This window comes from Nannospalax galili, unplaced genomic scaffold, assembly GCF_000622305.1.
Source record: "Nannospalax galili isolate Female #2095 unplaced genomic scaffold, S.galili_v1.0 scaffold1115, whole genome shotgun sequence".
Taxonomy (NCBI): Eukaryota; Metazoa; Chordata; class Mammalia; order Rodentia; family Spalacidae; genus Nannospalax; species Nannospalax galili.
Window position 1 is genome coordinate 462,363 of NW_008336107.1, and position 71,295 is coordinate 533,657.

At 46.6% G+C, this 71,295-nt stretch overlaps 3 protein-coding genes across 3 annotated transcripts in view; 2 read left to right on the plus strand and 1 right to left on the minus strand.

Annotated features, from left to right (window-relative positions):
* Positions 1-14,044: 14,044 nt before the first annotated feature.
* Lman2 (lectin, mannose binding 2) lies at positions 14,045-39,559 on the minus strand. The gene is made up of 8 exons (XM_008830931.2): positions 39,253-39,559; positions 38,989-39,107; positions 22,712-22,829; positions 21,017-21,096; positions 20,685-20,846; positions 20,467-20,581; positions 17,291-17,410; positions 14,045-14,740 (listed from the first exon to the last, which is right to left on the minus strand). Exons 1-8 carry the CDS (start codon positions 39,452-39,454, stop codon positions 14,580-14,582), a joined length of 1,077 nt encoding a protein of 358 aa, XP_008829153.1. The 5' UTR covers positions 39,455-39,559; the 3' UTR covers positions 14,045-14,579.
* Positions 39,560-50,222: 10,663 nt separating this feature from the next.
* Rgs14 (regulator of G protein signaling 14) lies at positions 50,223-63,716 on the plus strand. Its single transcript, XM_008830933.2, has 15 exons — positions 50,223-50,446; positions 57,172-57,193; positions 57,386-57,564; positions 57,900-57,992; positions 58,075-58,218; positions 58,522-58,665; positions 58,791-58,902; positions 59,316-59,428; positions 59,863-60,072; positions 61,751-61,827; positions 62,039-62,165; positions 62,253-62,334; positions 62,439-62,485; positions 62,567-62,681; positions 63,001-63,716. Exons 1-15 carry the CDS (start codon positions 50,402-50,404, stop codon positions 63,138-63,140), a joined length of 1,650 nt encoding a protein of 549 aa, XP_008829155.2. The 5' UTR covers positions 50,223-50,401; the 3' UTR covers positions 63,141-63,716.
* Positions 59,647-71,295, plus strand: part of Slc34a1 (solute carrier family 34 member 1) — a 32,190-nt gene continuing 20,541 nt past the window's right edge. The window contains exon 1 of the mRNA XM_008830932.1: positions 59,647-59,653. The gene's annotated coding sequence lies outside the window, so the exon portion shown is untranslated. The remainder of the gene's footprint in view (positions 59,654-71,295) is intronic.

Below are 71,295 nucleotides of genomic sequence, written 5' to 3' on the forward strand. Positions count from 1 at the left end.
ACTGGCTAGGCAGTTAGGGTAAAAAGACCCCAAAGAAAAGTAGCCAGTTTCTTGGCTAAAAGTCAAAATGTCCTTGGGCCTATTAGTAACATACTCTGTTCCAAGGCCAAAAACATCAGAAGTATTTGGGAGCTTGTATTTAATCCTTAAAAGATTTTAAGGATACCTCTTTAGTGGGGTGGAGGGAATGTTAGAGGAGCCAAAAGTCCTATAAAAATAAATAAATCAAGGAAGAAGAAAGAGTACATGAAGTTATTAGAAAAAAGTGATGGGGAGAGATGGGAGGATTTGGAGGGGGGAGTGGGCATGGATTTGATCAAAACACCTTATATGCTTATATTCCTGTATGAAATTCTCAATAAATTATTTTTTAAAAATCAAGATTGATCCCTCCTGAGGAACAATACCAGGGGTTGACGTCCGGTGCCGCCACATGAATATGCATGCTTGTATAAGTGCAGCTGAATACACATACACAGACACACAGACACAGACAGACAGACACATAGACAAATACACACACACACACACACACATACACACACACACACCCTTGAGAGGACTGACTGATCAGCAAAAAAGTCTACTTGTTAACAACAAAGTCAACCATCCTTAAGATGGAATCAATAGATTCTAGCCCCCTGCCAATGGGGAGAATTGAATCATTGAGAAAAAGGAGGCCCTGCCAAGGGTGAAGTCTTGAGTTTCTGTGTGACCCAGCTATTCTGCTCCAGATCTAGATCCAGGACAGTGGAAGATGTATATGCACACTAAAACTCGGATTCCTAGCAGCACTTCTCCCAATGGCCAAAAAGCGGAAGTGGCCCAAAGACCAGTCAGCTAATGAATGACAAACAAAATGGGGCATTTGTGTAAACTCAGTATAAAAAGACAAAATTTAATGAGTTTTTAACCTTTTAAAAAAGGTCTCCATTTCATTTTTAAATACACTGTTTCTTACAGAAATACTCATTGTTTTTGCTAATAACACTTAGATGTTGGCACATGCATCGCTAATCTGTATGTATCTGATTATTAGTAGTCATGGCTGGTTGCACTCAGATCCTTGGCACCTGTTTATGGATATAAAGTCATCAAGTATATTTCAGTGGTAATGTTTATCACCTCTACTACTTCACATGATGTACATTTTTATGCTTCCTCCTCAATTATAACTCATTTTTTTAAATTTGTTGATTTTTCTGTGTGTGTATATCACACAGAACATCCCAAACAATCCTATTCATCTATATACCCACTTCCCAGATAGCACCCTCCCATAGCCTCCCTCCCTCCACTAGAGCCCTTATACTCTGTTATCCCTGATACTGTCTGCTGTGGTGTTGGCACCCCCAGCCCTTCCCCACTACTTGTCCATCTGTTGAATCTAGTCAGCCTATCTAGAGGTCCTTGTTTTAGGAAGGTCAGCTGTTCCTCATCTAGCAGCAATCAGTTGTCACTATTCCTTTAGATAAGATTGGGGTCTGCTGTTCATTTTCCCAGTTCTATGCTGGGTTACTATCTGGGAGTCTCTTGGGCTACCCTGGCCAACAACTCAAAAGAAGGTATTGGCATTGTTTCTTGTTATGTAGCCTTTAGCTAAACATGTGGACTCTAAAAAAAAATTATATTGGCCTCTTCAATCTTTGGTTATACTTTCCTTTTTGGGTGTTTAAGGCCATACAGTTGGCCCAGATAAAGCAATTTATTTTTACTCTTAAGGCCATTTGAGGATCTTTTCCTCGGGGGTCACATGGGCTTGGAAGGAGCCCCTGGCTCCTTTCTTTTACCAGTTCCATCTATGTGAAGATAAGTCAAAGGTCCTGCTCGACCATGGCCAGCTTTGCTTGGAAGTATGGAGGAAATGATTCTTCTGTGTTGACCCTCCTCTTTGTAGACTGGACACTGGTTCAAGTCCATCTTGTGGGGTCTCCATGGCCTCCTTGATCAAGAGGACAGGTGACTCACCACAGTTACAAAACAACAACAACAAAAGAAAAAAACAAAAGGCGGGTCACTGTGACCAGGACCCTGAGGGTGTGTCATCCACTAATAGGTGCAGGCAGCTACTCCAGACTGAGAAAGATGTGTGCATGACTGGAGACTTAGAGCTCTCAGGAAAGTTTGTGTTACACTGCCAGGTGAGTTGCCAAACCCTGCCACAGTGAAAGGAATTTTGAATAGATACTTGGAGAGGAGGAGGCCAAGCTGCGATGCTGAGACAGCAGAGTCAGCTCTCTAGTTCTGGGTTCTGCATCTATGATTCAGGCAACAGCAGACTGAAAATATTCATGAGAAAAGAAAACACTGCAGTAAGGCGCTGTGGTGCTGGCCTGAGTTCCGGCTACTCTGGAGACAGAGGCAGGAGTATTGCTTACACCAGGAGCTGAAGGTAAGGCTAAGCAACATGATGAAACCGTCATTTAAAAAAATGCATATATACTAAATATGCCCACACCTCTTATTACCATTCCCTAAGTGATACATTCTAATAATTTAAGCAGGGTTTTACTGTATTAGGTATCTAAAGATTTAAAATATATAGGAGGATGTGTACCTGTTTTATGTAAATCCATCATCTTCTGTAAGGGACTTGAACACTGCCCTAGTTTGCTTCTCTATTGCTGTGATAAAAACACTGACCAGCCGGGCATGGTGGCGCATGCCTTTAATCCCAGCACTTGGGAGAGGCAGGCGGATCTCTGTGAGTTCAAGGCCAGCCTGGTCTACATAGTGAGTTCCATCCAGGACAGCTGGAGCTACAAGGAGACCTTGTCTCAAAAAGATCAAAAAAAAGAGGAGGTGAACAGAAACCATGGAGCAATGGAGCAGCCCTCTCAAACTCACACAGAACTGGATCTCTGTGGGAGTGTGGTGGCATATAGTGGTTAGGAAAATAAGCTGATTAGATTTGCTGTACTGAAAACCCAGTGGTTTGCCCCTCTGAGCCAATAACACATTTTCATTGAGGTCATGTGGCCCCTGGGCTACTCCTAGCCAAAGGCTGAGCACAGGGTATGTGGAAAGGCAGGCCTATCCCAACAGCCTGGGTAAGGCTTTTAGGTGTTGGGACTCCACACCAGCTTAATGGAGTCTTCCTGGAACTGTGCTGCAGTCTGCCCCTCCTGCTGCCCCTTCTCCATTCTCCAGCCTAAGGTCCGTCCAAGGTGGCTGACCTGCATCATAGCTGGAGGTCAGCAGTCTTGTGCTTCCTGAACCCAAAAATCTCTAAAACATTTAAGCAGTCTTGGCATGTGCTTCTTTTTAAATTTTTCATTTAATTTTTATTTTGTGTATGAGTGTTTTCCCTGCATGTATGTAAGTACACCACGTGTACAATGCCCGTAGAGGTCAGAGGTCAGAAGAGGGCCTTGGATCCCCTGGGACTGTAGTTACAGAGGGTTGTTAGCCTCCATGTGGGTGCTGGGAGCCAAACCCAGGTTCTCTGCAAGAGCACCAGAGCTTTTAACCACTGTGCCATCTCCACAGCCCCAGCGTGTGCTTCTTGATGAACCCACACTGCTCCGTGTGCATGACCTCTTTCCCTCATCCGAATGTGCCACCCATGTGCTTGACTTCTGTGGCCACTTCATAATGGATTCCAAAGCTAGCAGTGTGGAAGGCATGATTTATTGGACTCTCTACACTCAATAATATTAAAAGAAATTTACAACAATCTTTTCCTGTAAAGTTCTGATACATTCTTCTTGTTAGTTGCTCATTTTTGTGTGGAATGAGTCCCTTGGTCAGAAACAATGCTGCTGAGAAGCGAGCAGATCATTCTGTGAGTCCAGAAAAGATCAGGCTGGAAGAAGGCTTATGATCAAGGAAGACAAATCCTGTGTGGATCCTGGGTATGACTGTTCCTGGGATGGTAAAGCTGTCTCCTCGATGATAGACAAGATACACTGTGATCAACCAGAAATCGGGTAAATGATGGCTGTTCCCAAGAAAGAGCGTCTTACTGGGGCTCAGGGTCTGTTTCCAGTTGTCTTGTCACTTAGCAGTGGTGTCCACCTGGTCAGGGGTGGCCAGGGGCTGTGTTACCGAACCTAAATTGAACCTTTTAGCTGCCACCTTGGCCACTGTTGCATGAATCCACCATTGTGAAGGGATTCCTGCCAATTTAAAACTCCCTCCTAGTGCAAGGCTTGTTAAGTCTCAGGAAGTAAAGGAAAATTTCCAAGATTCACAAAGCCCTTCTCCAAGGGGAAAAGAAACTCAGATCAGTATAGCTGCCTGAAAGTGACACAGGGAGCTTTAGAAATGCCACGTTATTTCCTGAGCAGTTGTCTGTGTTGCAGTGGGCTTTTCAGTGATGCAACTGCCTTTGAGTCAGCCATGCTCCTGTAAGTAACCCCAATAAACTCACATGTTCACTGAACAAGTGGAATTGTTTCTTTGGTCTGTCATTGATGCAGTATCTGGGGCAAGGAGACATTTGTTCATGTCTCCAGGAAAAATCATGTAACACAATTGGCTCATGAACAGGGACCAAGAGCACCAAAGATGAGTTAGGGAAGAGTGGCTACAGTCCCTTCATACTGATCTGTGAGAGGGCAGAGCATCTGTAGGGGGAATCCCAATACAGCTCCCTTTCCCCATGTGGCAGTGGATGCTGTGCTTCTTCCTGGGGTGTGTTTGCTCTGTGCAATGGGTGAGAAGACATGCAACTAAGGCAGAACTGTCTGAGAATGGAGGGTCCTTAGGTAGTGTCCTAGTTTGATTTCTGTTGCTGTGATAAACACCAAAAGCAACTTGGGGAGAAAAGAATTTATTTCATCTTACAGGTTCCAGTCTATCATCAAGGGAAGTCGAACCTGGAGCAAAAACTGAAGCAGAGGCCATGGAGGACAGAGACCATGGAGGAACACTGCTTACTGGCTTGCTTGCTCTGGCTTGCTCAGTTTGCTTTCTTATACATTCCAGACCCACCTGCCCAGGGATGGCACCAGTAGGCTGGGCCCGCCCACATCAAATAGCAATCAAAAAATTCCTCCAGACATGACCATAGGCCAAATCAATGGAAGCAATTCCCAAGTTGAGGGTCCCTCTTCCCAGGTGTGTCAAGTTACCACTAAAACTATGACAGGTGGGATTGCAAGGCAGCTATCTTCCTCTCTGTGGCATGGAGTGGCATGTCTCCTTGATGAGTGGGGTCTGCTGCACAACTATGGGGACACTGATGGTTGAAGGACTAAGAACGCACTGCAAACCCTGGAAGTAGCACCCATGGGATGACACTGTCAGCAAGCCGTCCTGGCGGTTGCATGGCCACTACTAAATGTGATAAGATGTAGCAATGAGGCCAAGATGGCTGCCCAGAGGGAACTTATTTTTTTAATATTTTATTTTATTATTTTTAATTATGTGTATATGTGTGTGTCTATGTCTGTGAGTGCACTGCTGGAGTTGAATACAGGTCCTCTGGAAGAGCAGTATGTGCTCTTAACCACTGAGCAATCTGTCCAGCCTTGGAACTTATTTACTTATTGTTTTTATTTTATAGGTATGCATGTATTGCCTGCATGTGGGCAAGTGCACCTGTGTCATGCAATGCCTGAGGACAGAAGAGTCTGTTGGATCCCCTGGAACTGGAGTTACTGACAGTTGTTAGCTGCCATATGGGTGCTGGGATTTGAACCATGGTCTTCTGCAAGAACAACCAGTGTTCTTAACTGCTGAGCCATTTCTCCAGCCCTGGAACTTATTAAGGAAGAATTTAAGTGGGAAGAGAGGTGAGGGTATTAGCTTACTGTTTCTTTGGCAAGGGGGTTGAGAGAAAAAGCACACATTAGATCTGTGTTAAGGAGCCCTTCTTGGGAAGAATCAGATAGGAGGAAGCAAACACAATAGAAGTGAGAGAAGACACCCCTCCAGTTTGACTATGGTTCAATATGCAGAGGGGCCTTAATAATCACCAACACAAGGAGCTATCATAATAGGAGAGAACAAGCACCTGAATTGCTTGGATTGGGGAAGACTTAAACAAGCAATGACAAAGCCTGGCTTTTGAGGCTATGGACACAGGGAGGATGGGATCAGTCTGAGTGCTGCAGAAGCAGAAATCTGAGTAGTAGGACTGCCTATCCCTCCTCAGGAGGCTGCGGAACCTAGGATAATACAAGGGAAAATTCAGCCCCTCAAGGACTGGCTCATAAGAGCCATTATAGAAACTTGGTGATCACCAGCTGAGGTCCCCATGAAATTGTGAACTAAGAAACAAATGAGAACAGGGACCAGGCGAGGTGGCACACACCTTCAATCCTAGCACTCAGGAGGCAGAGGCAGGCAGATCTGTGTGTGAGACTGAGGCCAGCTAGGGCTACACAGCGCGACTCTGAAACAAAAAACAGAGGAAGGACAAGCCTTACTGAGAACTGTATGAAGGATCTTTGAAGCCCAATCACTGGGTCAGATAGGACTGTGTTCACAGGAGCGTTAAGAAACTGGTTGATGGGGCTGGACAGATAGCTTAGCAGTTAAGAGCATCTACTGCTCTTCCAGAGGACCCAAATTTGGTTCCCTACACCCAAGTGAGGCAGCTCACAATGCTTGTAACTCCTAGGGAAGTTACAATCAATCTAGGGAATGTAGCACCTGTTTCTGGCCCCCTCAGACAGCTGGACTCACATGGCAAATACACACACATGAATAAAAATTTTTCTTAAATCTTTTTCTTTTATTTAAAGGAAAAGGGTGATTGAGCAGAGGCTTCAGGACTGGAAAGGGGCATGGTAGCTTTGCTGAGCCCTGTGGTGGGATGTGATCATTATAAGGCAATTGGAGAAGCTCCATACAATCTGAATGACACAGGCCAGCATGGAAAGCAGGTTTTCAACGTGCAAAAGCAGCCGGGCATGGTGGCACACGCCTGTAGTCCCAGCACTTGGGAGGCAGAGGCAGGTGGATCTCTGTGAGTTCAAGGCCAGCCTGGTCTACATAATGAGGTCCAGGCCAGCTGGGGCTACAGGGAGACCCTGTCTCAAAAAGACCAAAAATTTAAAAAGTGAAAAAGCAATCAAGAGAGAACGAGATGGATGAGGCAGGCAAAGGGGTCTGTCTATCTGTCCAGTTCACCTAAAGGCAAATGTGCAAGATTTGTGCTGAGCCTGAGTTCCTAGGGAAAAAAAATAACAGCAAGCTAAATGTGGTACTAGTGAACTTCTGGAAGGGTTACAACCTGAGCAGCACCTCACAGACACAAATGATAAAGCTGCACAGGTAAAAGGATTAAACTCAGTATGCAGTGTACATTTCTCCACTGCAAAAAGTACACTGGGGGTAGAGATTATTTGCCCAACTTATAAAAATGAAATCTGGGAGTAGAGAGAGAGCTCAATGGTTAAGAGCACTGGCTGCTCTTCCAGAAGTCCAGGGTTGGATTGCCAGCACCCATGTGGTGGCTAACAACCATCTGTAATTCCAGTTTCAGGGGAAGCTGATGCCCTCTTCTGGTGCAGGCACACATGCAGGCAATATACTCATGCACATAAAATAAAAATAACAAAAAAAAATTTTTTTAATGAAATCTGATGGTTCATTTCCAAAGCCTCAACCCAGCTAAGGTCCAACTACAAATGAACAGAAACCATTAGACACTGCTCATCTAGCTGTCTTCCCCCAAACTCTGCTAAGCTCTCTCCCACCTGAGCTAGAAGTTTAGAGAATTGCCTGCAGCCAAGCTTGCCTGCAAAGTCCTGCATCTGGTAAGCTTTAAAATAAACAGGATATAAAATGCAGAGATGAACCCACACACAGTTTTTGTTAAGAAAAAAATGTGATGGTGAGAAAGGAAGGCCTAGATGATGTGTGAGATTGTACCCTCCTGATTATTCAAAAAATGGAGAAAGGGTCACAATGTCAGTGTTTATATGCTGTTCTCTGCACTCAGTGCACCTGCCATTCTAGGCTAATGCCAACTTAGCTAGATTGTAAGATACACTGCTTTGCTTTTACTACTCTGAGTCTCCAGTGCTTTCATTATAAAGTGAAGACCAGTTTCTTAGGTGCAGTTGACAGAAAGGTAAGGGCCACAGTATTGGCCTGGAGTTTGTCAGAACCAGGGAGTTGGCTCTAGCAGCTAGCACACTGGGCAAGAGTATGGTCCTGCTCCCCCTTGGGCCTGAGCCAAGCCAAGGAGGCCCAGAAACCACAAGGGTGGGAGGATCATTGCATCCCCAGGGCAGCAGCAATGCCCCAGGGTGATGAGGCCAGGGACTCATAAGAAAGATCTGTGGATTGTGGAGGACTAGATGTGATAGTTTCCCCACCCATGCCACTGGATTCAATGTTGCTTACTGCCTAAGACCATCTAGTACTTGCCTGGAATAGATGACAGTGGGCCTTCAGAGATCTTGCCCATTCTCTGTAGAAGGGTTTCATTATATAATGCTAACCTTTGTCATATAGATTTGTAAAAGCATTTGGAAAAACAGAGCGAGCAGTGTATGAGTGGCTAAGGGCACCCCTATAACCCAGTGCCAGAGATGGGCTACCTCCCCATGAGCTATCTGCCACGGAGATCCCTGAGGCTCCCGAAACTATTAGACTGTTGACACTGCTGTTGGTTACATGCCAGAATTAGATGGTAAGACTCTTTCTAAAGACTCATGCTTTGGTTGCAGGATATGGAGCAATCAGCCTGGGAATGAGCTGGAATCCCCCTCACCACTGGCTGGCTTTCATAGTGCTGGAAGACACTATGCAGCGGGGTAGGTGGGGGTATCAGCTACAGTGCGATTCAGCTATGGATGCCACACTACTATACTATGGAGATGTGAGGTAAAGAGGTGCAGCTGCTCTGATAGTGGCATCGTGAGTACAGACAACAACTTTCTGACTGGACTTAAGGCCTGCTCCAGAGGATGGAGCTGTCTGGTAGTGTGAGCTACCAGGGTGAAAGCCTGTGGCTGAGGAAGTTCTAGATTCAGGCAGGGAGACAATGGCTACAGTTTTGTTTAGTGGATGTCTGTCAAATTGCTTTCTAAACATTAGTGTATATGACCAGAGATTACTGCTGCTGTGAATCTCAACCATCATGGTAGGAAAGTTGTTTTCTGAAATGGGAGGTATACTGCAGATACACTTGTCATATCACATCAGGAAAGTCATACCAAGCTGTTGTGGCTGAGAAAAAGTTGATTGGCATTCAGAATTTTCATTATTTTGGTTTTTTGTTTTATGTAGTTTGGATTTGGGTTTAAAAATTATTTTAAATAACCATATGTGTGGTATGTGTGTGCCCGTGCGCACGCGCATGCACATGTACTTGTGCCAGAGGACAACTTGGAAGAGTCAGTTCTCTCCTTCTACCACATAGCCCCCAGGGATCAAACTCAGGCTGCCAGGCTTAGCATCAGATACCCTTACCCAATGAGCCATCTCACCAGCCCTGGTTTGGGGTTTTTGAGACAGGGTCTCAAGCTGGCTTCAGACATGCTCTGTAGCTGAGGCTGACCTTGAACTCTTGATCTTCCTGCCTCCACCTCCCTAGTGCCCAGCATGTTTGTCATTGTGTCCATCTGATCCTAAGGCTTCATGGTACCCGTGGGCATTCACACTGAACACAAGCATCTTCAGGTCTGGGGGCTGGGATGAACTCTGTGCAGCACATGCTGAGCATGCCCAAGTGCTTGGGTTCGATGCCCAGCACTAAAACAAAAAAGCCTTTCACGGTCTGTTACATCCTGAAGATCCGCAGGTATACTTTCCCAACTTCCTTGTCATTACCTTTCGGGGTTGTTTTGTTTTTGATGTAGGGTCTCTATGTAGCCCAGGCTGGTCTTAAACTTGGAGTCCTCCTCCAAATTTGCTTCCCAAAGTGCTGGAATTATGGGACTAAACCACCATACCTAGCCAAAGTTGTTCCTTTTAGATCCTTGATAATCCAGCAAGATCAAACACCCCTTCAGACCTGCATCCACCCATTCTAGCCATTTTGCAGTCCAGAAAGAATGCAGTCAGGTGTGCGTCTTGTGGGACCCTGTATGTCTGTGCAGAGCCAGAAGAGCACTGGATCCTCTGGAACTAGTTATGGTCAGCTGTTAGCCACCATGTGGGTGCTGGAAACTGAACCCAGGTCCTCTGGAAGAGCAGCTATTGCTCTTAACTGCTGAGCCATTGCTCCACCCCCTATTTTTTTTAAATTATGTATATGTGTCTGTTATGTACACAAGTGCAGTGCCTGTGGAGATCAGAAGAGTGCATAGGATCCCCTCTAGAGCTGGTGGATCCTAGGTGGTCATGAGCTGCCTGATGTGGGTGCTGGGAACCAAACTCTGATCCTTCGGAAAAGCAGTATGCTCTTATCAACCACTGAGCCATTTCTCTAGCACTCAAAATGTATGAATCTTAAGCTCAACAAACTCCCCCGCCCCTTCCTGCAGGTTGTTAACATAATTACTGGGTCTCCTCCTGCCCCCATGTGGAGGTTAAAGGACAACTTTTGGGAGAGGGATCTGTGGCCCAAATTCAGGTCATCAGGCTTGCGCAGCAAGCATCTACCTACTAAACCACTCACTAGTCCCCTTTTGTATTCTGTTGTATTCCCAAGTAAACAGTATGAGGCTCAGAATGTGTGCCTATCAGCTGCAGGGTGGACAAGTATGTCAGAAAACTCAACATGTATACAGGGGACAGAGGCTGGGCTGCTTTTAGCTGTAACAGAAAACACAACTCACACTAGTTTGAACAAATAGGGATTTATTTTTCACACAAACCACCCCCAGCAGCAGGCAGTCCCAGGCTGGGGCGGCACCACAGTCTTGTTATTGAGACCCCGCTCTACCAGCAGCATGTGCTCACTCCAGCTCTCATGCTCACATGGTCTGCACCTTAGGGTCCTGCCACACTCCAGGCAGGAGTGGGCAATCTGAGACCTTCCCTGGGAGCAGCTTCCTCCAGCACCTCCTGAGCCATGGGGTTTATATGGCCACGCTTGCTACCTTCCAACCACCAAAGAGGAGATGAAGGGACAATGTTAGGAGGGGTGCTTGGGAGCCAGATTCAGGTGGTGGGGAAAGATGAGTGAGCCAGAAATGCGCTGGGACAACTGGATGAAGACAGCAGGGAGAACGGCACCATACAAGTCATTCAAAAATGCTTCTAGTAGATAGAATGCCAAATTTGAAAAGCAAAAATTAAAAACCTTTAGAAAAGCAATCTTTGGAAAAGATTAATAAATGCCATTTAAATGCAGACTGTACATCAAATGGCATTATGAGCAAACAATGAGGCCAGGCATGCTAGAAGGTATCTGTAGCATACAACCACAGAACCAATAAGAATTTCTTCACATCAGCACGAGAAAGAAATGGGCAAAGTAAAGCACTTGCAGGGGAAGCACACATGATCAGAAGAGATTCTCAACCCACCGGAAGAAAAAGACACACAGCAGCTTTTAGATACATCACTGTCACAGAATGACCACACTGACATCAAGTGCCAACAAGTGGGCAGAAGGAAGAGAGAATACAACCAACTTTGGGGAGCAATGTGACTGTGTCTAGAAGACTGAAACTGTACACAAACAGTTCTTGTGTGTGTGTGTGTGTGTGTGTGTGTGTGTGTGTGTGTGTGTGTGTGTGTGATGACATGGCCAGGAGCATCTGAAGCAGCAGCAGTGCGTCTACCATCAAAACCTGGAGGCCACCTACATGCCACCAACAGCAGAATGGAGAAACAGTACATCCACACATGCCAGCATGACCCTCTGGGAGCAGCACACTGCTTTTCATCCAAAGGCTTGTCAGCAATGCTGTTTGAAAAGCTGAGAAACACATCCACATACCAATTAAGAGCTTTAAAAAACAAAACAAGGCCAGGCGTGGTGATGCACACCTTTAATCCCAGCACTCGGGAGGCAGAGGCAGGCGGATCCTCTCTGAGTTCGAGGCCAGCCTGGTCTACAGAGCTCCAGGCAGCTAGAGCTACTACTCAAAAAAAAAAGCAAAACAAGTTTTATAATGCCACACATTTTTAACAAAAAAGATTTAACTGCTATCACCTCTATAGGGAGGAGACAAAGGGATCCACACGTGTTGGCAATCTTATTTTCCACACTGGACAGCAGGCACATGGGTATATATTTAACTTTCATATGATGAAATAACTCAATTTTAAGGAACATGTACCAAAAAACCCTAATTATGGATCACATCCCTCTGTATGAAAATGGAGACAACTCTAGGGATGAACTTGGAAACAATTTTTTCCAGATAGAAGGAAGGCTATGAAAGAATGGATAGAACCCACCTGGAGGCTAAGCAGACCTACACAATCACTTTCATATTGGCTCTCAAGTCAAACCCCTGCTGATACCCAAGCCTGCTTCCTCACTGAAGACAGTGCTCTTAAAAACTGTCCTGTCCCATTCCATTCCACAAGACTAAGTCAGATGTGGGGAAATCAGCAGTGCCCCCACCCCAGTAATGCATGTATGTGTGTGTGGAGATCAGAAGACAAGTTAGGGTGGGTGTGATCTTCAGGAATGCCGTCTGCTTTTGGCACAGGGTCTCTCACTGGCCTGGAGGTCACCAAATTAGGCCACTAGGTTCCAGAGATCCATCAGTCTCAGGATCCCCAGTGCTGGAATTACAAACCCATGCCACCACACCTAGCATTTTGCTGTGGGTTCTGGGGATCAATCTCAGGTCCTCATACTTGCAAAGCAAGCACTTTAGTGATGGAGACATCTCCCCAGCTTTGCAGCAGGCTCTTTTTTAAATTTATTTTTGTGTGTATGAGTGTTATGCCTGCATGTAGGTAAGTGCGCTCATGTCGTGCAATGCTTGAGGACAGAAGAGGCTGTCAGATGCCCTGGGACTGGAGTTACAGACAGTTGTTAGCTGCCATGTGGGTGCTGGGATTCGAACCCGGGTCTTCTGCAAGAACAGTCAGTGTTCTTAACCGCTGAGCCATTTCTCCAGCTCTGCAGCAGGCTTTTTAGTTGTCCAGGTGGCTTACTTACATACAAAGGTTGAGTACCATTTGGCACTAATTTGCCTAAATAGCGCAGGACTTCAGGGAGGGCCAAGGGCACACGTGAGTGTAGTGCTGAGAGGACTGCGGTGGCCATGAAGCTCCAGGGGCATGTCAACATAGACATAACATCTTTGACATATGCCCAGTACCCACATATGGAGTCAAACAAATTGATGAATGCTGTGTGCTTAGAAGAATGGTGCATACATAGAAAGCATTTTCTTGAACAAATCCAGGAGAAAGCTGTTCCCTAAGATACTTCAGTAGGGAGAATGATGAAGGATGATGAAGGTGACAGCCACTGTGGGCCACCCCAAGGCACCTCACCAGTAAGAAGTTTCTGATCATGCAGAAGAAATGACAAGGACACAGGCACAGCAACCAGCATGCCAGTGAGGAGCTCTGCTGAGTGACAGTGGACAAGCAGGAATTTTGCACTCACTCCATGGACTTCTACCACTACCTATATTTTCTGCAATAAGAATCCATTTGAGATTGACTTAGTAAGGTCCCCAAGGACCTTTCTACTCCCTGTGTGTTGTGAAGGACACTGCCCAGCCCAAGACTACTGTGAAGGGAGACAGTAGGAAACTGTTAGCCTGGGACACAATACTCCATGGTGGGAAAAGGGATGGCAGCAGGCTGTGACCTGGATATAAATGACTATGGAAGCTGCTGGTTTTCTTCCATTTCATCTTTGTGCTGACCCCAACCACCCTCTGGGCACTCCCAGATCATCCCAGAGCCTCCTAAAGTCTTTGACATTATACCTCCCCACCCCCAGTGAAGCCTAGTTTGAGCCTTGGGCTGAGGTCATACCATGTGCATAGTACCCCACACCCTCCCCACCTGGTTTTTACTTAGAAGCCTGGAGAACAGGCTTCTAAGGCCCCATCCCCAAAACATGACTTGCTGGGTAACAAGGGCAAGTTTTGCCTGGCCTGAGAGTCACATTTCCATACCTGGGAAACTTGTTTAAGGATAGTCCATTCTCTCTAGGGCTCTACTGCAGACCAGAGAGAATGGGTTAGAAATGACCAGAAATGAAAAAGCAAAGCCCTTAGGATAGTCACACGAATGAGACTGGCTACTTTACTTAGTACATAGTACATGGTCACACTCTGAGCCCCACTGAACTGCTCTTCCCGCCTCAGCTGAGGCTGCCTTGGGAACAAGCTGAGGGGATACAAGGAAGCCAGACTCCCCAACCCTGCCTGCTGTCACACACCTCAGAACAAAGCCACTGCTTGGGATCCTAAGGAACCACCCCAGGTAGTCTAGGGGCCTCCAATATTTGACAGCCACCTTCAGGGCCTCACCTGGGCCCCAAGTATAGACTCCTTTGCTTCCAAGAAGACATCATGGGGCAGGGCAAGAGCCTCCAGCTGTGGGGATGCTCAACCCCGCACCCTGAGTCCTGCCAGCTGCCACAGCTGGCAAGAAGTAAAATGTATGAAAATACTTTAATTATTTATTTGAAACGGTTAAGAAATAAGGCTGTCTCATTTTTTTTTTTTTTTAACAATCCCAGTAGAAAAAAAGTTCACATAGGAGCCTTGACTCAAGGTCAGGCCCTTCCCAGCCAAGCTGGCTGCTCAGTAGAAACGTTTGTTCCGCTCTTGGCGCTTCTGAAACACCACAGCACCCACCACAGCACAGACAATGATTCCCAGAAGTGCACACAGCAATAACAGGAACACCCTCCACCCTGTCAAGGGCCCGCTTCGGAAGTTCCCAGTGGGGTCGTCCACATTGTCTGCAGAAGAAGAAAGAGAGGTCAATGTGCAAAGCAGGCAGGGCCTGTCCCAGGTTCGCTCCATAAGCCAGAACTAACAGGACCTCCCAGCACATATAGCAGTGCTCTCTGTACCAGAGCCACTTGCCTTCAGGAGCTGCGACATCCATCCTGCTCACATAAGAGCAGTGATGGTCCAGGGCTGTGTCCTTTATCTGTGAACTGGCAAGAAGCAGCAGTCACACAAAATCTACCTCAGTAGAGTTCGGACTGAAGTTCACAGGGGCAACACACAGGAGTAGAAAGAGGGACTGAGACCTGGATACTATAAGGCATTCTTCAAACTAGAGATCGCTGTTCTTCCTCTGTTAGCCTGAAGCTCAGGAACCAGCTGTTACAACTTTTCATGTGCTATGGTTTGAGGACTTACCATCCAGACACTGCCCAGCCCAAGACTACTGTTCTCCACAGCTGGAGGACCTCAATGGCCTGAGGAGCAGTCTTCTAGGCCCCAAGCCTCCTTCCCCCTCCATATACCCCTTCTTCTCCTACACCTCCCACACTACTGTTCTGCTCAACAATTATGTCAACAAACCCTGTTGGTATCATATGAACTATTATCATAGAGTCTGACATATCCTTGGAGATGTGATGACCTTGTGAGTCCTTTCCAAGGATGAGAAAAGGAACTGACCTTTTCTAGTCTACCAGGCCATGAGTGAAGGAGCTGGGAGCTAGACTGAGCTTTGTTTTGCCACAGGGTCACTCTCAACTATGGCCCTCCACAGGCCTCTTCTCACCAAACCTCAGATGCCAGTCTTGCCTCTTAGCTGTGTCCATGCTGCCCTCTTGACAGAACGCTGGCCACAAACCAACCTCCTGAATTCCTTCCTGCACAGCCTGACCCCAGGCAGGTCTTCTCACCCTCTGGCGCCTGCCTGGCCTCTCTGTTCCTGCAGTGACAGCAGTGATCACTGGCTTAACCAGATAGCCCCAGTTTGTTGGTGTTTCCCCAACAAGCTGCTCAGCCACAGGCCCCTCTGGCCTGTTCTTGCCTCAGTCCCAACACTAAGCCACAGGGGCAGAAGCTGCCTGACTCTCCTACCTCCAGCCCCCAACTTGTGGCTAGACATGGAGCAGAAGCTTTGGAAACATCTGCCAACAAGTGAGTCAACAAATCTGAGAATGAACAAATCTCTGTCTGCTTACCACCTGGTTTATAGCAGAACTTGTTTAGCTCTAAAGCACTTAAAACCAACTGGAATCTTTAAAAAAAAAGGTGTCAAACACAAGGTGTGGTGGTACTCATTTATTATCCTAGCACTCAGGAAGTAGAGGCAGGCAGATCGGAAGTTTAAGGTCACCCGTTACACAGAGAGTTCAAAGCCAGCCTGGTTACATGAGATACTTTAAAAGGGACAGGGGGTTGGTGGGGGGTGGGGAGAGTATAGGCCTGGAGAGGTGGCTCAGTGGTGACGAGCACTGGCTGTTCTTGCAGAGGACCCAGGCTCAGTTCCCAGCACCCACAAGGTGGCTAACAACCATCTGTAACAAGCTCCAGGGAATCCAACACCCTCTTCTGACCTCAGGCATTGCATGACACAGGTATACTTACACACATGCAGGCAATACACTCATATAAATAAAATAAAGTAGCCAGGAATGGTGGTGCATGCCTTAATCCCAGCACTGGGGAGGCAGACGCAGGTGGATCTGTGTGAGATTGAGGCCATCCTGGTCTACATATTGGGTTCTAGGCTACTTGGGGCTACAGGAGACCCTCACAAAAAAAAAAAAAAAAAAAAAAAAAATTAGATGTGATTTAAAAAAAAAAAGGGGTTTTTGGAATTTAAAAAAGGGGAAAAAAAAGGAGTTGGGGGAGGGGGGGGGAGAGCCCCCCCTCAGGGCTCGATTTTTAACAGTGGATTCTGGAATTCAAAAAAGGTGAAGATATAGGACTTGGGGACTGGGCAGGCAGAGCCCCCTCTCAGGTCTGCATTTTCACTTGACCCATAGTTGCCAGTCTATGATTTTGGGGACAGAAGGAGGAACAGGCACCTCATTCTTCCAACCAGAACACTCACTATGAGGTAGAGTAATAGCTAATTAGTGCCATAGAAAACCCGAGGATTGGGTTTTACAAAAACCAGTTTCTCAAACTTGCCTCTCCCTCTTTCTAGTTAAGGAAACCTAAGGGATCAGTCTCCAAGGAACTCACTGAAGGAATCTGACACAGAATGCTGGGCACGCAACCCATGAGCAACAAACTGGCTCTCTTGGCTTTACTGATCATACGCCAGCACAGGAAGAAGTAAATACTAGGTGTTCACATGCCTACTGACTAAACATTGCTGCCTCAGCAGAATTCATGCAGGAAGACAGCATTTCATTCTTTTATTCAAGAACTCACAGAGCTGACCTAACCCAAGTTTCTGAACTCTAGACACTCAGGCAGGGGCTGGCCAATGCTATTCGCAAATGACATAGGTAATCTAAGAGCCCAGACCACAGCCACAACTGGACCGGAAGGAAGGGAGCACCGAGCTCACCTGAAGGAGGGAGCTCACATACCTTTGGGTGACTTGAGGAAGTTGACTCCGGGTTCAATCTTGGTCCAGTCAATGTTTTCCTCCTCAGGTGTGTGTTCTACCATGAGCTGGAACAGCTTGATGGAGATGATGTCATGATTGTCTACAGGGCCAAGAGTGAGCCTATAATGGCCTGGAGCCAGCCTCAAAGTGTGGCCCATGGCCCTCCCCAAAGAAAAGCTGCTGCCTCAGTCACAGAGAAGGACAAAGTCCCCTGAGGAGAGCACGGATTTCTTCCCAGCAGCCTCCAATTCTTAGGCAGGCAGTATGCCAGGGGTTGGAGTGACTGCAGAGGGGTGTAGCTCAGTGGTAAGCATGTACTTAGCACGTATAAAGCTCTGGGTTCAACTCCCAGCACAGGAGTGGGGGTAGGAAGAAACCAGAAGACAGAATGGAGAGAAAAAGCATGGGCTTTACTGTTCAAAATAATCTTGATCTAAACCCAAGGCTGTTCCTCAGTTCTGGACTCAGTTTCCTTGCTTGCAAAATGGAAGCAGTAATCACCATTTTGAGTCATCACCATGGTCAATGCATGAACGCATATGCAGTACCTGAGAGGGTACCTGCCACGTGGGAGACAACTACTTGGTAGAGGATATGTACTAAAAACAGAAACCAGAAAAGGACCAGCGTGATCATTCTAGGGTTGCCTAAGAAGCCTGATACTTCCAAGAATAGGAAGCAGTCAGATGGTTCTGCTGGAGACCCACATGTAGGGTGCAGATAAATAAGGGGACTGCCAGCTAAGGGCCTGACTCAGACAGTCAGAAATTATGTCTAAGACCTGGGAAAGGCATGGTCCAACCACCATGGACCATGGATGGTCCATTTGATATTAATGGACCACTCATTTTAGAGATGAGGCATATGAGGCTCTGCCATTAAGTGGCTTCTGGTCAGCTAGACTCCAGATATAAACTCAGTAAACCAATTTATCTGAAGAAAGACTTTGTCTGAAGAGGTGGAATCTCTGGGGCCAAGAGAAGGAAGAAGCTTCAGAACAAAGAGCTGGCAGCTAAGTCAGTCAGGGTCAAGCGGTATCTGACAACCGAGTACACACAGCCCCTGGAGCCAAGCGGTGGGCCTGAAGAACCAGCTTTGGAGTCATATTCTAGGTGCCATCTGGATTCTGCCAATTCCTGTTGTCATCTTAGAGAAATCCTTCAGCTCTCACATTCCCTTTGGGAGGGAATTCCTTTTTAGTTATATGAAAAGGGAAAAGGACCATTAACCTACCTAAGATACCTAAGAAGAAAATGTCTCATGACTGCCTATAGGATACTGGCACAGTGCCTGGCAATGATAACCTGCTGAATAACATCTGGACACTAGCTCTTCTAGGGTCCTTTCAGCCACTCTTCAGTGGGCCATTCTAAACAGCATTGGAGAACAAATGCCTGCTACAGGCCTACAGCTGTTCCTATTAAGAACCCTCTGTAAGCAGGACATGGTGTCTTTTTTTTGGGGGGGGGGGGTCTTTTTGAGACAGGGTCTTCCTGTAGCCCCAGCTGGCCTTGAACTCACAGAGATCCACCTGCCTCCGCTTCCTGAGTGCTGGGACTAAAGGTGTGTACCACCACGCCCGGCTAGGACACAGTGTCTTATCCTGTGAAATCTCAGTACTCAGGAAGCTAAAGCGGCAGGAGGATCACCATGCATTCAAGGCCAGTGTGGGCTACAGAGGGGATATCTCAAAACAATAACAACAACACAAAACAGAACGAAACAAACAGTCCTCTGCAGAAATATGTAGAAATACTGTCCAATGAAATTCCAGGCAAGCCAGGGAACAAGAAGGAAGAAAGGGTATGGTAGTTCCATTACTGAAACAAGACTGATCCTGGGCTAGTAGTCACTAAACTGGATGGTGGGAACAGGGAGTTTATTAGACCATTCTCTTCTCTTTAAGGTAGACAACTGAAACTTTCTTATCAAGAACTTTAAAGTGAAATCCCAAAGCAAGAGGCATTCTTAGACTAAGAGGACTTGTGCACTTCCCTGAAGAGGGGAGGCATCTGGCTAGAGGGACGTGAGAGACCCTGAAAAAGTTTATTCTGGGGATAAATAAGCTCTTTGTTAGGCCATCCACATCATAGCCTAGGTTTGGTCAGCCAGAGCTGGTGTACATCCAGCATTCCTAGTAGAAAGACTGAGTCACAGTCAAGGGCCACCATTAAAGGCCACCAAGGCCTGGTAACCTTGGTGGTGAGGCCCACAGAAGCTAGAGGTACCCCAGTGCTTAATGATCATTGACCTTGGGCCATATGAAACAGATTACTAGCTTAATGGAGCTTATAATGGGCAGGAGGCACACACAGATAATACAGTAAATGATACGGCTGGTACAAAAGGCATGCTATGAAGAAAATATAGATGGGAACTGCTCAGGACTAGAGGAGGGAGTACAATTTTAAATGGGGATCAAAGAAATCCCCACTGAAAAAGTAATATTTGAGCAAGACTCTAAGGAGATGATGAATAGACAGCAAGCAGAATAGCCAGACCTGCTGAGGCCACTGTGAACAGAGAAGTGAGCTCCGAGTCAGAGCTAATAAGGTATAGGGGCAGTGGGGGAGGCTGGCAGATCACACTGATATGGCAGCCTTGATGCTCAGTGAGATGATAGCCATTGTAGTTCTGAGCAGAGGGGCAACTTTACATGGGCTAGGGACAGGCTGTCTGGGGGCCTCTGTGAAAGGCTTCAGTGAGAGATGATGTTGGCTTGAATATACCAGTTAATAAGAGGGACAAGTACCAGTAGGATTTGCCAAGGTATTAGTGGTGGTATGTGAGTGAGGAGTCCAGGATGACTCTAGGGCAACTAGAAAACAGGTGCCATTTATATCTTGATGGACAAGGTGTGGTTTTGGTTTGTGGGCATGTTAAGGTTCAGATGAGCAGTGTGTAGTAGAACACTGGGTAGCCTGCTGATTCTATAGGTCTTGAAATAGAAATCCGTAAGACTACAGTATTTAAAGTCTCCTGTTGCCTAAAGTTTTCTCAAGGCCTGAGTCTTGGAAATACTGACAGTAACAGATAGTGGTAAGAAGAGGAAGAGGTCAGTAGTAGGAAAAGCAGAGGAAGGAAGGCAATTAATTATGCCAGGAGCTGTCAACAAACCAGGGAAGTCAGGTAGAGGGCAGATCTCAGCACACTCACCAGATAGGTCACCAGTGCCAGCAGAGGCTCCAAAGTAGTAGCCGGTGGGCAGGCGCACTCCCGTGATATCAATGCAATTCTTCCACTCATCCTTGTCCTCCAAGTCAGTCATCACCTGCAGTCAACCAGTAGGTTAAGCATAGCCCAAGTCAGCCACTTCCTGGAACCTCTGCAGAACCAGCACAGACCCAGCTGGCCTCCCCCTCATGCCCGCTCACCGTGAGGCGGCCCCGGGAATAGCGTATAGCCAGGAAGGTATTGTGATCCCGGTTTCGGAAGTCAGCTGTACAGCCTGCCAGTTCAGTCCAGCGCCCATCCTTGCTATGGTCGTAGGACAGGGAGCCATTGTTCACCATCACCGAGATGTATGGGAACACACGCTGGAACCAAGATACTGGTTACTCCATGACCAGCCCCACCTGTGGGCACTCAACCCCCAACCCCTGGAGGCTGCCTCTGTGTCAGGACCAGAGCAAAGTCCCAGTCTCCAACCTCAAGCCAGCTGCCCAATCCTTGCTCTCTTGCTCCACAGAAAAGAGCAGGGCTGTACCTCAGTGGTTTCATCATTGGGATATGTGTCCAGGAAGACGGCTAAGCCATGGAAGTTGTCTTTGCTTCCAAACACAGGCCCTGGAATTATAAAGAGATGCTCTCACAAGAAGAATAAACTGGAGATGTTCTATGGGTAGCTCCAGGGCAGCCGGGGTAGAAGCAAGAGAACCCAACCACTGGTCGTTCACCCAGGAAGGAAGGAACCCTGAAGAACAAAGCAAGGTTAGGGCAGGGAGAGAGATGCAAAGTCTGAGGCCTAAGGTAGGTAGGTATGTAACACATGCCTGTAATCCCAACAGCACTTGAGGGACTAAGGCAGGAGGACTGCCATGAGTTCAAGGCCAGCTCAGGCTGCATAGCAACTACCAGGTCAGGCAAAGCTATATAACAAGACCCTATCTCAAACAAAAACAACAAAAAAAGGTTGAGGCCTTAACTACAAGGGGACAGCTCCCAGTTCATGTGCTTCAAGGCAAGTGTTAGGGTAAAAGGGGTGTCCAATCTAGAAAAAAAGAGGTGTAGTCACAGTAAGAACCGCTTAAGCTATAAGCAGCAAAGTTTCTGCAAGGGCCACAGAGGAAGCATTTTAGGCTTTGTTGGCTATATTCAGTCTGTAAGACAGTTTCTCTCAGTCTTTAAAAAAAAAAAAAAAAAAAAAAAAAAAAAACCACCTTTAAAAATACAGTGCTGGAGAGATGGCTCAGCTGTTAAGGGCAGTGGGCTGCTTTTACAGAAGACCCAGGTTCAGTTCCCAGCACCCACATGGCAGCTAACAATCATCCAGTTCAAGGGGATTTAACATCTTCTTCTGACCTCTGCTTGTGGTACACTTATTTACATGCAGGCAAAACACTCATACATGTAAAATAAAATAATAAGTAAAATAAAATTTTGTTTTTTGAGACAGGATCTCCCTGTAGCCCCAGCTGGCCTGCAACTTGCTATGGCTATCAGGTTGGCCTCGATCTCACAAAGATCCTCCTGCCTTTGTCTCCTGAGTACTAGGATTAAAGGCATGCCATCCAGTCAGACCCATCATTTGTTTTTAATGGCAGAATGGGCTAATGGATGGCTCAGTGAGTAAAGGCACTTGTCATGCAAGCCTGATGATTTGAATTTGATCCTTAGAAAATACATAAAGTTGGAAGGAGAGAACCTACTCCATAAAGTTGTTCTCTGATCTCCATGAGTGCTGTGACATGCATGCATGCATGCACGCACACACGCACATGCACACACACACAAACACACACACACACACACACAAAGTAAAATTTAAATGGCAGAACAGCCAGGTGTGGTGGTGTTCTGCCTATAGTCCCAATACTTGGAAGCTGGAGGCAGCCTGGGCTAATAATGAGTTTAAAGCCAGACTGGGATACATAATGAAATTCTCTAAAATTCTAAAACTAATAGATACATGCATAAATAATTAAAATGGCAGAATGGTCAAAACCATGCCACAAGGGGCAAAGCAGCACTGAACTGCAGGACTAGAGGTGCCACCCCCCTCAACCAAGTGCTTTTCCAAGTGCAGGATTTAATGTAGGAGCAGCTGTCTCCAAACAGTGAAGAGTGACCACAGGCAGGCCACTTGCCCTATCATCAGAGTCCTGGTGGGATAGCAGTCATACTCATGCCTAACCCACTCTTTGGGTTCCAACAGGGCCCACCTGAGCGAGCACCTTCCCACCTGGCACAAGGCGGTCTCGGGTGTACCACAAGGCAATGCCATCTCCATGAAGATTCTTCTTCCCTGTGCCGTGGACTTTGAAGTGGACATGCATCTCCCAGTCCTTGAGGAAGCATGGCTGGAAAAGGAGTAGAGAAGGCCCCTTAGAATTACCAAGGCTTTTGAGGAAGCTGGAATCAACCCTGGAATAGACTCGGCTCCATGTACTTACTCCCTGCCCCTACTAAGACTGGGCACTCACTTCTTGGTACAGTGATTAGGCAACAGGGTCTTATGTGCCAATGGCCCCCTAAATGAGAAGGGAAGAGGCCAAATAGTGTCAAAGCTGCCTGAGGCCCAGCCTCTGCCAACCCCAGTCTCTTCTCACTACAAACTCCTAAGCCTATTTTACCATCCTCACTCATGTATACGTATACTGTTCCTGCACTGAGATCTTACAGAAGGATTGCTACCTCATTTGAGTTAACATATTTTAAATACAAGAAAATACAATTTTGAAGGAAAATAACTGTCCATAGCTGATGAAAGGATGGTCTTGATTCATACTCAAGTCTGACTGAAACTCATGTTATCTCCTATACTTCCAATAAACCTTCAGGCATGTAACATAAATTGTACCTATTCCTTTCTACAGGCCCCATCATCTTCTCTTCTAAAAACCTTCTAAAGTGAGGTAAATTGGGCTGAGCTAGTTCTAGTTAGAACTCACACCTAGGTCTGGCAGAAAGTAAATCCCAACTCCTGCTAGGAACCCTCAGGCAAACCCAACCTGGCCTACACATAGCTGGGGCTATTCAGGGTGGTCTATGCCACGACATGAGGAAAGTAGATGCTCCCAGCAGCCATGGACACCAGGCGCATAGCCAAGTTCTGCCTACAGCAAGGGAAACTGCCTTGTCTTACTAACCACCAGGAAGTTCCTCAGGAAAACTAAGGTTATCAACACACTTTGACACAGACAGGTGAGTGAGCAAGTGATTAAGACTCATCAGAAGCAGGGACATGGTGGCAAACATGCCTATAACCCCAGCATTTAGGAGGCAGAGGTAGGAGACTCTCCAGTTTGAGACCAGCCTGGGCTACAAAGCCAGACCCTGTCACAAACAAAGTGACCCATTTAGAAAAATACACTAAAACAAGTTATTGACCCATTAGGTTGACAGTTATTAAAGAGGTCATTCACATTCAATGAAGATGAGGATACAAAGACATCTCTCAATTGCATGGGATTTCAAGGCATGTGCTATTACACCCAACTGCAACCTAATGGCAATTTTTTTAATTTTTTTTAAAATTTTATGTGTATGTGTGTATTGCCTGCATGTAGGTAAGTGCACCTTTGTCATGCAATGCCAGCAGAGGTCAGAAAAAGTGGTCAGAAGAGGCTATCAGATCCCCTGGCACTGGAGTTATGGACAGCTGTTAGCTGCCACGCAGGTGCTGGGATTCGAACCAGGATCTTCTGCAAGAACAACCAGTGTTCTTAACCACTGAGCCATCTCTCCAGCCCCTAATGGCAGCTTTTTAACAATGCCAATCTCAGAAGTTCTTGGACTTAAAGATATCACAGTATTATGAGAAGAAAAGAAAGCTGCAAATAGTCCAGCAGCACTATGGTCACACTTGTGGGCAAGAAAGAAAAACAGAAAAGCAACAGAAGAACAGAGCTAGTGACAGACAACTCAGAGAGGGGACCTGTGGGTAGTGTATGTACTCTGTTACCTTGAGTGAGCCTAGGTAGATTAGTTCAATTTCTAGCCGGCCTGAGCTTGTTTATCTGGGAGGACAGGATTCCTGCAGGCTACAGGTCCTTCTTCTGGTCAGCTAGCTGAAGGAGATTGCTGCCAGGATGACCACAGACAACCTCAAACATCCGCCGTCGTAATCCCATTGCCTAGTAAATGACCCCAGTGCCAGGCCAGCTGCCAGCTGCCATGGCAACAACTGGAAGGAACTAGAAAAGGAATGAAGAGGTTGCACCTGCCTGATTTGCAGGAAAATCTGTACCCACTCCCCCCAAAAAATCACATATATTCCTCCCCTTTCCAGCCTCTACCTCCCCTCTGGGTTCTTTTATCCTATACCTATAAATCTCTTGACCCCCAAGGCTTGGAAGTTGATTTTGAGTTTATTTCCCACTTCTACTTTTGGCCATAAATAAAAGGTTCCCCCTCCAAACCCCAAATTAGATCTGATTTTGTCACTGGCTGCACAGGTCCTAAAGGGAAAAAGGACCTGGTTTGGGAACAACAAAAATCTGAGAGCATAACGAAACTTAACAAGGAAGAATTTAAATGAAAAATTAAAACACCTCTATGTCCCAGCACAGGCAATCTGCTTAGTGAAGACTCCTCAGCTTTATGTACAGGAGGCATTGGGGACCCTCATCTGGCCTGAGAGCATGGAACTAGTACACGACAGCTACAGAAGCGTCAACCTTTGAGGTTTCCCAGTTCTGGAGTTTCATGGTCTGGGCACAGTCACAGACTCTGAAGGAGACAACTGGGAGATGGGGACAACTAGCTCTCAAAGACAGAAGGACAAGGAACCTGAGCCCAAGGCCCATTGAAGGAGATGGAGGCCTAGTTCCAAGTTGGATTTGTGCACAGTGAAATAAAAAAGTAGTATACTAAAAGACCAGCCTGGAAGGGATTCAGCTCTGCCTTATATCCTCCGCATCCCTAAAATTAGGATAAGGTGAGCTAGAGAGAGGGTTAAGCAGGTTAAGAGCACTGGCTGTCCTGGCAGAGGATCAAGGTTCAGTTCCCAGAACCCACTGGGCAGCTAACAACCATCTGTAACTTCAGTTCCAGGGGATCCAATGCCCTCTTCTGTCCTCTGGGGGTGCCTTTGCATATGCACAGACTATGCTCATACATACAAAAAAATAAATAAAAATAACAAATAAGGCTGGGCGTGGTGACACATGCCTTTAGTCCCAGTACTTGGGAGACAGAGGCAGGCGGATCTCTGTGAGTTCAAGGCCAGCCTCGTCTACATAGTGAGTTCCAGGCCAGCTGGAGCTACAGGGAGACCCTGTCTCAAAAAGACCAAAAATAAATAAATAAATACCGGCATTGCACAACACAGGTGCACTCACGCACATGCAGGAAATACACTCAAAATAAATAAATAAAATAAAAATATTTTTTAAATATTATAGGAAGCCCAGCACAGCAAATATTGGTGTAGTAATGGTACTTTTATCTTGGGGGTAATCAAGAGCTACCTAATTGGACTTAAAGCCCACTTAATGGGAGGAAACTCATGTCTGGTACTGTAAACAACCAAATACACATAGCTGGAGAGGTCATACATCTTGGAAAAAACCCCAAGGTTGTCATATCCCTATACAAATGTAATTTTTTTTACTATGTACAAAATATGGATCCTTAAATTTACAGACACGTATCCAAGTCGCCATCCATCAAAGAAACTTCTTTCTCAACAGAGAGAGATTATTATAGAGTTCCACAACTGGTCACACACAGAGATTGTCTGTGACTTGCCCAAGCCCAAATGGCACACCTAGGATGCAGCCTCTACACTTAAGACTCACAGAACATAGAACAAGGGATGAAGAGAACACTAAGTCATCTTTCAATTCTCATCAATGAAGCTCCCTCATGCAACAAAGGGCCAGGAACACAAAAGGTCACAAATGGTCAAACTGTAGACAATAAGAATCTACAGTGTGGGTCCTAGGACAGGACTCCTACATTAAAATCCACCCACCCAGGGCTCAGGGACCATTGTGGAAGAGGGAGTGGAAAGGTTGTAAGAGCCAGGGAGGAAGTGTAAGACCATAAGGAAATATGGTCCTACAAGCTCCTGGGACCCTTCTCAGAGGAACGGTGTCAGCATGCACAAGACCCACACAAACTCAGACAAAAAGCCAGCACAGAACTGTGGAAATGGACAGCAGGCCTCAATCTTAGTCGAAGAATTATTGGCAGCTGATTACTGCTGGGTAAGGAAGAGCTGATCTTCTTAAAGGGAGAGACTCTAGATAGGCTGACTAAATCCCGGTGGATGAACTTGCTCTGAGGGATGTCTGGAGACACTAAATTGACATGATAGGCCTTAACTCAAATGACAGAATGTAGGAATTCCAGTAGGGGTGGGGCTATGGATGGGTGCCAGTGGGGAAGGGGGTATGAAGACGGTTAAGATGTTTTGTATGAAATACACAAAAATTCAATAAAAAATTTTTAAAAATATTACAAGAAGCAAGCTGGTGCTAAGTATTTTTTAATGGTCACACAAGCAAAGCTGAACTGTACATCTTAATTCAGGAACATGTATTAAGATTATGGAGCAAACTACTGGCAGTGAGAGAAAGTGAGTTTGGTTAAATTAGGATCTTTGGCCCTATCTATATGATCCTTTCTTTGAAAGCTTCAAAAGTAGAAAGATCATTTTGTTGCATTTCCCCCGTTGCTTTGTTTTTAAAAGAACAAACCCCATGTCTTATAAATGGCATGTACTGAACTTTTATATGTGAATTAAAGACTGTTAAACATGGGGCTGGAGAGATGGCTCAGCAGTTAAGAACACTGGCTATTCTTGCAGAAGACCCTGGTTTGTATTCCAGCACCCATATGGCAGGCAGCTTACAACTATCCGTAACCCCAGTCCCAGGGGGTCCGATGGCCTCTTCTGTCCTCTGCGGGCATTGCAGAGGGTGCACTTGCCTACATGCAGGCAATACATGCATACACATAAAACTAATAAATATAAAAATTTTTTTTAAAAAAGAAAATCACAAATGGGCAACTTGCTTTAATGAAAATGTAAAAACATCCAAAAAATAAAGAAAAATGATTAAATTGGTAATTTACAAATACTAATGAATAGAGTTCTAGAAATTACATTTAAGGGGGCTGGAGAGATGGCTCAGTAGTTAAGAACACTGACTGTTCTTGCAGAAGACCTGGGTTTGAATTCCAGCACCCACACGGCAGCTAACAACTGTCCGTAACTCCAGTTCCAGGGGATCCTACAGCCTCTTCTACCCTCCGCGGGCATTGCACGACATGGGTGCACTTACCTACATGCAGGCAATACAACCATACACATAAAATAAAAATAAGTAAAGTATTTTTTAAAATTATATTTAGGCTAAAAAAAAGATAAAAATTAATAGGGAAAATTTTAAATTAGAAGTTGTATTAGAACTAAAGATATATTCTAAAAAAGAGAGAGACTGTTAAACATGGGAAAAAAAAAGTGGAACACGTCTTTAATCCCGGCACCTGGGAGACAAAGGCAGGCAGATATCTGTGAGTTCAAGGCCAGCTGGGGCTACGGGGATACCCTGCCTCAAAAACACCTGATTTCACCAGGCCTAAAATTTTTCTACTAACAACTGTACAAATACAATACTCAGCAGATAATGATAAGTAACAAGATACTGAGATATACAAAGAGTCAAGATATGAATAAAAACTTGAGAGAAAGAGAAAACCAAAGCCAGTAGGAACTCCAGGAACTGGGCTTCCAGGTAACTAGCTTACTAAATCTAAAACTTCAGAATAAAATATAACATTACAGACAAATTTAGCAACAAATTAAAAATAGTTGAAGAGATAATTAGTGAATTCAAGGCTAGTCAGATAAAAATATCCAGAGTGAAGCAGGAAAAAAAAAAAGGTAGATATTGTGAGTAAATACAAGGCAGAAATGAGTGTTTATGTGTTTATGGTACAAATGATTCAATTTCTAAAAAGAGACACAAGAAAATGGACCAAAGCCACACAGAAAGGAACCGACTAGACCTGACTCAAAGAACAATGCCACAAACTTCAAAAGTCCTACAACCAAAGGAGATGAGTACAAAGAAAATCACAAGTGATGCTTTGGATATGGTCTCAGTGAACATCCCACCAACAGCAGCTTGGTATGAGTGTGGCTGTGGCTGAAGAGTGGAGTGCTTATTTATCAAGGCCTTAGATTTCATCCTAGCACTATTAACCCACACAAGGTGGCATCTCCAACAAGGGCATTTTGGGAGGTGGGTACTGTCCCTTCCTGGTCTCTCTACTGATCTCTTCCTCTCATTTGTACTCCTGATGTTATGTCATTTGTTTTGTTTCGCTTGACAGAGCGAAAGCTGCCCTGGAACTCCTGATCCCCCTAAACTCCAACTCCCAAGTGCTGTTATTACAGACCTTGCCATGCTGGACTTCATGAATCCATTTGCCTTGAGATGATGTAGATGGGGAAGCCCTCACCAGAGCCAGAATCCTGCTATCCGGACTTTCTGGCTCCAAAATTATAACCCTTTTTCTTTATGAAAGTTATTCATCCTCAGATACTTCATTACAGTAACATAAAAGAGAAAGCAAATTAATACACCTAGAAGGGGAGGGATGGGCAATTTTAACAACAGCCAGGGTTAAAAACCAGTAACAGATTACCTTCAAAGGAGTTAACAATCAGCAAAAGACAATGCATATTCAAGAAATGAAATTTAAAAAATGAAAAAACAAAAACAAAAACAGAAAAAAACAAAAAACAGCTGGGACTGGAGAGATGGCTCAGCAGTTAAGAGCACTGACTGCTCTTGCAGAGGACCCAGATTCAATTCCCAGCACCCACATGGAGGCTAACAACCATGAGTAACTCCAGTTCCAGAGGGTCCCATGCCCTCTTCTGACCTCCACAGGCCCCTCTTCTGACCTCCACAGGTACTGCATGACATGGGTGCATTGATATACATGCAGGCAATATACTCATACACATAATAAAATGTCTTAAAAAAACAGCTAACATGGGATGGTTTTCTTTATTTAGTAAATGCATCCATAAAGAAAATAGGTGAAATTAAGACAATTTCAGACAAACAAAACAAAACAAAAAAATTAAAAGAATTAATTACCAGCAGCCCTCTCACACTGTCTTTCATTCTTCATGGAGAAGGAAAATGATCCAGATCCAGATGTAAAGTCAGAGATTTAGGAAGAAAGAACATAGTAAATACGAAGGTAAAAATCTACACACAACTATTTGACTGCATACGTGTCATATGATTTAAAACAAAAGAAACTAAAATAAATGACAACAGAGTAGGTGGAATAAGATGTGCTAGGATCCTGGCGCTGTCCAAGTGAAAGTACATTCCATCCTCTAGACTCAGGAACAGGGATGTGCATGTGCACACAGTGGGGGGTAAGGCTTGTTCCTGCAGTGCTGCAGATCAAGCCCAGGCTTAGTGCACCCCCAGCCCTGGCATCTTGAAATAGAGCAACCTTGCTATGTAGCTCAGGAGAATCTTGAAGCTCCCTGCTTCTGTCTCCTAAGTGCTGGGATCACATGTGGGTACTGCCTCACCAGGTATCACCAGCAGGATACATATTTTAAACTCCAGAATAACCATAGAAAATTGAGAAACAAGCATATAACTTTCAGACTAATAGAAGAGGGAAAATCAAGAACGGATCACTTAGAAGTTGTCAAGACCAGACAGGAAAACAGAGGGCAGATGAAACAGGAAAAAAATAGTAAGAGAATAGGTTAAACCCAAATGTCAGTAATTTAATTAAATGTAAATGGAAAAAACTGTTAGATGAAAAACAAAGTAAGTGACACCTAGGATTTCTCTGCATTATTTCATTTATGAATTCATTCACCTATTTTTGCAGTGCTAGGGATTGAACCCAGTGTCTTATGTAGGCAAGGGTTATCTCCACCACCTTTTCTTATTTTTGTTCCCCTAAACTCTTAGCAGAACTTTCTAGAACTCCCTGTCTTGTCTCTAACCTTTATAATTAATATTTGTTATTAGGATTATTATTGGGGGTGGCAGACACAACATGAGTCAGTTGTTTGCTTCTGTGGGTTCAGGGGATCAAACTCAGGTCGTCAAGCCTATTCAGCAAGTGCTTATATCCACTGAGCCATCTCAACTGCTTTATTTTTTATTTTTGAGACTTCTATATGAGATTCTTTTTTCAAAAAATATTTTATTATTTTTATTTTATGTATATGTGTGAAATCTAGACCAGCCTGGTCTACATGGGAGTTCCAGGCCAGTTGGGGCTATAGGAAGACCCTGCCTCAAAAGACCAAAAAGTTAAATACAGACTTACCATGTAGCCTATACTTTTTATTTCCTATGTAGAAACAAACAAAAAACTGAAAAGAAACTAAGAGATGTTCCCCCTTTACTTTTGTAACACATACACCCCTAGTCCTCTTTTCACTTTTTAATTTTTATTTATTTATGTGTATGAGTGTTTTGCCTGCATGTATGTAAGTGCCCTGTGTCATTCAATGCCCACAGAAGCCAGAAGAGGGCACTGGATCCTCTGGAACTGGAGTTACAGAAGGTTGTTAGCCATCATGTGGGTGCTGAGAGCTGAACCTGGGTCCTCTGCAAGCAGCCAGTGATTTAACTGCTGAGCTACCTCTCCAGCCTCCTTTTCATCTTTTAAAATAGGGTTTCATTAAAGTTGTTCAGGCTGGCCTTGAACTTTCATTCTTCCTTCCTCAGTCTCTGGAGTATATAGGATTCCGGCATAATACAAGGTCCAGCTTTCTAATACAGTTATATACTGATGTTTACTTATATATTTAACATTGTGTATGAGAAAGAGAGAGAATGTGAATGAATGCCACAGCATGCATGTGGAGGTTGGAGGACAACTTGGTAGAAGTCTTCCACCATGTGGGTTTTAGGAATCAAATTCAGGTTCTAGGCATGGTGGCAAACACATTTACCCACTGTGCAACCTAGCCTAGCCCCATACCACTGTTTAACAGCATTATTCACAACAGCCAAAAGAGGAAATCATCCAAATGTCCATCCATCAGCAGATGAGCATGAAATACACACATAAGAAATGCAGCATTGATAAATGCTCTATGAAATCAGCCAAACACTGTGCTACATGAAATAAAGCAAACACAAAGGGGTAATTATGATTCTGTTTATATGTGGTACCTAAAGAGATCAATTTTATAGGCAGAAAATAGAACAGTGGTTAACATGGGCTGTAAGAACAGGGGAACAGGCAGGTATTTAGTGGGTATATTTTCAGTTAGACATGATGAAAAAGTCCTAGAGATAGACAGTGATAATGATCGATGATTATACATCATTGCAAATGCACTTAATGCTTCTGAAATGTATACATTAAACATGGCTGAAACAGTAAATTTTATGTTCTGTACATTTTACCACAAAATAAAGTTTGAGAAATTTTCTTTCATATGCAAATACAGAAACACAAATAAAAATATTTTATTATTTTTTAAAATATTTTATTTATTAGGGCTGGAGAAATGGCTCAGTGGTTAAGAACACCCACTGCTCTTGCAGAGGACCCAGGTTTGATTCCCAGCACCAACATGGCGGCTATGAACCATCCTTAACTCCAGTTCCAGGGGAATCAGAAGACCTCTTCTAACTTCCGAGGCATTGCACAACATGGGTGCACTCACATACATACAGGCAATACTCTCATACACATAAAATAATAAAAATAGCCAGGCGTGGTGGCGCACACCTTTAATTCCAGCACTTGGGAGGCAGAGGCAGGTGGATCTCTGTGAGTTCAAGGCCAGCCTGGTCTACATAGTGAGTTCCAGGACAGCTAAGGCTACAGGGAGATCCTGTCTCAAACAAACAAACAAAAAAATTTTAAAAAATATTTTATTATTTTTATGTGTATGAGTTTATTGCCTGCATGCGTGTAAGTGCACCATGTTGTGCAGTGCCCACAGAGGTCAAAAGAGGCCATTGGGTTGCCCTGGAACTGGAGTTACAGACAGTTAGCTGCCGTATGGGTGCTGGGAATCAAACCTGGGTCCTCTGCAAGAGGAGTCAGTGCTCTTAACTGCTAAGCCATCTTTCCTGCCCCAACACAATTTTTTTTAATAAAAGACAGGTCCTCACTATGCAGCCCTGGCTGGCCTGGAACTCGGAACTCTCTATGTAGATCAGGCTGGCTCTGAACTCACAGAAATCTACCTGCCTCTGCCCATCAAGTGCTAGGACTAAAGGTGTGCACTATCATGCCTGGCGACATGATTTTTTTTTTTTTTTTTGGTATGCTCTAGCCATTACACTTAAAATTGAACTGTTTACAGACAAGCCAGGTTAAATAGTCCAGGCTGGCCAGCTTGCTATCCACTTGCTTCAAATTCCCAAGTAATTGAGATTCTAGCCATGCACCAGCATGCTTGACCTAATTTCATAATTTATATGTGTGTGTGTGTGTGTGTGTGTGTGTGTGTGTGTGTGTATGTCTTCTTGAGATAGGGTCTCCCTGTAGCCCCAGCTGGTCTTGAACTCACTATGTTTACCAGGGTGGCCTTGAACTCACAGAGATCCACCTTCCTCTGCCTCCCTAAAGGCATACACCACCATGCCCAGCCCTATAAATTATTCATTTTAAAGGTTAAAAAAAAAAAAGTTCACCAGGTATGGTAGCTCATACCTTTAATTACAGCACTTGGGAGGCAGATGCAGGTAATCTCTGTGAGATCAAGGCCAGCCTGAATGATGAGCTCCAGACCAACCAGGGCTACACAGTGAGTCTATCTCAAAAAAAAAAAAAAAAAAAAAAAAAAAAAAAAAAAAACCCTGGTATGCGTTTTACCACAATAAAAATAAATAACACCCTGAAAGACTGGTGCAATGTTATTTACAAGAGAGGATTCTAAACATAAATGGCTGGGGCCAGCAAGATGGTTCAGTGAGGAAAAGACTAACTGGATCCCACATAATGGTGAAAAGAGAATCAACTTCAAAGTTGTCCTCTGGCCTCCACACACACACACAAGCTCACATACACACATTACGCACACACACACACACACATAAATTTTTTTTTTTTGTCTTTTTTGAAACAGGGTCTCCTTGTAGCCCCAGCTGTCCTGGAACTCACTATGTACACCAGGCTGGCCTTGAACTTCACAAAGATCCGCCTGCCTCTGCCTCCCAAGTGCTGGGATTAAAGGCATGTGCCACCACGCCCGGCCATCACATAAAATTTTTAAAAAATTAAAACATAAAAAAATGGGACAAGCACTTGGGAGGCAGAGGCAGGCAGATCTTTGTGAGTTTGAAGCCAGCCTGGTCTACATAGTGAGTTCCAGGACAGCTGGGGCTACAGGGAGACCCTGTCTCAAAAAAAAGGGACAAACAAACAAAAAAAAGGGCTAACCAAAACCAAGCTTCCAATTAGGTGTGGTAGAGTCCCATAACTCTAGCACTTAGGAGGATAAGCATTCAAGGCCACCTTGGATTACATAAGATCTTGTCTCAAAAAACAACAGCAAAAGGGCTAGAGATATGGCTCATTTGCACTCATATGCAAATATCCACACACCAATACACATAATTAAAAATTTAAAAATAAATCTATTAAAAAACAAAACAAGCAAGAATCAGACTGTCCAGGTATGGAAATCCTTGACCATGACACAATTAATATATAAGCCCTTATATAAATGAAAGTTTATAAAAATGAATCTTGGGGCTGGAGAGATGGCTCGGCAGTTAAGAACACTGACTGTTCTTGCAGATCTGGGTTTGAATCCCAGCACCCACATGGCAACTAACAACTGTCCGTAACTCCAATCCTAGGGGATCCGACAGCCTCTTCTGACCTCTGCAGGCATTATATGACACGGGTACACTTACCTATATGCAGGCAATACACACATACACATAAAATAATAAATATTTAAAAAAAAAGATTCTCATACAGAAGTCAAGTCAGAGTCTCTAATTCAAATGGCTTCTTTACTGCTCCTGGAGATAAGCATGAGGAAAGATCCCAGGCTGGTAAAAGGCAGGCTTTGGACCAAAAGGGCAACTGAGGAGATAGGGAAAGTGTGCTTACATGCAGGGAGGTCAGTTTCAGGATGGGACACATATGGAAGGACCTGGAAACAGTCCTCCACCACCGGATCTCCAAATGTCTTCAAGTGCCCCAGAATGAAGACTGCAGATTAGCAGATAAATAACTATGACATGGACAATATGAAGCCTCTGAAGGATTCAAATCAGGTGAGATGTGTGCTTTGGGATTGACTTAGAAGCTGCTTTGTAGGGGCCTGGTTCTCAACTCTGGCTGCAAAGCAAGCCCACATGGAGAGCTCAGAAATCCTAATCCCTTGGCCCCACACCAGAACAGTGAAACCCATAACCTGCCAGAAACAAATCATTTAATAGTTAGATGGTTTCTGTATCTCTGTGTAACAAAATAGAAGGCAGACACCATCAATCAGCTGAGAAATCATTACTATTTCTGGCAGGCAGTTGGGTACTCAGTGACATGTACCTGTAGTCCCAGCGACCTGGAAGGCTGAGGCAAGAGGAACACTTGAGATCAAGAGTTCAAGGCCAGCCCAGCAAGACTCATCTTCAAAAAAAGAAAGGAAGAAAAGAAGGAAGAAATTCTGATAAAAGATTACTACATGATGATGTGATGCTTACAAACCAAAAGAATCAAAATATTGATTGGCTCTGCTATAGCAAAGCTCCATCTCCATCCATTAAGTAAACATAGTTTCTCAGAATTCATATAATAAAATAGAAGGAACACTGAAACCTGTCCTCCTTCTTCCAACGGTATCCATCCTGAGGAGAGTAGGAGCCAACAGCTCACTGGGATACATTTCAATGAATTTCTACTTTTGCATAACAGCTATTCAAAAATTATGAAATAGGGCTGGGGGATGGCTGAGAGGTGAAGAGCACTGGCTGCTCTTGCAGAGGAGTTGGGTTCAGTTCCTAGCAATCACATGGTGACAAACAATAATTTTTAACTCCAGTTCCAGGAGATCCAATGCCCTCTTCTGGCCTCCATGGGCATTGCCTGCCTCTGTCTCCCAAGTACTAGGATTAAAGGCATATGCCACCTTGCCCAGCTCTAATACTTTTTTTATATCAACTTTGTATGTGTGGTATGTGTATGGTCTATGTGAGTATACATATTCATGTGCATGTACAGGTTTGCATGCATATGTGTGCACTTGCAAAAGTGGTACACATACAAACACCAGGCACACACAGATACACATAAATAAACAAATAAGCATTTTAAAAAGTATCTCTCTGGCTGGGACCATACCTTTAATCCCAGCACTCAGGAGGCAGAGGTAGGTGGATCTCTGAGAGTTCAAGGCCAGCATGGTCTACATAGGGAGTTCCAGGCCAGCTGGGGTTACAGGGAGGCCCTGTCTCAAAAAAAAAATAAAAAAATCTCTCTAATGGCTGGTGCATGCCTTTAGTCCCAGCACTCAGGAGGCAGAGGCAGGTGAATCTATGAGATCGAGGCCAGCTTGGTCTATATAGTGAGTGCCAGGCCAGTTTAGCTACAAGGAGACCCTGTCTCACACTTGATACAGGAGCCCTGGTGGTACATACCTTTAATCCCAGCAGAGGCAAGTGTATCTCTGAGTTCAGAGCCAGTCTGGTCTACCCATCAAATTCCAGACCAACTAGGGTTACATAGCAAGACCCTGTCTCAAAAAAAAAGTTGATACAGGGGCTGGGCAGATGACTCAGTGGGTAAACCATTTATCCTGCAAGCATGAGTTTGGATCCCGGCACCCAGGTAAAAAGCCAGGTGCCTGGCTATGTGTATCTGGAATCCCAGCTCTGGGGAGACAGAGAAAGGAATCCTGGAATTTGTTGGCCAGCCAGTCTAGAGAAATCTATGAGTGCCAGGTTTAGTGAGAGGTACTTTTTTGTGTTTTTTGGTATTTTTGAGACAGGGTCTCCCTGTAGCTCCAGCTGGCCTGGAACTCGCTTTGTAGTCCAGGCTGGGCCTTGAACTCACAGAGATCCTCCTGCCTCTGCCTCCCGAGTGCTGGGATTAAAAGCATGTGACACCACACCCAGCCTGTATCAAGTTTTAAAAGGAGTAAGGGGATATATAATTTTGGACTGGCACACCACCAAAACCAAAGAGGCCTAAGCACTACTGCTGCTGCCTCAACACAAGACTGTAAAGATGCGGCCTGAGCAGCCTCTTCAGCTTCCCTGTGTCCTGTGCTCCTGACATTAGGCTCACCTCTAAGCCACATCACAGTACAGAAGGCAGCGGGTACTCAGAAAAGTGTTTGCTAATCCAGTGCCTCTCCCAGAAGGGAAACGAAGATTTAAAAGGAAACGAAAAAGTGCAGAAAGCACGTCTCCAGTTCTATGAAGGAAGAAGTGTTTCTTTGGAAACATTAAACAGAAAGTTCTAAGAATTACACGTAGTTTCTTTCAAAAAGTATAAATGTACTCTAAACATTTATAGAGTATTAGCAGGGCCCAACAGGAAAAGTCCTAGAGCCACAGAATGCTCTTAAGGCCACAGAATGCTCTTAAGCCCTGGGATATCACCAAGTCACTGATAGTGCTAACCAACTACCTATAAACTAATTTAGGCCACGGAATGCTCTTAAGCCCTGGGATATCACCAAGTCACTGATAGTGCTAACCAACTACCTATAAACTAATTTAGATTACTACCTTGAGTGTGTCTGATCCTTATGGATAAGTCCCAATATCTAACAGTGCTATCAATATTTGTGCCTTGATTTTAAAAATTTAATGCTACACTGAACTAACTTCTTTTTGTTTGGATTTTTTTTTTTTTTTTTTTTTTTTTTTTTTTTTGAGACAGGGTCTCGCTGTAGTCCCAGCTGGCCTGGAACTTGCTATGTAGACCAGGCTGGCCTTGAACTCAGAGATCTGCCTGCCTCTGCTTCCCCAATGATGAGATTAAAGGCATATGCTACCAAACCCAGCCACTGGACTCATTTTTATAAAAAAGATAAGACTATGTGACCACCTAAAAAAGATTATCCAAGTTGTGTATGTAGTTCAGTGATAAAATGCCTGCCTGACATGTGTAAGGCCCTGGGATCAATCTTCAGCATCACAAAACAAAAAGGAGGGAGGGAGGGAGGGAGGGATAGAAACACTGACAAAAAAATCTGAAAGCTCTAAGACAAAGTGATATAACAGACGGTGATTTGGAGGAGATAAGGTGGTTAATAAAGTACTTTGAGTGGGTGGCACTTGAACTGAGACTTAGCATGCCAAGCAGGCATGAAGAACCAGGAGGCACCGTCCCAGACAGAGTGAACAAGAACAAAGGTCCTGAGGGAAGAAGGCAGCCAGACAGGCTGGAACAAAACTGACAGTTGGCATGACTAGGGATGCATGACTAGAGATGCTAGGTACCAAGGGACAGACTGTGCAGACATAACACAGTTTTCCATTCGAGACCTTGGTCTTTGAGAATCAGAGCAAAAGCTGAATGAAGAAAGTAACCCCAGATGCCCCTAGCAACCATGTGAAAGCACAGGGCAGGTACTGAGGGGACAATCAAACGAGGCAACACAAGGACAGTGTGGACTCCCAGAACTAAGTGACAAAATCAACCAGAAGGGCCAAGAGAAAAGAATGATGGGGAAAACTAGAACGTTGGCCAATAGTGTAGGCAGCAGGAAGGATTAGATCCAGCAGGCCAGGCAGAAGCACATTCCTTGCCAAGTCATGACCCAGCTCCAAACTATTCTCTTTCAACCCTTTCCCGACCTATATTTCCTTGCTATAGAGACTGTGCAGCAGCTAATCTCAGTCATTGCTCACATATGACGAGACAACGACACTTCAAGCTCCCGGACGTCTAAGGCAAATGCCACCGACACAAAAGCTGCTTGTAGGTTCAATGGAGATACAACTGATGAAAAGACCCTCAACCAAGCACTGAGAAAGGGAACTAGGTTTGCAAGTATGTCAAAGAGATTCTCCTACTGCTCAAAAGAAGTCAAATGCAGCCAGAGAACTGCTGGAGTTTAAAAGCTGCTTATGCCACTCACTGGCTGTATCACCTCTGCAAAGTCTTCATCTGCATCTACTTGAAACACTCTTGAGAATTAAATAAGGTTTTTGGTAAGGTCACACAGCAAAACATAAGGGGGTTCCAGTCAGTCTGACAACTCCATTAATTTCTATTTATATGATGACTATGGGAAAGACATTTTCAACTCTGGGTCTTTGCTTATTAGTCATTAAAGAGGAGACAGCATCATTTACCTGGCACTGCTTCTGAAGAAATTAAAGGAGAAAACTGTCAAGTGTCAAGCACAGCTTCACACACAGTTAACTATTCAGTACGGATTCTTTCTTACTACTTTGAGTGTGGCCAGGACAAAGAAGAAGGAAAGGGGGGGCGGTGTCTATAAACCACGTTTGGCTGCTGAGAAGGCAGGGATTAGTGGATCACTGACTGGCATGTCTAGCTTCTTGGGAAAAGACTCACCTGGTGGTTCCAAATGGAGCCCTCTTTGCTGCGCTCGTCAGGGGTCAGACGCACGTACTGGCTCGTAAGCATAGTGCTGCCTTGGAAATCCCAGAGAGGCATGGAGCTGGAACCGACCCCTGTGGGCAGAGGACGACATAGGAGATGCCGAAGCAGTCCCAGAAAAGCACACAGCTGCTCCGCTGAAGAATAAGGGTACATCCTGCCTCCACCCGCTCCAGGCTCTGAAGCTCACCTTTCAGTCATCCCTGCCCCATGCCTCACCTTGGTAGGGCTTGATAAGAGAATGCTCCCGCTTGAGGTGTTCACTGTTGCCGTCAGTTATATCCGCAGCCACCGGACCCAGCAACAGAAGAAAACGTATTAGTGTAGCGGGGCCTGGGCCGGGGCCAGGAAGCCCAGGCCTCCCTGGGCACCGCTGGCCCCAGCCCCAGCCCCAGCGCCAAAGCCAGGCCTCCAACGCCATTCTCCTTTACTCTCGGCCACTTCCGCCCAAGGACTTCCGCCTTCCGGGTGTGCTTTAGAATGGCCTCCGAGCTAGCATCACCAGAGACTTAAAAAGCAAAGCCTCGCAACCCGCCGGAGGACAACCTAGTTGGTTGGGCAGCCCCCTGTCGTGGTAGAGCGCTATTCCATAATTTTGGAGGCTCCTAGGCACCTGCCAGCCGGCCACAGCAGGGAGGGCTTAGGAGCGCCTAGAGAGTCAGCCAATCCTGGAGCAGCACGTTAGGCTTGCAAGCCCGCAAGAAGCAGGGGGATGGTTGGAGTTCGCGGGTAGAGCGAGTACGGTCTTCGGAGCGGGGCATCCTGGAATTTGTAGTCTTTATGGGCTGTTTATGCAGGAAGGACACTGGGAGACTACTGCTCAGTCCTAGGCCTCTGATCACAGATCCCACCTTTGAAATGACCTTTCTCAGTTCAGTGGGAAAAGCAGCAATTTAGTGAGGTAGAAAGCCCGAGTTCAGCTCCTGAGCCACCTTGAACTCCGTGGGTGGGACAAACTTTGAAGCCAAATCAAGTTTTATCAGCCCCAGCCTGTGCCACATCTATGGAGACTTAAAGATCCCAATTATTTGAGGGTCTCCACTACCCCGAATTCTTATCTTCAGGCCTAGACAGAATGAAGAAGGAAGGGAAGACCAGATCCTAGCCTAGGACCTCAGTGAAGATCAGATGCCGTCTATATCCCTGCAGTGCCAGTGTTTTTTGCAACACTGAGTGCCCACAAAAGGTTCAGGACAGCAGGCTGTGGCTAAGAGGTTAGAAACTGGTGGTTTGCAGCCAAATACAGTTCTAGTTTACCTGTTAATGCTATTTCAGTAAAGATTTAACTGCCAACATTTTTTTAGTCAAGATACTTAAATTCACGTTAGAATTCCTAATCTCTGCATCATGCAGAGAGAAACCTGGCTCAGGAATTAAGAGTGTCTACTGCTCTTCAGAGAACAGAGTTCAGTTCCCAAAACCCACTTTAGGCAGCTTTCAACTACAGTGTTAACTCCAGCTCCAGGGGATCAACGCTCCCTTCTGGCCCTGATGAGCATACACACATTTATTTATTTTTATTTGATTGATTGATTGATTGATTGATTGATAGGGCTCAGATCTAGATGACCCCAGACTCAGAAACCATGAAGCTCCTAAGAGAAGCTGAGTCAACCAACTCCCAGCCACCTGTGAGTTAACAAAAGCAGCCCCTGGGAAATTAATAACCAATGTATTGTGATCACCAGAGCATGCCCCACAGGCTGATAAACAGGTTTCCCAAGCCCTTAGCTGCAGTTAATTCCTGGAACCCTGTAATCGTAGAAAAATGTTTTACAGTAACTGTTTCCCCCAATACGCTTCACCAGGTACAGACCCCATGCCCTCCATTGAGCAAGCAGCCCCCAAAACAGTCCCAAACAGCAGAAAATATTCTCTTTTTCCTTGTTCTTTCCCTTTATAAGCTACCCCTCTGCGGTCCTTAAGCTGCTGGTTCTTCCTCACACCTGAGTTGAGAACCAGCCCCACCAAACCCAATTAAACTCTCGCTTTGCCAGAGTCTTTGTTTCTTTTTTTTTTTTTTTTTTTTTTTTTTTTTTTTTTTTGGTCTTTTTGAAGCAGGGTCTCCCTGTAGCCCCAGCTGACCTGGAACTTGCTATGTAGACCAGGCTGGCCTCTAACTCACAGAGATCCTGCCTCTGCCTCCCAAGTGCTGGGATTAAAGGTGTGCACCACCACGCCTGGCGTCCCTGACACCTTTTCATCTAACATATGGTGCCATGACTTGGATTGCCTATTTGGGTATGGCATTGAGGACTCTGGCCAGATCAACTGCCAGATACCAGCTCCTGCATTCACCATGGATTCGGCCATCAGGTACTCCCCTTCTCTTCTCTCTCTCTCTCTCTCTCTCTCTCTCTCTCTCTCTCTCTCGCCCCATTCCTCCACCCTCTGCTGCCACCCTCCCTCTCCCTGCCATTTGGCACTCTCCTCATCATGACCATCAGTCACTCCCGGACTCAGAACTTCAGCCACTGGGCAGCATGGGCCTCCGTGACCATTGAATGTCCGGCATGGTTGCTGTGTCTGCCTAAGCCCACCTGACCGATAGACCCATCCGTCCAATGCTCTCAAATCCTTTTCCTGATCTGTGTGTGTGTGTGTGTGTGTGTGTGTGTGTGTGTGTGTGTGTCTCCTTCTTCCTGCCATACAGTCCTTAGATCTCCTGTTCCTCGTTAAATCATACCGGTACGTCAGGAGATCCCATATTTTTCCCTCCCTAGTCACAGGATGCTGTTTCTAGGGATCTTGGGACACTCTCATTTTCGGGACCCTCTCCACAGAGGGACGCCTCTCTGCACATCGGTCTCGCATGACAATTTGGCACACCTATTCTCTTAATTCTCTTATGCCTCTTTCCTCTCTTGTTCTCGTCCTCTCAGTCTTTCTCCTCCTTCTGGTACTTGTCTTCCTAGTCAGCCTCACTCCCAACCTCCTCTTTCCCCGAAGAGGTCCATAAGCCTCCCCTTTCCCCTCTTTATCTCTCATCTCCTCACACTCACTGTCCTTTTCATTCTCTTCCTCATCGCTTTAATTAAAATGGGCAACCTCATTTCTAAACCTACTGGACTCATCCCCCTCGATTGCCTCTTAAATTCTTTAAAAACTTTAGATCTTCTGGGCGCTGTCAGACTTAAGCGCCTCAAATTTCTCTGTACCACTGCCTGGCCACAGTATAAGCTAGACAATGGTTCTGTGTGGCCAGAGACAGGAACCTTAGATTTCAATATTTTAAGAGATTCAGATAACTTCTGCCAAAGTAACTGGCAAATGGTCCAAACCCCCTATATCCAAGCTTTCTTTGCTCTTCGTGCCCAACTCTCCCTCTGTGCTCCCTGTCAGATTGCCAGGTCCTCTTGTAAGACCCTCCAACTGACAGCAATTCCTCTGCCCCTCCTCCCCTGTTCCCCCTCCTATTCTCAAGAGGTGGCTGCCACCACAGCCTGCACTGCCTCCACAGCAAGGAATGGGTAGTGCCCCACCCCCACACCTCACACGCCTCTAATGGTCACCAGCCACAGCCCTGCAGGGTCTTGGGTGCCCACCCACCCACCCGTGGACAAGGGAGGGCGATGGCACGAGGCAGGCAGCTCTGGGCCCCAGAGCAGGCAGCACTGGAGCCTGGGAGCCTGGGGTCACAGGCTGGGCTGGGAAGAGGCTCAGGAACCTGCTAGGCCATGCCCCCCCCCCAAATGGCAGCTCTCAGGGCCTGTGCTGACAGTAGCCTATGTAGAAGGAGCTGTCAGAATTCACTCCCCTTTCTCTCTTAACATGTCCCAAATAGAGAAAAAAAATTAGGATCCTTCTCCACAGACCCAGCCTGCTTCATTCCATGTAAACTATCAAGATGGAAGAGAAGGGAGAAAAGCTCATAATTTAATTTTATGATTGCTTGTCTTCTTGCAGGATTAGAGAAAACCTCCCATAAAATTGTATAACCCAAAACCCCTCTGAAAACCCAGCACAGTTTCTGCCTAGACTTACTGAGGCAGTACACCAGATATGATCCAGATTCTAGAGATGCTTAGCCATCATTTAATATCACAATCTGCCCCTGATATTAGGAAAAAACTTAAACAGCTAGAAAGGGGCCCAGATACCCCCCAGGGAGATCTGTTCAAAATGGCATTTAAAGTCTTTAATAACCAGGAGGAGCAGACTAGGACGGACATATTTGCCCTAACTAAACAAAAATATTAGCTACTGGCCACAGCTCTAAGGGCTCCTCCAAAGAAGACACTCTCCAGCTCCACTGCGACAGAACATCAGCCACCAGGACCCTGCTTCAGTTGCGGACAGACTTGACACTGGGCCAAACAATGCCCCAACCTACAACCACCACCAGGACCCTGCCCTCAATGTGGACAGAGAGGTCATTGGAGGATCAATTGTCCTTCTTTGCGACGTCAAGGTAAGCCATTCTCCTCTCCGACCCCATCCACTTTGCAGGAGTCCATCACTGATCTTCTGGGCCTGGTGGCCGAAGACTGACAGGACCCTGGTTCCTCAGCCCCCACCTCATCTATAACCATCAATATGGAGGAGCCCAGGGTATGGCTACAGTAGTTGGTAAGTCCCTTTCCTTTATTATAGATATGGGAGCGTCATGGTCTGTTCTCCCCTCCTACTCTGGTAGGGTTTTTTCCCTCACAGATCTCCATGGTAGGGATAGATGGAAGACCCCATTTCCCTAAAACAACAGGATGATTATCTTGTATATTTTGGAAAACTCCCTTAACTCATGCCTTTTTAGTCATGCCGCCATGGCTGTCTCCCTTACTTGGTAGAGATCTTATGCAGAAACTTTCTCTCTCTCTTTTCTTCCCTCCCCGGTCTTCATTCTCTCCCCTATAGTTCCTCCCACTCAGAACAAAACCTGGCCACTCCCAGCATCTGAGGTTGATCCCCAAGTTTGGGACACCTCCACTCCGGGCCTGGCCTCTCATCACACCCCCATCCACATCACCCACAAAGATTCCTCTATGTACCCTTTTAGGAGCTCTCTCCTGGGGTTGATTGGCAACTAGATTTTACCCATATGCCAGCCTGCAAAAAGTTCAGATACCTACTAGTCTTGGTAGATACCTTCTCAGGATGGATAGAGGCTTCCCACTACAAGGAAAACGGCAGATATAGTAGCTAACTGTCTAATCCAAAACATCTTCCCCTGCTTTGGCCACCCCTTTACCCTCCAATCAGACAATGGCCCAGCCTTCATCTCTAAAGTAACCCAGACAGTGTCTCATTCCCTGGGAATAACCTGGAAACTATACATTCCCTACCACCCCCAGTCATCAGGCAAGGTGGAATGAGCTAATTCACTTCTCAAGGATCACCTTACTAAACTCTCCTTGGAGTTACATCAGTCATGGGTCACTCTCCTTCCCCTAGCTCTAACCAGGTTACGAGCCGTCCCACGAGCTCCATCCTTTTTAAGTCCTTTTGAGGGACCCCTAGTCACTATTGGCCTCATTTTGACAGTGGCCCCATGCCTCATCAGTTGCCTTCAGGATCATATCTGCCAATTAACTCACACCAGCTTTAACCAGCTGTTGCTTACTTTCCCCCAGCTGGATATAAAAAACTGTGAAGCATGATGGATGGAGCATGCTCTAACACCAATGGATACCAAGAAACGACAGCCTGAGAGGAGCCCTTCCAGATCCAGCCTCATCAAACCCCCTTCCCCTTTTGTCGTTGACCTTACCCAGCAGGAAGTAGCCAGATGAGAAATGCCATCCCCAATCCTATAACATAAAAGGCTGGAATGATAGGGCTCAGATATAGGCAACCCCAGACCCAGAAACCATGAGGCTCCTAAGAGAAGCTGAGTCAACCAACTCCCAGCCACCTGCAAGTTAACAAATGCAGCCCCTGGGAAATTAATAACCAATGTATTGTGATCACCAGAGCATGCCCCACAGGCTGATAAACAGGTTTCCCAAGCCCTTAGTTGCAGTTAATTCTTGGACCTCTGTAATCATAGAAAAACATTTTACAGTAACTGTTTCCCCCAATATGCTTCACCAGGTACAGACCCCATGCCCTCCATTGAGCAAGCAGCCCCCAAAACAGTCCCAAACAGCAGAAAATATTCTCTTTTTCCTTGTTCTTTCCCTTTATAATCTACCCCTCTGCAGTCCTTAAACTGCTGGTTCTTCCTCACACCTGAGTTGAGGACCAGCCCCGCCAAACCCAATTAAACTCTCGTTTTGCCAGAGTCCTCTTTGTTTCTGTTTTGCGGCAATCCTGACCCCTGCCACCTTTTTATCTAACATTTTTAACAGAGCATAGGGTAGTAGTTTATTTAGAGAAGACAAATCTTTTTTTAGAAAAAGAAATTTCCTGAACAATTAGAAATCTAGACCCATATTCTCACAAGAGGGCTAGGGGTTAGAGCTGAATGGAACTGCCCTGTACAAATACCTTTGTCTTCTAACCTTGGCCTGGCCACTAATTTACACCAATGACCTGAATTAATTACTCTTGTTACAGATACTGGCTGCTAGGTTGAATTGCATTTTTATTTTAAGAAGCTTATTTATTTTTGAGACAGGGTTATCTGTAGCCCACACTGGCTTGAATTAACTGTGTTGCACCAGGCTGGCCTCAAACTCACAGCAGTTCTCTGGCCTCAGCCTCCCAAATGCTGGGATTACAGGCTTGCACCATCATGTCCAGCTAGTAATATACTTTGGTAGCATGTTTGCATATACAATTTGTGCCTTACTATATACAGGAGATTGGTTCCAGGATCACTGCCCCACCCCCCATTCTCAAGCCAAAATCCACAGATACTCAGATCTCTTATATAAAATGATACAGTATTTGCATATAACCTATGCACATCCTCTGATATACTTTCTTTGTTGTTTCTTTTTGTTTTTTGTTTTGTTTTGTTTTTTGAGACAGGATCTCACTATGTATCCTCGGCTGACCTAGAACTCACTATGTAGACCAGGCTGGTCTTGAACTCAGAGAGATCCACCTGCCTCTGCCTCTCTATACTGGGACTAAAGACAAGTGCTATCATTCCTGGTTTCTAAGGTACTTTGAATAATCTCTAGATTATTTATGATATTTAATACAATATAAATTATATGTAAGTAGTTGTGTTTAGGGAATGGCAAGAAAAAGTTTTTACATGTTCAGTAGAGATGTGGGTTTTTTCTGAATATCTTCCATCTATATTTAATTAAAACCGTAGATAAAGATCCTGCGGATATGATGGTTGACTGTACTTATAAGGATATGTGTGTATACGTATGTATATTGACACACAGAGAATATACAGATCCAGAAAAATCCTTCTGCCTCCCATCTGCTAATGAGCATACCTTTCCAGAGATTTACCTACACCTGTGCAAACAAGGACATGTACATTCCACTGGACCTCAACAAGGGCTGAAGTTTTTGTGACTTATAGTCAGTACTGAGTCCCCAGCATCTGGAATGGTGTACATAGGTAATTAATTGGTGAAAGAATATTTGTTCTAGAAGCTGGAATTGGGCCATGAAGAATAAATAGTTGACCAGGGAGAGGAAGTCATTCTCAGCAAAGGGAACTAATGATGCAAGTCTAAGAAGGATGTTGGAACACAAAGGTTTGAAACTAATAAGAAGTAGGTAGTAGCATGAACCTGAAATCCCTTGGAGATGGAGGCAGGAGGATCAGAAGTCCAAGGTCATCTTCAGCTACAGAAGCTTGAGGCCTGTGGGACTCAAGAGACCCTGTCTCAAACAAACAAAGATGCAGCATTGGCTTCTGTGTTGGAGAAATGGTATGATAGTTCATCTTCATTGTCAACTTCACTGGATTTAAAATCACTAGTGAGACACATCTCTGTGTGTGTCTGTGAAAGTATTTCTGAAAGGTTTCATTGAATAAGGAAGATTCATTATGTGGACTGGAGTTCTGGAACTGAATAAAAAAGGGAAGATAAACTATGTACCAACATTTAGCTCATTCCATTTCCTGTCTGCAGATGCAGTGTGACCAGAAACCTCATGCTCCTGCTACCATGGCTTCCCTACCTTGATGGACTAGACCCTCAAACTGTGAGCCAGAATAAACCCTTCCTTCCCTAACTTGATTTTGTCAGGTATTTTATCGCAGCAATGAGAAAATTAACTAATACCAATGAGAAGAGGTATTTTTGCAAGAAACAGGACCAGAAGAACTTAGGAGGGTGTCCAGGCAGAGCTTGGGTCTGGGCCTTTGAGGGAAGGAAAATGAAGCAGTTGGTGCTTGGATTATGGTGACTCAGGCCCAAGTTCCAACACCAAGAATATATTACAGCTAAGCAGAGCTTTAAAATGATGTATAACCTCAGACAACTCACTTTTCTCTGAGCCCATTTCCTGATCTGTAAAACAGGAGTAGTGAGCATTAGTCACAAAAATGGTTGTGAGGACCAAATAAAGCCCTGCTGGGAGAAGACCTTGTAAACTGTAAAGTACCCAAAGAAACCTGGATGAGTCCTGGATCCATGGCACAGCAGACAGACAGGCTTCAGTCATATCACATACCCTAAGCCCCCATAGGCACTTTATTATTTACTTGTTTACTTATTATTTATTGTGATGCTGAACATTGAATCCAGGGCCTTGCATATGTCTAGGCAAACACTGTACCAATGAGCTGCATCCTTGGCCTCATAGGCACTTTATCAGCCCAGATTGTCTTCAAACTGATGTCAGTCCTACTGCCTCAGCCTCCTACATGCTGGGATTACAGTAAAGAGTTAATGGCGTTTGTTTGCTTTTTTCTCCCCCTGTAATGCAGCTGGCTTCATACTGGGTATACAACCAGGGATGGCCTTGAACTTCCTGATCCTCCTGCCTCTATTTCTGGAACCAAAGTGTCCACCACCATGGCTAGTTTTTGGCAGTTCTGGGAGATTGAACCTATGCTTCATGCGTAGTACTCTACCAACTCATCCCCAGCACCTTAATAAGATCATCTTTGGCACTGTTCCAGTCCTAAACTTTATATACTCCAAATTCCTTTCTGGGTCACCAGACGCAAGTTGTCTAAAAAGAGGTAAGTTAACTAGGGTCATGCTAACTGCTATAACAAATCGACTCTAGTATTTATAGTGGTGCAAAGTTCATTTCTGAGCGTTCTCATCACTATCCAAAGCTGATATTGCAGGTTGATGGATGGCATGCCTCCATGTACTAATGCATATACCCTGCTCCTTTCTTCTGTGGCTTCACAATCCTCTAGGATTTCATCATCTTCTATACCCAGCCAGGAAAGAGAGATACTGAGGCAAAAGAGTTGCTTGAACACAGAAGTTTGGGGCTAGCTAACAGTGAGGCCTTGACTCAAAAGGGGTGGGTAGGGGAGTCTGCTGAGATGAGATGGCTCAGCGTGTAAAGGCATTCACCACCAAGCCTGATAGCCTGAGTTTGAGCCTCAGGATCTACATGATGGAAGGAGAGAACTGACTCCTAACTCCCACAAATTGTCCTCTGACTTTCATACGCATGCTATGGCACTCACATATATGCACATGTATATGTGCGTGCGCACACACAAATAAATAATAAATAAATAAATAAATAAATAAATAAATAGCTATGCCAGGCATGGGGGCACACACCTTTAATACCAGCACTCAGGTGGCAGAGGCAGGTGGATCTCTGTGAGACTGAGGCCAGCCTGATGATCTACACAGTGAGTTCCAGGCCAGCTGAGGCTAGAGGGAGACTCTGTCTCAAAAAAAAAAATTTTTTTTTAAAGAATGCTTTCCTCATATATTGAAATACTCATATATTGATAGTATTTGGAGATGGGGCCTTTGGACAGTAATTACATCATGATGGATCCATTGTGATGGGATTAGTGTCCTTATAAGACAAGAAAGGGCAGGGCTGGAGAGATGGCTCAGTAGTTAAGAGCACTGGCTGTTCTTGCAGAAGACCTGGGTTCAAATCCTAGGACTCACCTGGCAGTTAACAACTGTCTGTAACTCCAGTTCCAGGGATAACTCCAGTTTCAGGACATCTGGTGCTCTCTTCTGTCCTCCTTGGGTATTGCATGCACAGGTGCACTTACATACATGCAGGCAAAGTACTCATACACATAAAATAAAAATAAATAAAATAAAAAATTTAAAAACAATTAAAAAGAAGACAAGACAGGAGAGAACACACTTTCTTCCTCTCTGCCATCTGCCACATGAGGACATAGCAAAAAGATGGCCATCTGCAAGTCAGAACTCACCAGACAAATCTGCCAGCCTCCAGAATTGTGAGAAATGAAAGCTTGTTGTTTAAGCCACTGAGTTCATGGTATTTTTCTTCTAGCAGCCTGAGCAAGACAGTTATATACCAAGGTGGAATTTCTAGGTGAGTATGGATGAACTTATGTCTTTGTGATCCATTCCCCTACATACAAGTGAGCATGTGCATACTTGTTGCACATGTCTCTGGGGTGTCTGAGCGCACATAGGCCTATGAACTGGTATGCCAAGGGACTATGCATGTATAAATCATTTTTGTTTGTTTGTTTTGAGACAGTCTTACTATGTAACTAAAGCTGGTTTTGAACTCCTGATTCTCTTGCCTCTCCCTCCCAAGTGCTGGGATTATAGGCATGTGCCAGTATGCCCAGCTTGCTATGTGTATGTCTGAAGGTTCAGGTGCCCTTATGAAGGACAGCCTATGTGTGCACGACATGCACATCCGTATGTGTAGTCACACATGCAAGGTGTTTACCTGTCTGCTCCCCTGGGCATCAGATGACAGCCCATAGGTGTCTAGGGATAGGAGTAATCTGTACATGCAAACCGCTTGAGGTAAGGGTGCTGACCATGTATAAGCCTGGCACACAATAGGTGTGGAGTAAATGTGTGCGGTATGAAGCACATGTGTGAATACACAGGACTCAGTGCACATGTCAATAGCAACCTCTGCCAGACAGCCTGGTACAAAGGTGCCTAGTTGTGACTGTGCACTTCTGTGTGCTCATTCATGACCTTGGAGCTCCCAAGCCGAACCAGAACACTCTGGGCTCCTTGCTGGGCACAAGAAGGCCCCTGCTGTGTGTTGGTGCTTGCATGGGGTGCTACCAAGGGTGCGTTGGCGGCATGTGTGTGTGCATGAACCGTGTGTGTATGCAAGTAGGAAGAGGCGTTCTCTCTCTTAGACCTTGCTTCTTTTCTGTGGTTTGGTTTCTATAGAGACACTTCCTGTGGCAGAGAAAAGAGGTAGTGAGCTGGTGTTTCAGGATGTGAGGGCCCACAGGAGCAGAGCTGAGCTCTCTCCACTGCCTACCAGCCACCGTGAGAGCTCTGGTCGGTGCTGCCCACAGTCCCTGTGGTGGGTGGCCCCGTGGCGGGGACCGGTGATCAGCGGCAGTATGCCAGGGAAGCCCAAGCACTTGGGTGTCCCCAACGGGCGCATGGTGAGTGCCGGCTCTGGGCCAGAGCTACAAGGAGGGGGTGGGCACATCCAGGGTGGAGTCCAGGAGGCACACCTGGCAGGGTTGGGGCTGCCAGAAGGCAGGAGAAGTTAGGTACAGATAGCAGCTGATAGTGGTACCTGGTGCTCTTACCCCAGGACCCATCCAGATGCTTTGCTAGGAGTCTGGTGAAACTCTAGGGATGAGTCCAAAGCACAGTGGGCACAGGCTCTGGTCCTGTATGCAGACCAAACTTACAGTTTCCTCATCTGATACTGGGGTTAGCCCCATCTGAAGCTGTTCACAGGGTAGACTTGCTGACCTCTTCATCCCCTGCTCATACCACCAATGACCCAAGCCCTTGTATCTCCCTCTGCCTCAGTCCTCCCCTCTTCCTTATGCCCTAGGTGCCCAAGCACAAGTTAAGAGCAGCCCTTGCTGGGTCACTACCTTCTGGATAAACCTGCTCCAGAGGCAACCTGACAGAACTAGTATTCTTTGGGCCACCCAGGATGAGTCAGTAAGGACAGGACAGGATGAACATCTCCTGCCTATTCTATTCCTAGGCTTCCAGGAAATGCCTGTATATGTCAGGTGTGTGGGGGGTGTATATCTGAGTATAAGATGTCCCTAGCTGTAGCTGCCCCATCACCTTATATCCTCTTTGGGGCTCTTTAACTCCTGATTAGAGCTTCCCTCAGAGGGTCTGTCTCTTCTCATTCATTCAGCAGATGGAGCAGGTTGCATTGATATTTTCTTTTCTCTTTGGGGATCTGGGTTACTTGGCAGAGCCACCGAACAACTCCAGAAGGCCAGACGGCATCCCGACACCCCCCCCTCCTCAAGCCGCACCTTAATACCATGGGACAAAGCCAATGGACTCAGAATGACTTGGGTTCTAGCTCTAGTTCTGTTGTCCCTTCCTGGGAGGGGTCCCTTCCTATTTTGTCACCTATAAGATGAAATTGGAATGGATCATGAGCCTGTAGACTAAATTGCATGATGAATTTGAGATGCTCAACCCCTTGTGAAGGATGTGGAAATGTCATTTCAATAGTCCCTACATTCTCAGCCCCTCTATAAGGATCTCCTGCCTCACAAAAAAGCTGAGCCAACCTAGCCCCCACTTCTGCTTTCTAATTCCCAAATCTGTCTCCATCTCTCCTTCCAGCACCCCTTTATTGCCAAACTCCATGCTATTTATGTGGAAGAAAGACCAAGTCTCAAAGCTAGCTGAGCCCCCATCCCACTACCTCTACCACCAGTCCAACTTTAAAAGTCCAAGAGCCTATCTACCTGCCTTACACTTCCATCCTGGGTGGACATGGGGCTTGGACTGCTCTTCCTTGGGTGTCCAGTCCACAGAGACAAGGAGAAGTAGCCCCAGGGCTACCCCAGGAGAAGAACTGGATGGATGCTTCTTAAATAGTACCCAGTCCTTCAGGCCATATGAGGAGACTGGAGATAGACCTAACCTTTGTCCCTCTTGTATCAGCCCATGGCTTGTCTATCCAAAAGTCATTCAGAATAAAGAGGGTGACCCAAGTTCTGCCCCAAGTTCTGCTAAGCCCACAACTGCCCCTACTCTTCTCAGAAACTTGTCACTCACAGGTTTACCTCTGCCCATCTTGGGCCCGTTCAGAATTCTTTGTGTAACCTCATGAATCTCATGGGACACAGATTGTCCTCTTTCTGATAGCTTTATGAGGAAGTGCTTGGCTAGAGCAGGGAGAAGTGAACAGACATTGGTGGATGGAAAGGTGCCTGTGGGCAAGTCATCTAGTTCCTTCCAGGAGTTACTTCGTAGGGGAGGCTCAGAGAAATAAAAATGATGTGCTGTTGAGTAGAAGGGTCAACATTTGCATGCCTCCCCAGCACTGCCTGGCTTTGGTTCCCCCTCCCCATCCACCACCATTCCTTGCTGAGGTAATGTCAGTTATCAGTCTCATTTTTCTGCCACTCAGCCTGTCAGGGTGTTGCAACAAAACCTGTCACTTAAGAGAAGGCTCCCAGTCCCCTCCCAGCAAAATCTTCACACAGCCCCAGCTGCCACTTCATTTGTGCACTCACTCTTTCACCCAAGGACTGCTCTGTGTTGTCCCACTCTAGACACTTAAGACCCAGGTCATCAGCCCAGTCCCTGTCCCTTGTGTAGCCCCCCCAGTGTAGCAAGACACAGAAGACATGGGTGAAGATACTAGAATAAATTCCTGGTTTGGTTAAGAGCTGATGTTCAGGGATAGAGAATGCCTGAGGGGGGTCTGGCAAGGAAAACAATATTCTCCATTACCTTCTAAAGCTGTAGAAGATGGCCTTTAAAAGATGTGCAAGCTAGAAGGGGAATAGCCCACAGGGAGACATGCATACAGGGAAACAGAGTGACTGTGGAGGGACAAGGCCTAAGACAGGCTGGAAGTTTAAGTTCCAGTTAGTCACATTCTCTTGCTTTTGGGAAAGGGGTTCATCTAGTGTTCTCTTCCTGACAAAGAGACCTACAAGAAGACCATGTGCCTCTCTGCTCCTGGTGTCCAACTCAGGGCTGAGCACTCCAGTGCAGAGGTACATTGTGAAAGCACCAAAGCTGGGGGACAGCTCCACAGGGCTGGCTCAGTCTGAAGGGATCAGGCATCTAGAGCTTTATGGACATCCACAAGCAAATCTTGGAGCCTCAAGAGTACAACTCAGTGATAGTTCAGGTTCTCCAATCTGGCAAGGCACAAAGGCCATGGGTAAAAATACTGGAATAAAGTTCTGGTTTGGACAAGAGCCTCAGGTGAGGGGCAGAGAAAGCCTGAGGGGGGCCCATCATTCCATTATTGCTCTCTCTTTGATGTCCAAACCCTCTAGGGACACAGTTCAAGAGGAGTCCCTGGGCTCTCACCACCACTGTCCTTGTCTGCCTGTGCTCCAAGGGCTACAGTCCTGAACCTCCAAGCTTCCCCATCCATAAAAGGAAGCAGCCTAGGGAGGTGGGGAAAAGACTTCAGACTCCAGTGATGACATGCAAACTTGACTTCTAATATTAGCTCTGCTACTCTCCAGCTCTATGACTTCTCTAGGCTTCATTTTCCTCATCTGTGAAATAGGAGCAATAATATCTGCTGTTAGGAATGGAGTGAGAATATGGGTACCTGTCACATAGCTGGATCTCGGGAAATTTGGAGTAGCATCCTCACTTAGTGTCCTCAGGTACTAATGGCTCTTAGCGTCACTGCTTAAGAACAAAGCATGGCAAACTAAAGCAGACCAGATTGTGCTTTGAGGGTGCCACTGGCCACCACACCCTTCCTTATCTTTTCTTCCCCTTTTCCTCCATTCACTCACCACTTCTCCTCAAGCAGGCAGAGGCAAGAAGTGGAGTCACTGTTCACAACTTCCCTATGCCTGGTAACCTATGTAAGTCATGGCTGTGGCTCTGTATCCCACTTTCCCATGAGGTACATGAGGGAAAATGAGGTTCAAGGAAGAGAAGTTACTCCAACTTCTAAACTGGCTGAATTACAGTTGGACTCTATCCTTCCTCCGTACTCCTAGCTCTAGATTTCTGTCCCTCTACCAGCTTAGTCAAGTTCTTCCATCAACCAGTGAGGCAAGAGAGGCTGGAACATAAACTCTCAGGCAACAGCATCAGAGCAGCGTGGTGAGCAACTGAGCTCTTGGGTAGAGAGAGAACTTGGCCAGTGCCTGAGGGCTACTTGAAGCACAAGAGGGTGCCTTGGGAGCAGGGTTTTCAGATGGACTGCATTCCCAACCAGGCCTACCCTCTAGGAGCCCCCAGACTGCAGGGATAAGAGGCCCAGACATGAGTGGGCATTAGGTGTAGTGGGTGGGGAAGGGTGGAAACCGACATTTGGGGGTGACTTATGGGTAGGGATCTAGGAACAGTGCCAGGGACTGTAGAAGTAGGTACTCAGGCAGAAGAGACAGAAAACAGGAAGCAGGAGTATGTAGGGGTGTGGGAAAAATAGAAGTTTGATAAAGTGTAGGGTGGAGGTGAGGGGGAGGGAAGCAGTGATGTTGGAGGGGCTCATTAGTCAGGTGCAGGTAGGGGTTTGCTGTAACTTGGCAACTGCAACCTGATTAAGGTGGGACAAGAAACAGGGTCCTGAGTGGAACAGTGGGGAGGGGAGGGCCTAGGAACCAGCCCTACTTAAGGACACAGGCATCCACTTAAATATAATGTAGAACTAGAGCCTCTGAGAGCCAAACAAAACCCAAATGCAGGCTGGCTTCAGTTTCAGCACCTTCGGTCATGTCTGGGACTCCTGTCCACAGAGGGTTACCTACAAGGGACAAGGGACAGGCTGATTCAGGGTTGGAGGAGAGCAGAAAGGCTGAGGATGCTTGAGGAGAGTTAGGCCATGCACTGAGATGGGGACAGCTTATATCACTGTAGAACTTGGGGGGAGGACGACAGCGGCACAGGCTCCGTAGCTAGAAACACAGCTGTAGCTGTGGAGCAGCTGGGGGAGGAAGACAGCAGCAGGGCACAGGCAGGTGCTCCTGGAGGAAAGGAGCAGCCTGCTTAGGGACCTCAGCTATCCTGAAGGGTCTCCACTGTCTCTCTTCACTCCTGCCTCCCACCCTGTAGCCTTGGTTGAGAGAGATGACTGATGCAGAGGGTCACCTGGAGGAGTGCTAGGAAAAGCAAGCGGGGGCAGGCCTGGGGGCGGGGAGCAGGGTGTGGTGTGCTGGGGAGCCAGTCCTACGCCCAGCACAGGCAGTTGCAAACTTTCTTTCCTGCTCAACCTCTAGGCTCCAGATGAGAGAAAGACTCCAATAGGAGCAAAACAGGAAAAACACAAAATTAGGATTTGAATCCTTATCTAGAGACCCTTAACACTGTGTTCTTTGCTCTGCTGCAGGGTAGCAAACTCAAATACCTAGCAGCATCAGGTATCAGTGCTAATGCAGTAACAATAGCTGTTAATGTTCTTAGCATTTACTTCACAAAGTGTTCTGAGTTCCTTCTCTGTTAACTTGTTTGAAGCAATCCTTTGAAGTCAGGGCCATTATTTGTCCAATTTTCAGAGATGACAAAACAAAGGCAAAGAGACAATGAAGTCTACTTTCCATACTCACACAGGACACAGTTCCAATTCAAGCAATCTGAGGTACTACCTGCCTCCCACTCCCTCCAGAAGTAATGTAGATGCATCACGTTGGCCCCAGAGTCCTTTGAGAGGAGTGAGAACTTCTTTTAGGGAAAGTCAATGATTGCTCAGTGCCAGCCAAGGTTGCTATGCTAAGTTTATGGTACCTTGAACATCAGTCTTGAAGAGGGAATAGAAAAATGGGATCCAATGTAAAAATATCTTGATTTTTTCAAACATAAGAAGGCCCTTTAAGCTTAATTTTTTTCTGGAGGCCAATATCTTACACTATCCTGAAGACCAATCCTGACTTACAATGATCTGGGTGCTCCTAGGGTAGGAGTGGGGAACGGAGAACAGGGCATGAGAGGCTTTCCCAGGCTTGTTGCCAGTGGGCATTGAAAGAAGGAACAAGTGATGGAAGTTCCTGTAACAGGGCCTAGGGAAATGTTGGAGGTAAAGGAGGGAGAGTTGGAGGTGCTGAGGGTCTAGGTGATGGAAGAAAGAAGACACAGCGAAGCTATTTCAGGACTCTTGTAGTGGAGTCAGAAGGGGTGCCCATTTGGGACTGGCTGAGTTTGAATAGCTTATGGGACATCTGGAGGTGTATGTTGACAGGAAGTTGGCTGTATGTGGTTGGAGATAGAGGTTGGTGGGGGCAAAGGTCCCAAGAAAGGGCCAGGGAGGGGTAGAGGCCACCCTGCAGGAAGGAAGTAGGAAGGTAGGAAAGGAAACAGGAGAAAAACCACTGCAGGAGCTACTTCAAGAGGGGGGCTTTTCTGTTTTAGCAATGGCTGAGATTCCCAGAGAAGTCAGGGTTAATGCACATTGTAGAAGAGAATAGCGTTGGCTTGAACAACAGTACTACTCATACTGTCCTTGGACAAGCACCAGAATTGCCTGAGAGCTTGTTAGAAATGGAGAGCCTCTAGCCCCATCCTGGATTTACTGAACTTGAACTTTAGAGGTGGGGTACTCCTGGCTATTCTATGCTAAAGTTTGATGGCCCCTGCTCTGTGATCTATGCCATAAACATAGCATCATGTGCCCTGCCAAGGTAGAGTGGGACTTGTGGAAGAAGGAACACCCCTAAGAGGAAACAGCCCAATGAGATCAATGGTTACAGAAACACCTGTTCTTCAAAGATAACAGCAAGCATTGATATAGCGCTTCACCATGTGCTAGCCAGTTGAGGTGCTATAAATATATTGTACAGCCTCAGGAAGAAAGTTATTATGTGTAGCATCATCCCCTATTTACAGAAGGAAGCCCAACAAGTGAGCTGATGTGCCCAAAGCCACACAAATAGTAATGGGTGGAGGCAAGATTGAAGTCTCTGCACACCTGGGTTCACCTAGCAGAGGCTGAGGGAGGAGGGAACTGAGGACCACCAGAAGGTACCCTGAGTAAGTCCCAGAATACAATGATTGGCACAAAACAGTGATTGGAACATGATGGAAAAGAAGCCAGGATAGCCTGAGCAAAACCCTGACCAGCAATGACTATCTGGGGGAGATCCAGCATGACTCTCCAGGTGGAGAACACAGGTCCTGCTCCTTGGAGGCTGGGCCCAGTATGGTAGCTTGGATTCCTCACAGGGCTCTGCTGTGACTTTCTACCTTGGGTCTCTCCTAGGTTCTCGCTGTCTCCGATGGAGGTAAGTGACAGAACGTGTGGATGAGGCATGCCTGGGATGAAGGGATAGGGAGGTAGAAGTGAGTGGGGACACCCCTGTCACCTGCTGTTCTTTCAGGTAATGTACCTGTAGAGTGGATGCCTACCTGCAGGGGGACTGGGCAGGGGCTGAGAGGGAAAGATGCCTTACCCCTACTTGTCCATCCCCCTGCAGAGCTGAGCAGCACCGTGGGTTCCCAGGATCAGGGTGAGGGTCGGGGCAGCTCCCTCAGCATCCACAGCCTCCCCAGTGGCCCCAGCAGCCCCTTCTCCACTGAGGAACAGCCGGTAGCCAGCTGGGCCCTGTCCTTTGAGCGACTACTGCAAGACCCACTGGGCCTGGCTTACTTCACTGTAAGCCCTGGGGTGGGGTGGAATGGAGGGAGGGCAGATGGCAGATGCCACTGCAGGGAGGGGGAGGGGTGCTGGAGAGGGCATAGACAGGGCTTCAGGCTGGCTGGAGTGGGCTTCTCTCCCTGCTCCCTCATCAGTCTTCCTTTGGCACCCTCTCCCGCATCCCCAAGCTGGGAACTCTTCCTTCTCCTTATTTTCATCTGTTTCTTTTTCTTTCTGTGCCTCCGGATCTGGCACCATCTGTCTGTCTGCTGTCTTGGCCCTGTGTCTGTCCCAGTCTTTGAACAGTTTCCTGATCCAGCCTGTGTCTGAAGGCCTTCCTCTTCTCCTCCCAGGAATTCCTGAAGAAGGAGTTCAGTGCAGAGAACGTAACTTTCTGGAAGGCCTGCGAGCGTTTCCAACAGATCCCAGCCAGCGACACCCAGCAGGTGGAGAGACAGATGGTACAGAGGGGTGAGGACTAGGGCTTGGGGCATGCCCCCCTGACCCCTTCCCTCCCTTCTTCCCCAGCTAGCTCAGGAGGCCCGCAGCATCTACCATGAGTTCCTGTCCAGCCAGGCACTGAGCCCCGTGAACATCGATAGGCAGGCCTGGCTCAGCGAGGAGGTGCTGACCCAGCCCCGGCCGGATATGTTTCGAACACAGCAGCTTCAGGTGAGTGGTGCCGAGGGGCAAGGCCCAACTGAGAAGGGAGACCAAAGGAAAAGCGGACAGGGCCAGATACAGGGTGGAGTCTGAGTGGGAGGGGAAGGGGACAACCGGGATACTGACCCAGCGCCGAATGTAAGGGTGGGGCAAGAGTCCCAGGGTTAGACCCTAGGCAGCTGTGAAGAATGGGCTGGGGTGGGGCCAAGAGTAGGCACTGGGGACTCAGGAGCGCAGTGCAGCGTCCACCCTTCCCGCCCTCCCTTGTCCTCTCCCGGCGCTCATTGCCACCCACACCCACTTGCCCCGCAGATCTTCAATTTGATGAAGTTCGACAGCTATGCGCGCTTCGTCAAGTCCCCGTTGTACCAAGAGTGCCTGCTGGCGGAGGCCGAGGGCCGCCCACTGCGGCAACCTGGCGGCTCACGCCTCGGCAGCCCTGACACCACCAGGAAGGTGCGGATCAGAGGTGGCAGGAGGCGGGGTGGGGGCTGCGGACAGCCTGCAGGAAGGGCACCCCAGATGTAGATCAGCGTGCGCGCTAGGGCGCAGCTCCGCACCAGTCTTCCCTGTACTCGCAGAAGCCGAAGCTGAAGCCTGGGAAGTCGCTGCCGCTGGGCGTGGAGGACTTGGGGCAGCTGCCACTTGCTGAGGGCCCCTGTGGCCGCCCGCTTCGCAAGTCCTTCCGCAGAGGTGAGGCCAGGAGCCTGTCAGAGAAATAAGCCCACGCGGGAGTTTTGGCCAGTCTTGGGAACGCCCCCTTCCTCCTACTTGACCCACGGTCTGCAATAAAGCAAACAAACAAACAAAAAAAAAAAAAAAAAGAAAAAAAAGGAAACTCTTCAAGTCTGGGAGTCAGTTGTCTGAAAGAGGAATAAAGAGCAAACAAAACCAAAACGAAATACAGGTCCCGGAGACCGGCTCCTTTCTCCAGGTGACTCTGCTTGCAGAAGTTTGGGAGGACTCCACAGTAGCAACACACCCAGGGCCTCACACACTCTGTGGCCCTGCAGGATAGCTCCAAACAAGGCCCGCCAAGTGGGAAGACCTCACCGTAGGGATGGGTAGGTAGGAGAAGGGGTCCTTCATTGCCCCCTTCCCCTTAGAGATGACGGGTGGAGCCATGAACTCTGCCTTGCGTCGGGAATCTCAAGGATCCCTGAATTCCTCGGCAAGTCTGGACCTCGGCTTCCTTGCCTTTGCCAGCAGCAAATCTGAGGTGAGCTGACTGCCTAGGGGAAACGGTGCATTTCTGGTTAGAACCCCTACCCAGTACCCTTTATGAACCCCATCATTCCCAGTGGTTGTCCACACTTCTACTTCTGTCTTGCTTTGCAGAGCCATCCCCTCATCCTTTCTTCCTGTTCTCACCTCAGTGGTCCCCGTGCATGCTGTGGGTGCACATCCTCAGCTGGCAGATGCATGTGTAGATGTGGGTGCCCAGGTGTATCCTGTATGTGTGTGTGCTGCCTTTGAGTGTCCGTGTTTGGGTGTACATACCTGTTTCTGGAGGAGGACACATCTTTGCCTGCCTCTAGGTGTGCCCTTGCATGTATGTATATATATATGTGCCCCAAAGAGCTCATGTGTCTCTTTGTACCTGTCTGTGTGCCCTTGCATGTGAACATGCAGGCTCTGCTTGCTCTTGTGCAGAATCAGAGCCACCGAAAAAGCCTTGGGAGTGGAGACGGTGACAGTGAAAGTCGGCCAGGGAAATACTGCTGCGTGTACCTGCCTGATGGCACAGCCTCCTTGGCCTTGGCTCGACCTGGCCTCACCATCCGTGACATGCTGTCAGGCATCTGTGAGAAGCGAGGCCTCTCTCTACCTGACATTAAGGTCTACCTGGTGGGCAACGAACAGGTATGAACCCAACGCGACCCCAACTCTAACCTCCTTCCTGACCTTAGCACAACTCTTTTCCTAATCCTCTGGCCACACCTAATTCTAACCTCATTCTCTGTCATCACCCCCTTCCTAACTGTATTCCATATCGCAACCTCATTCATACCCCTATGCCCAATTCAAATGGACCACAGCACCAACTCCTCAGTCATTCTCAGATATCCACCCATATCCCACAAGAATCCTACTCCTACACTAATCTCCACCCCCAGACTCATCCTGGTTTCCAGCTTTCTTTGTCATCCTACTGTGATGGTTTCAGGGAGGTAAAGCTGGGGAAACGGTACTGTTAGAACTAGGATTTTTCTCCTTCACTCCCACAATTCAAACTATCATTCCCCACAGGCTCACTCCTGAAATTGCCATTGGGGGATGCCCTCACCTCTTCCATCACCAAGAGTATCCAGTGCACCTAATCCCTAAACAAAATAGCATTAAGCTTTAAGATCTAGAGGAAACTCACTTTAAAATATCCAGGAAAGGGGATCCAAAGGAGCAATACTGCATTCCAGGGGGAACTGACAGGATTTTGTTCATCTAGTAGTTAGGCCCTAAGGCGTAGCCAAGGTGGGTAAACAGAGGAACTGGATCTGAGGCTGTGTTCATCAGGTCCAGGCTGGAGGTAAGCCAGGTGAGAGGCGATTAGGAGGAGCCAAACCTCCAGAGGGTGTCTCTTGGGGGAAGGTAGGCATGTCTGCTTGGTATCTGGAAAGCTTCAGGAAAAAGGCAGCAGCTGATGAGATGCAGGGGAGTTTGTCTGGTAGAGCTCTATGGGGAGGACATTCCAGGCTGAGGGACTAGAGATAGGTACTTGCAAGACATGTTCAGGGACTTGGGGCATGGGGGTGTGAGGGCAGCAGCAGTGGGAGGCACTCTCCCCACTTTCTTAGGCCACCAGAACAGCTGCCAACAGCCCAGATGGGTTTTTGTGCCTGCTAAGTATAACTTCACCACCCACATTCCACCTGTCCCTGTGACACAGCACAGGCCTACTGTCTGGGAGAGTCTCTCCCTCCCTCTGAAGCACCTCCCCAAACCCTGGACTGATACAGACAGCAGGCTTGTTTGTATAGCTACTATGTGCCAGGCACTGTACCAAATGCTTCACATATTTCTGGTCTTAGAAGGGGTTGGCCTTTTGTTTGCAGTAAGGAGACCAGCTTTAGTAGAAGGGGATAGAGAGAACTGAAGTGTTTGAAAAGGGACAAGACCTGTTTGTGGCTGACAATTGGTGGGTGGTGCTGGTAGAGAATATATCCAGATGGTCTGTTTGGGTCTCCCATACCTAAAGGAAGGCAAGACCTAAGCCTCCCTCTTATTGAACCATCCCCATTAACATTTCATGCTCCCACATCCCTCTGTCTCCCATAACTAGGTCCTTTCCTAAGCTTCCTCCAGCATTCCCAAGCATCTTCCACTCTTAAGATTCCTTGGCCTTGACCTTATCAGACTCCAACTTTAATTTGGTTCCTACCCCATCTACTCCACTAAGCTTCTGTTACCCATGGGCCCTTCCTTCTGATCTTTAGGGAACTATGCTAGAAGTAATAGGAAGTGAAGGTAGTTCCCAAATATCCCCAAGGGGATGGTTTGTGGTGGAGAGAGGGGATTCTTAGATCCTGCCTGGCATCTACAGAAGGCTCTGGTCATGGATCAGGATTGCACTGTGCTGGCGGACCAGGAAGTACGGCTGGAAAACAGGATCACCTTCCAGTGAGTGCCCTGCCCCAAGGCCTGATCTGCCTTCCTTTCTCTTTGTCTCCCATTCTCTTCCCAGGCCTCACCCCTTGTGCTTGGAACCCTAGGCTAGAGCGCCCCCCACAACAGTCCCATCCTCCTGGTCCAACTCTGCCCCCTATGGACCTTGTTCCGGGAGGTGTGGGGCTGGGTCTCTGCTACTCTGCAGCTCTAGGGTCCTGTGCAGGCTGGAGTTAGCAAAGCTGGAGCGTGTGGTGCGGATCTCTGCCAAGCCCACCAAGCGTCTGCAGGAGGCGCTGCAGCCCATCCTGGCGAAGCACGGCCTGAGCCTGGATCAGGTTGCTGTACACAGGGTGAGCTGTGGAGCTGCTGGTCAGGGCCTGCAGGAGCAGCAGTGGAAAGGGCAATCTATCTCATAGGTTGCTAACCTCTCTCCATAGTCAGGAGAGAAACAACTGCTGGATCTGGAGAAGCTGGTGAGCTCAGTGGCTGCACAGACACTAGTTTTGGACACTCTTCCAGGTGAGTGATGCTTAACCCGAGACTTGATATCCGCATATGGCCACAGCACAGGAGGACGGGTTCCAAGAGGAAGGCAAAACCCAATGGTGTGCTCTCTGTTGCAGGTGCAAAGATGCATGAAGTGAGCAACATATCCCCCTGCCATAGCCAGGTGACCAAGAGCCCCGGGAGGGCCTTTTCCACCTGTTGTTTCTCCCCTCCCAGCTGTGACTCTGACCCCACTTTCTTGCAGGGATGGTCTCCTAGAACCCAGAACAAGGACACTCATCTCCCTCCATTGCCCCCCAGTTTGTTGGTGGAGGATGCTGGCAATTCCTCTGGGAAACGGCAGACCTGTGACATTGAAGGTACACTGTGGGGACGGTGAGGTCTAGGGGATTAGAGGGATTAAGGAAGTGGGATTGGGGTTTAGAACCATAGAGGGTGACATCAAGGAAGCTTGAGCAAAGGCATGGGGCTGGATGCCACTGGGATGGGAACAGGAGGACTGGGAGCCATAGGAGTTGAGAGACTACAAGGACTGAGACAAAGGGTCTGGGGTCCAAGAGGCTATGGCCATAACAAGCAGCAGGGTAGTGAAGGGTTGGCATAGGAACACTGCTCATATAGGTTCTCTACACATGTGACCCTCCTGACTCAGTGGTTACACTGCACCCCCCCCCCTAGGTCTGGTGGAGCTGCTAAACCGGGTGCAAAGCAGTGGAGCCCATGACCAGAGAGGCCTTCTTCGCAAAGAGGACTTAGTACTTCCAGAATTTCTGCAGCTACCAGCCCAAAGGCCTGGCTCTCAGGAGGCCCCACCATAGACTGAATCAGCTGCCCAGCCCAAGGAGAGCCATACAGACTCCACTGCCCATTCAACCCTCCAACACCTGTGTAACAGTCCAGGCTGGCTGCATGGTGCCTGGGTAGACCAAGCATGCCATGGGTCAACTCTGCATGCATGAGTGTCCCTGGCCCCTTCCTGCTATGGGCAGGCCCACAGGAGGAGCTAGGAGGGGATTGAGAGGGGACTCAAAGAAGCCATACCCCAAAGCTGTGGCCACCTGGTCTCTCAGAGGCTTATCTACCCATCCCTTGAAACTAGGCCATTTGGGGTGAGGGGTCTAGCCCTTTGGTACAGGCATGCCCCACCTAGAGGAGTGACTTTGGCAGTGCCAGCCTCTTCAATTTGTTCCAAGTTTAGCAGGGGGCAGGAGGAGGGGCTGGCCCCTCCTTAAGGAGCTGATATGAGTAAGGCCTGGAAGTGCTGATGGGCAACTCCTCCCTCCATCCACATAGACTCTACTGTACATAGGGATTTTATGGTTGGCTTGGGGAAGCTGAGTTTGTCCTGGATGTATGGTATTGTTATTATAATAATTATTATTATTCTGTCATGAGGTGTGTTCCTGGTGTGCCATTCTGCCCCCTGTGTGGTCCCATTGCCATACTGCCTTGTCACCAAGGCTAGTGCCAGGAAGTTCTTGGGAACTTCAGGGTATACCTCCTGACTTCGTTTTCAGAATCTCTCTTTCTGAGGTATGGGATATGGGAGAGAGCGAGAGACAGAGATAGCCCTTCCTCTACAGCTGTGCCTCTGCCATCACCCAGCTGCTCCACGGTCTCTGTGGATTTGAACACATCATTCCTGTTGCTGTTCTCTGCTTCTATTACTATTACTGAGAGCTTCTTAGGATGCATCAAAAGTTGAAAGGGACTGGTGAGAGGGGTTTCCCTCATGTTCTTTGACTTGGCAGTATTCCATCTCAAGGTAGCCAGGAATACAGAGAGGGGACAGAGGGAGGGCTTCCCAGATAGAAAACTCTTAGCCTTTAGGAGAAAAGCCTAGGGAGGTAGGTACTGAGACAGAGGAAGCAAGGTGACTTGAGGGGCCAGGTGGAGTCCTGATGGTCTCAACAAATCAGGTTGCACATACTGACCCCCCTGCTAGGACCTCCTCTTACTGTGCCTTCTCATCTAACTGGCTTCTCACCATCCTTGAAATCTGTGGTATATCTCAGTGGGGTTTGCCGACCTACCCTGCCTTCCCCTGGGGGTTTCAGGCTCTGCCACTCCCCAACCCTGCTCACTTTATTTGACTGTTTAGTGGGTTCCAAGGTTGACAGGACTGGTCAACGAGGTATTTCATTTCCTGTGGCCAGAGTTTGGCTCCAAGTGATTGGTCCTCTGTCTGAAGTTGCTCTGATCAGAATCCTGATCCTGTTGGCTCATTTCTACAACCTCCTGAGGATTTGTACAAAAGATTTGCATGAAAATGAAACCAGCACAGGAGAGCAGGACTGAGGTAGAAGGAAATTCCTGATAAAGTTCACTCATGCCTGAAATTGGAATTCTTAGACTTTCACCTTAAGCAAACCAGTAAATTCTTCCTGGGAGCATAGGCTTGCTACTGTGAGGTGGGTTTCTAAGACCCAAAACTACAAAAATGATTCTTCATTGACCACCTTGCAGTCTGGGATAGTCTCAGTGAAGCATGACTAAACAGTGCAGTCGCACAGCACTAGGTACTTGTATGATGCCAGGGAGTAGCAAGATAAATCCCAGTCTTTCCCTAATCAGCCATAGAACTTCCTTCAATTTCCTTGGATATGTGGGAAGAGACACTCTCCCATGTACCCCAGGCAGAGCGGAGGGAACACCAAGTAAGAGATGGGCTATCTCCCCAAAGCTGGCAGATCCTACCAGTCAATCCTTTCTCCCAACCCTGTGCCTGTGCAGAGCCAGCAATGATGCATGTTACCCTCACAGACCAATGGGATGGCCCCATGAGAAAGATAGAAGAGCTGGCATAGAAGTTGGCTCCTCATGGGGAGAAACTTACTGAGGTTCCTACGTTAGACACATTGTAACCTTTATGTGATTTTTGTTTTCCCAACAAACTACCTGTTGGGACTAAAGCAAGGTTGCAAGAGGGGAAGTGGCTAGCTGGCAATACTACAAGGAATTGTTGCTAGAGCTCCATCCCCACTCAGGCTGCTGGATGAAGGAACATAGTCCATGGAGGCCTGCGTGGTGTAGAAACCTCTGACAAGGAGCTGTGGCCCTCTGAGGGGATGGTATATGGATATAACTGTTTTGGAGGCAGTCCAGGAGTTTCTGTTAAAAATAATAAACTCGGGTGTGATGGCGCACGCTTTTAGTCCCAGCACTCGGGAGGCAGAAGCAGGCAGATCTCTGTGAGTTCAAGGCCAGCCTGGTCTACATAGTGAGTTCCAGGACAGCTGGGGCCACAGGGAGTCCCTGCCTCAAAAAGACAAATAATAATAATAATAATAATAATAATAATAATAATAACAACAGGGGGCTATCTGCTCTTGCAGAGGACCTGGGTTAGTCCCAGCACTCATGTGGCGGCTAGCAACCATCTGCAGTTACGAGTGCTTATTGCACAATCTCGAAAATTGGAGTTTGGATATTAGCACCCACTTAACAACTTGGACATCCTGCACATGCCTGTAACCCACGCTCCAAGGGTGAGTGAAGACAGGAGGATCACTAGGGTTTTCAGCTTCTAGCTTCCTAGAGAGACCCTGACTCAAAGGAAAAGGCAGAGAGTGATAGAGGAGAGCACCCAGCCCCCTCTTCTGATTCCACATATATGCACAGACACTCCTGCACACACATGGACACATACACAAATATCTTTTTAAAATTGAATTATGTTTTTCTTTATTTTGTGTGTATGTGTATATGTGTAAGCATGCATGTAGAGGTCAAAAGACTATTTTTAAGAGTCAGTTCTCTCCTTCCACCATCAATGTGGGTCCTCGGGGTCAAATTCAGAGGCACATGCCTTTACCTGCTGAGCCATCTCACTAGCCCAATAAATAAATCTTTTAAAAATATTAGTTTGGGCCGGGTGTGGTGGCACACGCCTTTAATCCCAGCACTTGGGAGGCAGAAGCAGGCAGATCTCTGTGAGTTCAAGGCCAGCCTGGTCTACATAGTGAGTTCCAGGACAGCTGGGGCTACAGGGAGACCCTGTCTCAAAAAGACCAAAATATATATATATTATTATTTTTATTTTATGTGTATGAGTGTAATACCTGCATGTGTGTAAGTTGCACCCATGTTATGCAATGCCCACGGAGTTCAGAAGAAGGCATTGGATTCCCTGGAACTGGAGTTACAGACAGTTGTTAGCTGCCATGTGGGTACTGGGAATTGAACCTGAGTCCTCTACAAGAGCAGACAATGCTTTTAACTGCTGAGCCATCTCTCCAGCCCCTCAATAAATAAATTTTTTAAAATGAAATAAAAGTCAAAAATAACATATCACCCCAGCAATAGTGATTCACTAGAGATTCTCTTATTTCAGTCATGAGAAGGCCCATTCCTGTGACCCCCAAACTGTTATACAGTTAAATGTGGATGGAATATATGGATAATAAAGCATGTTGTGGCATGTCTATACTCTTCCATACCACACAGCAGATAAAAATTGGGAATAGTATAGCCAAATGTAGAAATATCTCCAATATGTTCGTTGTACCAAAACAGAGCAATGCGTACATATGACATGATACCTGTCTTAATCTGTTTTCTATTGCTATAAATGACTACTACATACTGGATAATTTATAAAGAATAAAGGTTTATTGACTAGGGATGTAGCTCAGTGATCAAGCATATGTTTGGTATACTTGAGGATCCTCAATCCTCAGCACCATAAATAAAATAAAATAAAATTAAATTAAAATTAAAATAGAGGTTTATTTAACTCACAGTTCTGGAAGCTGGGAAGTCTGAGAGCATGGTTCTGGTCTCTGGTGAGGCCCTTCTTGCTGTACCATAGCATGTTGACGCAGCAAGCTAGCCAGAGAACTGCTCAATACTAAAGCCACTCTCAAAATAATACATTAATCCATAAACTGATTAATCTACTCATGAAGGCAGCTCCTATATGACCAAATCACTTCTCCAAAATCCTGTCTGTCAGCTGGGCATGGTAGCTTACACCTGTAATTTCAGTACTGGGAGGCTGAAGCCTGGACTGTATAGTGACTTCCAGGCCAGCCTGAGACTACAGAGAGAGGTCCTATCTCAAAATAACAACAAAAAAAAGTAAAAAAATAAAGATTTAAAAATCCTACCTTTCAATACTGTTTCAATGAGGACCAAATTCTCAATACAAACTTTTAGAAACTACATCCAAACCATAGTGATATCTGCATATAAATCACAAACATATAGACACTTACAAATGTACAGAAAAGAGAGAATATTCTAGAAGTATAAAACTGACAAGGTGACTGAGAAGGCTACTAAAATTAGGAACAGTGGTTAAAGAAGACTTTCACCTTCACAAAGGATACAATTTTATTTCTTTTTATTTTTTATTTAAAATTTTTATGTGTATGAATGTTTTGCCTGCATGTTAAGTGCATTTCATGTGCAATGCCCACGGAGGCAGGAAGAGGGCGCTGGATACCCTGGAGCTGGAGTTGTGGACAGTTGTTAGCCATCATGTGTGTGCTGGGAACCAAAGCCAGGTCCTCTGCACTGAGCCATTTTTCCAGCCTCCTACAACTTTAAGTGATTTCATTAATATAAAGGACTCCCCAAGGACCCATCTTTATTTCTGTTGGACAGCCATCTTTGGTAAAATCCAATTCATTTTTCTTTGGGGTCTTGAGACTATCATCACTCTTGGAACATTTGGTTGACTGGTGTGCTGTTCTACCATAATCCCCTGTTTTCTCCTCATCAAATGGCCTTGGTGGTCTTTCTTGGGGAGACCTGAACAAACATCTATTCATCCCATCAATGAAATAATTCCACCCAAGTTTAGCTAATGGGTTTAATGCAGTTACTTAAAGGAACATGGGCAACTTAAGCTACACCACCAAAGAAAAGTCTTCCTACCAGCTTAAATACCCTGGGAGGGAAATGGAGGGGCCTTGTGTGCTTCATGGGCCACTTTATAAGCTGCAGGGTGAGTCCCTTGTAGGTTGACACATAAGCTGTCTTTGTGGGTAACCACAGTTGGTTGCTCTGATTTCAAGATGGCAACAGCCATATGGTGCCCAGAGGACAGAGTTCCACAGTAGCTAATATGAGTTGTTCCTTCCTACCAGTTGCTCCACCCCCAGAATCCCTCAAGTTCCTGGACCTTCATCAGTCCACACAGACCTCATCTTCAGGAAGAGACACCCAAAGTCTCCTCCCCCAAATTAGGTCAGGGATGAGGGGCCCCAGCTCATCAACCATGGAGCCGTGTTTCACTACCACTTGAGCAGGCTCCTGGTGGTCAGGAAAGGTGATATGGAGCTGCTTACCTCCCTAGAAGGGAAGTCATGAGGGCTATTGGCCTATCCACCCAGTGTATAGCATGAAGGAAGGGAGAGAACACAGGGTTTTTTTTACAGTCTACATCCCCCAGCACCCTCCCTACAGAGGATGCAGGCTAAGGGAGTAGGCATGATGTCCTTGAGGATGCTCAAGGGACCCAAGCCTATGTAGCGCCTAGCTTCTGACAATCTTGCATCTTCTCTTTTGCACCCCACCCCCTGCCAACAGTCTTGGGGCTGGGGGAGGGTATGATGTCAGTTAGATCACACAGTGACTCACCTCAGCTCTGGGTCTGGGTTGGAGCAAGTGGAGGCACTGGCTGCTGATGTGGAGCCCCTGTTGAAAGTGTGCTGACACAGCAGTGGGCTATGCTCCCTGGGGCAGCTACTGTTACCCACAAGGGTAAGCACAATGTGCACCCTGTGGGGGGCCTGGCCTGGTAGTCAGGTGATTCTGACTTCTGAGGATTGTAGAAGCTGGAATACATTTCCACAGGGAGACAAAGGAGGAACCTGATGAGGAGGAACATGCATGGTTTGTTCTATTGAATCAGGTGCAGCCCACAGTGGGCACAGGACTACAAACTGCACAACTCTGGAAGTGGGATACATGAATGTATGGAGGCAGACTATGAAAATGATATGGTCTGGGCAAGGGGTGCTCTGTGAACATTTTAATTTTTTAGTTTACTTTTATGTGTATGAGTGTTTTGCCTGCATGTATTTATTTTTAATTTTATTTATTTATTTTATGTGTATGAATATATTGCCTGCATGTAGGTAAGTGCACCCATGTCATACAATATCTGCAGAGATCAGAAGAGTCTGTCGGATCCCCTAGGACTGGAGTTATGAACAGCTGCAATGTGGGTGCTGGGATTTGAACCCAGGTCTTCTGCAAGAACAGTCAATGTTCTTAACTGCTGAGCCATCTGTCCAGCCCCACCTGCATGTATTTAAATGCACCACATACATGCAGTGCCCGCAGAGGTCAGAAGAGGGCATCAGATCATCTAAATCGGAGTCGTGGATGGTTATTAGCCACCACGTGGGTGCTGGGAACCAAACCCAGGTCCTTTGCAAGAGCAGCCAATACTCTTAGCTGCTGAGCCATGTCTCCAGCCCCTCTATGACCATTTTAATAGCCATCTCTAGAGATGGGCTAGTGGGCAGAGAAGAGACAGGAGAAAGGAAGACTGCCACAAAACCAGTGTCCAGCTTCAGGCCAGCTAGGATGCTGACTATTAGCATGAAGTCCTTCAACAACGATGGGTGGGCAGGGACAACTTCACCAGCTAGGGAGCCACCATACTCCTTCCCCATTGCTGAAGGGCCGAAGGAACCCAGAACCCACTCTGAAACCTGGAGCCTGAAGAATAGGCATGGAACCAGAAGACCAGAAACCAGAACCCGGAACCCAGAACCTAGAATCAGAATCCTAAGTTGGACATCACAAGACTGAAGTTAGAGCTTGAAGACTGGAGCTCAGACCTAGAGGCCAGAACCCAGAGCTGGCACCCAGGACTGCAGACTTCAAGGCCTAGAACTCCCAGCTAGAAGTAAAGAGTGTAGACTCCAGACCCTGGAGCTAAGCTCCAGGCTCACAGTACAGAGCCCAGGACTCAAAATCTAAAACCAGGCCTCAGAGTTGAAGTCTGGCACCTCTATACCCAGACCCTGGGATGGCCATCCGATAGCAAGCTGCGCATAGCTTCACCCTCTGGCCTGAACCCAGCAAAGGACAGGGCTGGAGACCTGAGAAGGGAACTTCAGGGAAGAGCTGATTTCTGAATAAAGCTCAGAGCAGCCTCAGCTATTTTGGCCAGACTTTGGCCTTGTCCATAAATGAGTGACCAGAACTTAGACTGACAAGATTAATAATTACATGTGGTGTTTATTCCCCAAACTGGAATGGGGCATCCTCAGGTCAGCCTACCCTGCTTGGGCCCACAGAAGAACCTTGCACTCCCCATCTGGGAAATGGAATTTAGATGAGACACTGTCTCAGGCCCCATCTAGGAAATGGGATTTAGATGAGACAGTCTCAGGCCTTACCTTCTCTGGGCTGTGGCTAGGCAGCTCAGATTGAAATCCACAGGCCAGGAGGGAAGGCTTGTTTCTCCAAAGGGAGGTAACAGGTCATCTCACTACCATATTAGGCAGTGCACTAGTGAGACCTTGACCACAGATACAAGTATGACTGTGGGGTGATCAGGACTGTGTCACTCATAGTTGTGGTGGTCTGAATGCTGACATGAAATGGTCGCTACCGTCTCCCCATGTATAGCAATGCGTTGATCCACAGTAGGGCTAGACTACACTGACAGGGAACCCCACTCTGGGATTACAGGTCTAGTCAAGCCATGTTTAGTTGCTCACACTTGCAATCTCAGCACTTGAGGAGGCTGAAGAAGGAGGGTCTTAAGCAGAGAGCTCAAGGCTAGCCTGGGTCTTACAGGAAGACCTGGTCTGAAGAAAAGAGAAAAATCCAGTTCCTGGAAAAAGTGGTCTTGAATGCTTTTTTTCCCTTGATTATTCTCAAACGTTAGGTCCTGCTGAAAAACAAAACAAAACAAAACAAAAACCTCACATGTAGCAAACTGTGTATTTAAAAAACAAATGGACTTCGGCCAAGAACTGAGGAATCAGCTGGTGGCTTTGACTTCTT

Coding starts and splice junctions, on each gene's coding strand:
- Rgs14 (XM_008830933.2), top strand. CDS start 50,402: ATGCCAGGGAAGCCCAAGCACTTGGGTGTCCCCAACGGGCGCATG. Junction 57,194..57,385: donor TCTCGCTGTCTCCGATGGAG/GTAAGTGACAGA, acceptor ATCCCCCTGCAG/AGCTGAGCAGCACCGTGGGT. Junction 57,565..57,899: donor TGGGCCTGGCTTACTTCACT/GTAAGCCCTGGG, acceptor TTCTCCTCCCAG/GAATTCCTGAAGAAGGAGTT.
- Lman2 (XM_008830931.2), bottom strand. CDS start 39,454: ATGGCGTTGGAGGCCTGGCTTTGGCGCTGGGGCTGGGGCTGGGGCCAG. Junction 39,108..39,252: donor TCTTATCAAGCCCTACCAAG/GTGAGGCATGGG, acceptor CTCTGCCCACAG/GGGTCGGTTCCAGCTCCATG. Junction 20,847..21,016: donor CCAATGATGAAACCACTGAG/GTACAGCCCTGC, acceptor TCTTGGTTCCAG/CGTGTGTTCCCATACATCTC.